At 46.6% G+C, this 71,130-nt stretch overlaps 2 protein-coding genes and 1 long non-coding RNA gene across 4 annotated transcripts in view; 2 read left to right on the top strand and 1 right to left on the bottom strand.

The window, feature by feature from the left end:
• The window catches only part of PDE10A (phosphodiesterase 10A), a 276,543-nt gene extending 261,766 nt beyond the window's left edge, over positions 1-14,777 (top strand). Inside the window, exons 18-21 of the mRNA XM_081296321.1 lie at positions 2,850-2,961; positions 5,786-5,866; positions 8,630-8,718; positions 11,306-14,777. Of these exons, the coding sequence (XP_081152447.1) occupies positions 2,850-2,961; positions 5,786-5,866; positions 8,630-8,718; positions 11,306-11,423 (400 nt within the window). The 3' untranslated portion in view covers positions 11,424-14,777. The remainder of the gene's footprint in view (positions 1-2,849; positions 2,962-5,785; positions 5,867-8,629; positions 8,719-11,305) is intronic.
• Positions 14,778-24,402: 9,625 nt separating this feature from the next.
• LOC308650171 (uncharacterized protein C6orf118) lies at positions 24,403-40,605 on the top strand (the record flags this gene model as incomplete). Its single annotated transcript, XM_081296181.1, has 10 exons — positions 24,403-24,427; positions 30,543-31,225; positions 31,908-32,030; positions 32,808-32,867; positions 34,092-34,216; positions 35,871-35,929; positions 36,405-36,586; positions 38,285-38,338; positions 38,910-38,971; positions 40,191-40,605. The coding sequence occupies 10 exons, from the start codon at positions 24,403-24,405 to the stop codon at positions 40,297-40,299; spliced, it is 1,482 nt and encodes a 493-aa protein (XP_081152307.1). The 3' UTR covers positions 40,300-40,605.
• Positions 40,606-45,601: 4,996 nt separating this feature from the next.
• On the bottom strand, positions 45,602-66,964 carry LOC308649747. Of its 2 annotated transcripts, XR_014022164.1 has the most exons (5): positions 65,645-66,963; positions 62,794-62,898; positions 52,085-52,193; positions 51,420-51,992; positions 45,602-50,748 (listed from the first exon to the last, which is right to left on the bottom strand). It is a non-coding gene; the product is annotated as an uncharacterized lncRNA (long non-coding RNA). The 2 variants fall into 2 exon arrangements; XR_014022163.1 differs by having other exon boundaries at positions 51,420-52,193; positions 65,645-66,964.
• Between the last annotated feature and the right edge of the window lie 4,166 nt (positions 66,965-71,130).

Here is a 71,130-nt window from a genome sequence, read left to right as displayed (position 1 = left end):
AGCTTCCTTCCTGCCCATAGTGGTTCATCCGAAGGCCCACAGCCTCTGTGGCTTCTTTTCCTCCCTTTTGGAGAGTTCTGAGACCTTCTAATGGAGCATTTTAAAGTGTGCTGGCACACAGAAGGCAGCTCTGCACACTGCGGCTTCTAGACCAGAATGTCCACGTGTCGGAGAGCCTGGGTTCTCCGTTAACTCCACCAGGTCCAGGGTAACACGTGGTGGGGGAGAAGGAAGGGAAAGAATTTTAGCTCCTGTGGATATTAACATAGCTCCACATGGCCTTGCCTCTGAGGTCCCCATCCTCCCACTCTGGTCTGCCCTCGTGTCCCTGAGGACATGCTGCAGAATGGGACTCTGGTGGGAACTGCCCTAGTGTTCTCCTGGTGGCCTCGGGTCTGCCCTGCCCTCACAGTTCTGAGTCCCTCTTCCCCCAGAGGACCTGAGCTGCCATCTATAGCATGTCCTGTCTTGCCCCTGGAAAAGCCTCCAGTGTTTCATCATAAAACTTGGAACAAAAGTAAATCGCTAGCTGAGCTCCAGCCACTTTCTCCAGACATCATGCTCGGGAGGAGCCTCACCTCGTTCCCACCTTTCTTTTTCCCTGCAGTTTTCCCCCTAGCAGGCCAGGCCCGATTCCCGTGGTCTTCCTGAACTCTCCGCTCTGATGGAGTCGTCTCTGTCTCTCGGGTCTCAGGTCTTCCAGTGGTGGCCTTTTTCTTTTTTCTGTTTTTTAGCCTTTTTCATTTTCACTTTTACACAGCTCTAGTTGCTGCATGAATTTCTGAACCTGTTTATTGTATACCTTCCCCCTCTAGAATGTTCTAGTATTTTGTTCTTTGCTATACCTATGTCTGCTACATGCAGGCATTCAAAACTTTTTGGATTAAATGAGTGTAGCCACAGGCAGTGTGATGGGCTTGTATTTCATGGTGTACAGAATAAGTGCATTAAGAATTCATCATCCATAGCAGCTAGGTCTACCTTCCTTTCATGAGCAGAGCTAGAACGTTGTTTCTAGCTCACATTAAGTGACCACCTAACTAATTGTAATCAGGAATAAAAACAGAGTGTATTTATTAAAAGCATTTTATGCCAACTTTCTATTTTTAGTTAACAATAAAATAAGTACTGTTAACTGTTTTAAGTTTTGTTTTGCTGTTAAATCACTTAACTGTATCAGTCTTTCTAACCCTCATAGTGCCAAGTTTACATGTGCAGTGATTTCCAATGGAAAAAACACATGTTTTTAATGCCCAATTCTATTAAACTTTTTTACAGGCTTATGAAATAAGAAATCTCTTTTAAGATTAAAGCGTATATTATTGAGCAGAGAAAAAGAAATGTTGAATTTTTTTGGTGAATATGAACAAAATGAGATTAAATTATTTTAATCTCATGAAATAATTATTTGTAAACAATATTTGTGTTCTGTTTCTGTTTAAATTAATTTACATGCAGAGAAAACAGAAAATATACTTGCTGTGACTGATAATGTGGATAATATACTTATTTTTTAGAAGCCAAATACAAAAATATTCGTTTAAGCCATAAACTACTCCATTAAGAAAATATTATAGATCCTGATTAAGGGACGTAGATTTTCAGATGTATCTGTGGGTTACAGGAAGAATATACATACCTTCTAATGAACTTTCTAACCTATAAGAGATATATCCTTACAAAAAGTAGGGTTGTAAAAGAGATAGATAGTTGAGTGGATGAAAGGAAATGGGCTGATAGAAAACTTTGTAATTGATAGGTGTCAAAGATGTTGGTGATAGGAAGAAGCAGTCTCCCAGGCATCTGGGGATTTTATCTTTAGGGAGCACAACTGGGTTGTAATCCTCTGCCAACCTGAGAGAAGGTGCTCCTGACACATCTCTGTCCCCTGACTCCAGGCTGCAGCCCCAGGCAGGACTGTGTGTACAGATGGCAGCAGTGGTGGCAGACTCATTGGAACTCCAGTGTGAACTGGAAATCATGACATCATCTCACTGGTTACAGTTTCCTATTTTTGATGATGATATATTTTTTCAAATTATGTAATTTGCTTTGTTAAAAAGAACTAGATTAAAATTATTCATTAACTACTGCTTGGTTCTCCTTTTAAGTATAGACTTCGTTCTAGTTAGATTATAGGGAATATATTTGTTGAATTTTTACTCAATCATTTTTCTTCAAAGGAAACGATGAGCCATTTTTAGAGGATTAGAAAGGCAGGTGTGGAGCATATGGGTGTGAATGCCAAGCAGCTGAGAGGAAAGCTCATTTGATGTGAGAGGGGAGACATTGGGAGGGACACTTGAAAAGCAGAAGGCAAAGCTCAAGAGCAGGTGACCCATCACTCTGCACATGTAGTCAGAGAGAGTCCTGTACCTCGGGTCCTTTCTGGCCTTGTCCTGAGCTGCCCATCACCACTTCTGTGCATACCAGACTTTCCTTGTGCAAATCCAAGTGTTGGGAGAGATTCTCTCTCAAGGTTTCAAACCGTGCTAAATTTCCAAACTTCCATGAACATGAAACCTGGTGTGTAGCCATGTGAGTGTCCCAAGGAATGGGAAGATAAATGAGCATAGCTCATGTGACATATGGTTTCATCAGTAATGTTGAGGCAACAGGAAGGTACAATGCACACCTCGTGGAGCTAGGGATAGGAATTATTGTTCTCACCATTCAAGACACTGTTCCTCAGTGCCATTTGACTGTCCTGCTTGTTCCTTGTGTCTGCTTTTTAATGCTACTTTTCTCCTATCATGAAGAATACCCCTCTCCTGTAAACGCACAAGTCTCTCTGGTCCTTACTACAAATGTGCCAGTGCTGTGCTGACCAGTGTTGTATTGTGTTCTAGAGACCGTGTAATTGGTTTGATGATGACTGCCTGTGATCTTTGCTCTGTGACAAAACTGTGGCCAGTTACAAAATTGACAGCAAATGATATATATGCAGAATTCTGGGCTGAGGTATGTCCTTGATTCTTATATTAACATAGATAATGTCAAGAAATGGAAAAATATTTGAGGAAAAATTTAATGTGTGGATAATTTGTTTATTATCATAATTGCTCATGTTTCTGGTTATTTCAGAACAATGTAATCAGTCAAAAATGAAGAAGGATCTAGGAATCATGCACATGAAATGAGAATCATGATTCTATTACATCTTCCTTGAAAGTGTGTGTAAATTCTCTAATCTCAACTGAAAGCATATAGGAATTTATTTCTGAGAAATCATGTAGGAATTTCCCTTACTTAATAGCAGATCTTATGTTCATTCAATAAACATTACAGGACATCTAATTGAGGCAGTAGACAAAGAGGAACCCATAACACATGGGCTGTATTTACCAGTGGGGAGAAATAGGAGAATAATCATGGTGGCCCCCAGACACACGAGAAGGCGTGGCTATGCCAGTGGGCACGACATGTACACATTGTGAGTTCTGTGGAGTGTGTGCAATTTAGTTCATGATCTTCCTGAAACAAACACATGCATGACTTTTGTTAGCATGTTTCTCTGACTGAATTATTTAAATTATCAATAATGTGCATTGTATTCCTTGATTTGTTTTCTGAAAGAAAGTAAATACAGTTCTCTTGTTCAAATGAATCACAAATACCTATGTGTCTGCATGTTCAAAATTTACTTTATGAAAAAGAGTGATAAATTCTTTGGGTCATTTTTGGAGTAGAGATGTAAAGGTCAATTTGGAGAGCAAAGAGTTGTGTGGTTGAGGATTCAGCCACATATCTCTTGTAGGCAGGAGAATTAACAAAATGTAAAATTAAAAATCCCTCACAGGTTGACTAGAAAGGATTATAATGCTGAACTGTTTCACAGTGGAATGCCAGGGAATGTCCTTGCCTGAGGCCCACAGCCCGAGTTGATTGTGTGCCTGCCATTGCTTTTCCCAACTACTTTACGCCTTGTGCGTGTGTGCTTTCGCAGGACTTCCTTTCTTTGGTTTATTGTGTGTGTATCAGAACCTAGTTACTGTCAGACTCATTTAAGGAGATTGTTTTAGATGTTCTTGTCTGAACTGTAATGTTTAGCTTACTACTATCACAGCCAGCTTAAATTGCATGTGTAACCCAGGATACTTGTACTTTCTATAAATACCACTTAGTTTTGCACATAATTTTACCTAAATATATTTCGTATTTAACCAACTATGTTTGTGTTCTAAAATGTAAATCAACAAGTGTCAGAAATGCAAGGCGACCTTTACCCTTTATCCAGCTCATTGATAATATTGAGTCCACTAGTAGGATGAAACACCCAGCGTGCTCCTAGGCCCAGCCTTCAAGGACTTCCCTCAGAGTCTGTGGAAGAGGCAGGAACACAGTTACCTTAGGTCTGATCTGCACACCTAGGGTCACAGTTCTCCTTCCAGCCCCACCTCCCACTCCTGCTACAGCCACCACCAGAGCAGGCCTGGGCCTCTTCCCCTTCCCACCGGCTTCTTTGCAGAATCTGAATCATAGTGATCAGAGAGCCTGGTCTTCAGCCACCTTGCTTGGGATTTAATTAAAGCCTGCTTGGCCCTTAGTATGTGGCCCCAGGCAGCTGGTTGATGAAAATTCTGATTATGTCAGTACCTTCTTCACATTCTCTGCAGCTGTTGTGAGGGAAGTCAACTCGGCAGCATGGAGCAGAGCCAGTGCCCTCTGTCCCTGGGAAGCCCTCCCTACAGACCTGGTCCACAGCACATGGTTGCTTTCCTTTTGGGCATTTGTCCTTGCTTTAAGAAATATTCAAATCGGTGTTTCTTTAAAAATCTGTTTACTTATACTACTTTTAGAATTCTTGAGATCAAAGAACTTAATGGGTTTCACTCACCTAGGGTGGTACAGAGAAAGGTTTGGAACCACTGATGTTAACACTTGAAGTGACGCCAGCCAGCCGGAGTGGCTCTCCAGCACAGCGCCTGGCCACAGGCAGAGTGCTCAGGGCCTGCTGCTCTCGGGTACTGCAGGGCTACCTCAGCAAACCTGGGAAGACCCAGGCCACTCTCGCGATTCTGAAAACAAGCCTGGTTAACACCACTGAACTGTTAAAGGAATGGGAGGGAAGAGTGGGGAGTAGGAGAAACTCAGGAAATGTTAAGGAAGAAGATTTTAACAAGTTTTAGCAAATAAAAAGCAAGATAATTTTTTAAATCTATAAGATGAAGATAATACATCCATCTCATATTGTTTCATGAGGATTACATGAAATAATGCTTACAAATTAGCCCAGAGCCTATAATGTGAGAAATCTTTACACAGATTTTACCATAATTATAAACTAGGTGATGCTTTGGTGTCCCTTCCTAACGTCCTCAGACTGTTGCTGAGTCGTCCTCTCCACAGCCCAGCTTACCCCGCCCGCTCCGTTCTGTCCCTGGTTTACTACTCCTCCCCACTCTCACTATTTCTCCCCTGCTGTAACTCCCACTAACTGATGCACAACGAAGGCCAAGAGAGGACTGAGACTCTGTGCAGGAGAGCATCTGAATAAAGGCCAAATAGTGATGCCTTTAGGCTTTTAATTGTTTTGACACATTTATTTAAAAAATATTTTTATTAATGCACTGTAGTTATACATAATGATGGGGTTCATTTTGACATCATTACACATACATGAAATATAATTTGCTCCATTTCAGTCCCCAGTACTTCTTCTCAAGGCAGTATCCAGCAATATTTTTTGAAAAAAAAATAATAAAGGGCATAACTTGTTAATACCAACATTTTATAATTATTTGAAAATTGAAAGAGAATAATTTCTCCCTCCCCTTTATTTTAGGGCGATGAAATGAAGAAATTGGGAATACAGCCAATCCCTATGATGGACAGAGACAAGAAGGATGAAGTCCCTCAGGGGCAGGTATGAGTTGGGGGAGTCCACTTGTTGTTCATGTGGGTGTAAAATCATTCACGAAGAGAAAGCTGTAACACCTCGTGGAGTAGAGGGACAAGTGGGTCATCCCAGGTCTAGTGACTGATGAGGAAAGTCAAGGATTTATCCTTCAGGGACTGAGAACTGAGAGAAGAACTATACCCTTGAACCACCATCCACTCGACTGGACCTGCACAAGCTTTCACACTCTTAGGAATCTTACTTGAGGGATGGAAAAGTAGAATCCAAAAGTTGGTGTTCCCACCGAGGATGGAGGGCCAGCTCTGACCCTGCAAACCAAAGTGGGGAGTCTGGAGGGTGTGGCTACCTGTGGGCAGGAAGGAGGACATGCTCCTGGACACACTAGAGCTGCTGGAGACCACCTTGCTTACCCCAGCTTGGTGGCAGAAAACGGAGCTTAGGAAACCCAGCTCTCTGCAGATGGCATTGCCGTCAACAGATTCTTCTGACCTGAAACCCAGGGATGGAGGACTTCGAATTGTTAACACACTCTGTCATTGGCTGAACTAAGTTTTTGTTGTGTTGTTTTGTTTTTTGAGAGTAGCATTATGGGTTTTGTGTCAGGTCCATTTTTTCCTCAAAAATAATGCTTAGTATTTTTTATGTTTTTTAGTTGTAGATGGACACAATACCTTTATTTTTATTTACTTTTATGTAGTGCTGAGGGTCAAACCCAGTGCCAGGCGAGTGCTCTACCACTGAGCCACAACCTCAGCCTAGTGCTTAGTATTTTATAAAGTTTTTTCTTAACAAAAATCGACTTTAATGATTCTCTTTCCAGGACTCATTGTAATCCATGTTGATTTTTTAATATTCTAAGAGAGCTTTTGCAATGGGGTACATGTGTGTATGTGATGTTTTTCTCAGTTATGAGACCAACTTGAACTACCAATCTTCTAATGACACAGTAAGGAAGAAAGTTACGGACAAAAACTTATAGAATTTGCTTAGAAGCATGTCAGATCCTCCCGGTATGGTGGTTCTGGACAGGTTCTCTATGTTCCTGCTCTTTTTAAATTTAATGTGGGCAAGTCCACGGCTCAGAGAGGTTTCGGCCTGACAGGGAAGTTGAGTGGTTTACTCCTGGCAATTGCCTTGGGTGGTTCATTTTTTTCCTTCTTACATGACAGTGCACCTGACATACCTCTTGTGCATGCTAGACACACACACACACACACACACAAACACACACACACACACAAACAGGATTGCCTGCTATCCCTGCTCATGGAGTTATTTGGGGTTACAGCAACTCATTGTTTCTTCCTGGGGTTTGCTTTTTATGTTGTATTTTGAAGTTCTTTCCCACCCTGACATTTCCTAGACCTGCTCCTGTATTTTCTCCAGTTATTTCTTTTTTGTTTCATCACTTTACGTTTGATTATTAATTCTTTTGGCATTTGTCTTGTTACATGGTTTAAGAAAAGAATCTTAATGAATTTTCCTTTCCAAATGTTTAAACAGTTATCGTAATAGAATATATAGGAGGGCTGAAAATTTTTCCCTGATGCACTCAGGGTTTAGGTTCTGTTTTTGTGTTTTGAGTAGGAGAATAGTTTGTTTTAGAATTGCTTGCTTTGGGCCAAAACTTTAAGTCCTTTTATAGTGTGATAAAATATCTCTGTGATCAGCTAATGTTTATCAACTATGCTGCTCTCCAGTTATTGAGTACAATGAACATATTCTTTGTCATAATAATGCAATTCTCTACTTTCCAATAATTAGTCTCTTTCTTGGGACTTTCTACTTCATGACACCTGCTAAATATTAGAATCAGGGGATCTCTGCATGAGGTCTGGAGTTAAGAAGGAAGCTGCACAGGCACTGTCCTAGGAAGATGGCTCTGATAGGAACCGTGCCAAGGAGAAGGCATAGAGGCACTGCGGGGACTCTGTTCTCCCCTGTCCTTTGATGCATGTCCTTGATGCTCAGTTTTTTAAAGAAATTGGTAAACCGTGGCCTGTGGATTCCCCCTGAACCTGCCCTGAGTCCTGCTGCACTTGGGCAGTCGTGGGCCGGGGGTGAGCGGAGCTAGCCCATCCTGGGCGGGTCTTGGTGGCTGGACCGCCTGCCTTCTCTGCCACCAGTCTCAGGATCTTTTACATCTTGCCTCCAGTCTGATGCAGTATTATCTATTAGCAAGTGATTTAAAATTCCTAATAAAGTGTTCTTTAAAATATTTTTACCATGGAAATTAGAACTATTAAATCGAGCATTTTGAGAGAATAATAACACCAGAGAGCTATGATACAGTAAATATCGTTTATCACAGGTAAAAAATAAAAGGAGAAGGCCATCAGGTGCCCACTCCAAGGATAGTGCACAGTAGATGGGGACACTTCGGTGACACCTGAACATCGGGCTGGATGCAAGTCAGACCTGTAGAGCAACAGACTTAGCTCTGAAATGCCTGCATTGGAGTACTGAGCTTAACCAGCAACAGCAACAGCCTAACTCATATCAGTAGATCTCCTGTAGCTCAACTTGGGTTTTAGATCTCAGTGGATATAGACTTTTGTAATATGTTTTTTCTTATTTGTTTTATTTCTAGGATGTATTTTAATGCATTTTAAACTGCATTCAGCAGTAGTAGTCGTTGAGCCCAAATATCACATGCAGCACAACTAGAAGATTTATTTTATAGTTATTAGACTTGAGAACAGAAATTGAGGTCGACTAGATCACTAATGGGTAGTTCTGTTTCTTGTCCATGACTTTGCACGGAGGCAGCTTGGATTCTACAATGCTGTGGCCATTCCCTGCTACACCACGCTGACCCAGATCCTCCCCCCGACCGAGCCTCTGCTGAAAGCATGCAGGTACGTACAGTGGTTCAAGCTATAATGTGATCTAGAAGACAAGAGAAATCCAGAGCAAGTAACAACCAAGACTCTATGTAGGACTTTTCATTCCATCAATTTATGAATGTGTCTTATCTACAGTTTACAGCAAACATGAGTTGAGGGGCTCTAGGTTTGCCTAGGTATCAAGTTTCTCTCTTTTAGTGTCTTGGGGGTCCTGGCTAGCCAGCTTCCCAGCTCCTTCTCCCCTGCAGCTCAGCGCCCATCAGAAGTGAAGCTTAGACATCACCTGGTGTCAGGCAGTTCATCCGGCACCTCAGACAGGACGGGGTGGGGAGCAGGCCTGCTGACGGAGTCGGGGTCAGCTGCTCAGGGGGCAGTGCCCCCTTACACCTGTGCTGCCTGGCTGGGCACCGAGAGAGCACACTCTGCTTAGCCTTGTAAATGGCCTCTGCTGATGGGGGCTCCTCCCTGGACATGGGAGACCAGGCCACATGCCACAGGGAAGGCCCAGGTGTAGCAGCAGGAGATGCCCAAGCTCATCTCACAGCCACCATAGTTCCTTACATGTGCCACATGAGCATATATGAAAACTTCACTCACAGAATCATCCAGGAAGGAGCAGGAGGTGTTTGTAACCCTGCAGAGCTTCCCACCCAATCCTGTTTTTATTTAAAAAGTCCGAACGGTAATCTCTGTTCATGGATGCTTATTAGGAAAGAGGCTTATCTTAAGTCATAAATGGAAAAAGAGGAAACTTGAATGGGGAGCCCCTTCCTCTTTAAGTATTTTTTTTTTCTTCCAAAAAGAAATTTAAGCCATCTCTTATTTGTTCTAGCTTCAGTCTCTCTGTCCTTCCCTCACTTTTTTCCTGAGGATTCAATTCAGTTAGGAACATTAAAATTTGAAGAATATTTTTAATTAACTTTTAAAAGAAGTTCCTCTGAGGAAAGCCTGTGAGTAGGTGCCCCATGGTGTTCCTGACTACGTACCACAGCCGGCATGGGCATGGGCACGGGCACGGACGCACTGTGGGAGGGCGAGGACTGACACGCGGTCGACCACTGCACACAGAACCAGAACCAGAACAGGCTCTCCCTTCTCTGCTGTTGAGATTCACTTTATGGATTATTTTTTAAGGACAACAGGCAAAGCCTACCCAGCAGCATAAAATAATGATGGTTTTCCTATGTGAGAGAGGGTCTCTCCTTCCTTGCTCCTCCGGGGGAGATTTTGGACCCGCCTTAGTTGGGCGGAGCCTTGGCCAGCCTGAGCTGTGATTGGTGCACAGGGCTCGGCCGTGATGCGAGGCTGGCATGTGACCAGGACTCTCCCGGTGGGAACCCGTGGTGAAAGTCAGGCGCACTGAGGAGAAATTGGAGCATCAGTCTAACTCCAGCATGTAGCTTGGAATTCCCTGTTTCGTGCTGCATATTTAGAAGTGGGAGGAGTGCATGGCTGCTGTGGCCCTGGCCGCGGATGGTGGAGTTGCTTTCCGTGGGCAGCTCTGTGAATGCAGGACACAGCATCATGGTGGCCCTGACACCTTCTTCTGCAGCAGACATGACTGAACCACATAATCTCTTTAAGGCCGCCGTAATCTTAGAATTAAGAAATTCAGCATGTGTCGTCGGTATTCAAGGAAACATGCCAAATGTAGCATCTTCCTTTTTCCAATGCACCAGGAACCCTTGAGTCTGGGAAAATGCTATTTCATGTTATGGTGTGGAAATTAGAAGTGTAGCACTCTTCAGGCTATATTGTAGGAAGCCCTTTTGTCTGAAGGTGTCTTATCATGTCGATAAAAGAAAAGTGGGGAAAGAGTTTTTATTGTGCCTTGTATGAGTTTTGTTTGCCAGTGTCAAAGTTCCCTTCTGATTTTGACTTTGCATAACAGAAAGCGAAGTCCAGATGGGAGTGTTCCAGGAGTTCTGCGGGGTTAGCCATGCAGAGCACCCTGGTGGTCCTGCGGCAGTTGCCATCCCACGGTTACAGGCTGACCTGCCTGTGACATTCAAACTGAAGGCTTCGAGAGAGACCAGAGGGCTGCGGGAGGAGCAGCCTACACTGCAGACAGGAGGCACCAGATCACAAGTGGGGCTTTCCAGTAGCAAGACAATTAAGAGTTTGTGCCAGTTTGTGTGTGACACAGTATTCAGAATGAAATCTGAAACATGGTGAGGAGTGTCTCCAGGCCTCCAGAGGGAGCCCTGTGTCCCGCCTGCAGTGTGAATGCCTGGGTCCTGCTCTGCCACAGCCCAGTGGCCTCCTGCACTGCCATCCCCGCCTTTCCTCATCCTGCACAGCCCAGCAGGCACCTCAAGGGCTCACTCCCTTGAAGGTCAGTCCCTCCAAATGCTTAAGAAATGGCACTTCCTGACCCTTAAATGGCTTTGTCTTTGAGACTGGAGCTTGTGGGGGTGAGGTGCCCAGTGCTCTGTGGTTCCCAGGCCTTTTCTGTGGAGACATGGCCGGTGCAGCCCAACCAGCTCACCCCAGGGGCCATGAAGCCTTGTGCCCAGTCAGGCCACAGGGCTGTTTGGTCAGCTTTGGAGATGAATGCAGAAATTCTCTTTTCAACATCACCTCTGTCTTCTGCCCCCAGGGATAACCTCAGTCAGTGGGAGAAGGTGATCCGAGGAGAGGAGAGTGCCCAGTGGATCTCAGCCTCGCCAGCGGCCCCAGAGACCTCTGAGAAGCCACCCGTGAAGACTGATGGCTGACAGCAGGGCCAGTCGTCCCACCAGCGAGTCTCATCTTGCTTCTTTGACTTTTTTCCTTTTATTTTTGAGGGGGGAAAACCTACACCTGGTAGCTGGGGTGAAAACCTTGGAGAAGCTGACGTCAAGCGTGTGTGTGCAAGCAGACGACTTCCCACGGTCTCAGCACACACACCCAGCCAGAGTGCAGCCAGCAGGGCCCGTGTTCAGAAGTCAGCTGGCCAGGACTCCCCAGCCCCCACCCGTCCTTTTCTAGCAGGCTGATTTGCCCAGGCCTTACAAGAAATGGACCAAGACTGCTCAGAGGGTGCTTTCCACGGCGTCTTTCTCTGAGGGTTTGACACGGTACTTTTGTGCTATTCTACTTTGGCTCTCACACCATTGTTGCTTTTGGCGTCCTTGGTTTTTACACTTTCCTATTGTGAATGTTCTTGTGTGACCTCCTTGGGGTTGACTTGAATTGTAGCCCAGCGCCTCAGGACCAGGGTCATGAAGATTACAGAGTCAGAAGTGATGGAAAAGCCAACGCTCCACGTCTGTAGTGGAGGGCGGTGAGCCGGCTTCACCCTAAGGGAAGCGGACGTCTGGCCTTTTGAGAAGAGCTGTAGGTGTGCACCCCGTCAGCCTCAGAACTTCAAGTCTCAGTTCAAACAATGTCAAAGAGTTAAAAAAAATTCCTCATTGTATTCTTGGAAAATTTATTGAATCTTTGCATAAAGAACAAAATAAAAGCAAGGCATATAAAACTTTTAACGAATAAGTCTTGTGTGAATGTAAAATGTGAATATTTAATAATGATTCCTTGAAATTGTCACTTTGTCATGGAAAAAGTTTAGACTCATATTCAAAATGGAAGGTTTATTCTAAAAGTTACTTCACTAAAAGACCATACGGTTCTCTTAAAATCAAATGGCACCTTGACGTTTTGATGTTCCGTAGCTCACTTGAGTCTGCTGTCATCCCTCCTGTTCTCTCTGCGCGCTGCCCAGTCCCCTCTCAGAGGCGTGCTGTGGGGGGCACAGCCATGGGGAGGCACAGTGCCCTTGCACTGTCCCTTGTCTCTGTCCTGTTCTCTCCTCCCAGATTAAACATCCACATCAAAACCAGTGACTTGGGTGGTTGCTCCTGTATGAGTTTTTGGCAGACTAATACCACTGAATAGGTTAGTGTCTAGAAGGGTCCAACAGCACTCTCTGGACCCTTCTGCAGACATTAAAGAACAGGCAGTATCAGGTCCTGCTAGTGCTTTAAAGAGTCTGAGCCCACCCACGGCACAGTGGTATCTGAACCCCAGGGAATCAGAGTCTTCAGGAAGTGACACCCAGTCCATAGCAAGTAGCTCATCCTCTATTCTCGTGTCAGGAACATGGAATATTACGTTAGAAAACAAATTTTTAAAAATAGGCTTATGCATTCTCAACACCATACACATCATTCATATGAGCTTGATGTTTGCAAAATTAAAGCCTTTTCTACAACATGGTTTATTATGTTGTAGCAGAGTTGACTGTACATAACCACTGTTGTTATTTTAGATTAACACTATGTGTTCAGTTTCCTTGTGGGCCTCTGAAGTTGCCATCTTCTTTCCATGGAGCTCCATTTGCTATTGTACTTAAGTAATAGGAAGTAAAATGTAATAACTAAAGAGAGGAATCCGACCGTGGCTAGATCTACACACACATACATGCATGTATGTAGCATGTGTGCAAACACAGATGTATATATGATGCACTCACATAACACATGAGACAGAAGCAAAGATAGGGAGAAAGAGATAAACGTGTATGAAAAATAAAAATTATCCTCATTCTTTAAAAAGTGATTTTTGTGTTGAGAAATATCTGTTGCTTGATAAGTTTGACCGAAGTGTGATTATTCAATGAGGATAAAATTCTAAAAAGTTGCATAAGTTTCCTCATATGAATTTATTAAATGATCCCATCAAATACAACTTTCATTACGTAAATGAATTGAGTCATCTAATCTAATTTGTAAGATAAATTGCAGGAGGGGGTTATCATTTAAGATTATTGTTTAATTAAAAGGATTTTAAAGGCATGCTGAATCCTGATTCTTAATGGGGAAAACAACCACTGGGCGGGGAATCTCACGGCCGCTTTTACATTTGAAGTTTGCTCTTCTGATCTGATCACAGGAAATTCTTTTAATTTGATATGGCCAAGGGTATTGTATTGTATGACTCTACTTTGAACAGTTTTCCAAAGGAGAGTGTGTGGCTCTGCTGGGGGGTCCATTTCTTGTGAAATCTTGTCATAATAGAAGTGCAGCTTGAACAAAGTAATATATGCTATAACATCAAGCGTTTCCATCACTTTTGCCATGTGTGAGATTGATTTAGGAAGCATAGATTGACCTAAAAAGAGCCTAGGATGCACTGATATTTAGTTAACAATTCGTTTTGGAAAACATATGGTCAGGAGCATCTTTGCATTTTGGCAGACAAACTGTTTCTCGTCTTTTTCCAGATCTTTTCTTTCTTACAAGGAAAGTGTGATATCAGAAGCCAGGCAGATGGTTTTCATGCCAAATTAAGGTGATATTTTAGAGTAGGCTGGATTTTCCTTAATATAAATTCAGTAAGCAGCTACAACTAATGTAGAATGTCCAGTTTGTAGAAATTTATATTGTTTATGTTGATTAGTAATGGGTAATGCAATTATTCCATTATCTTTCCAGACTTAGTAAGCATTTTTTTAACCAGAAATCACCTTGGAAACAAATGTATGCCAACAACAACATGAAGCATCGAACCCTGTCAGTGGTATACAATCCTACAAAAATGCAAGCATCTTATTAATTAGTAATGAATTAATTAATTAGGAAGACTAAAAGGGAATGCAGTGGGTATAAACAGCTAATAAACATGGCCCTTTTCCCAAGGCAGGGACACCTGTATCTCAGGCCCCTGCTTTAGTTACTGCAAAGATGAGTCTGAGAGACTGACCTGGGGAAAGAGCCCCCTGAGCCACCAGCCAGCAGGCTCCATCTTGGCCCCTCCTCATGGTGACCCTTACAGTGGCATTCCAAGGGGCGCCTGCTCACAGCCATGGATGCAGGGTCCTTCTGATCTGAAACTAGATTTGTTCAGTGTAGGTTTCCTCTTTTTTAGCATGTTTTAAAATTTTGTTTTTCTAATTTTGTACAGGACATGCAGAGATGCACAAATCCCTAGATACCTGGGTTTTTAGTTTGCCATGTTGTGTTTCTGGTCTCTGAATTCAAAGTCAAGGTTTGAGCTTTAACAGTACTAAATTATTCACCATGCCTTGGCCTGTGCCTTGACTTTAAACACTGCAGTTTTATTTACTTCCTCTCTCCTGGTCATTAGTGTGCTTTTTCTTCTTCTCCTCCTCCTCCTCCTCCTTCTTCCTTTTTCCTTAAATATAATTGAAAACACTGAAAGGACCACATCCCTGGTTAACTTGATCAAGTTGAGTGAACCAGGACCATTCTCTCCTCATCAGATTCCTGTCCTTTCTTTGGCTGGCTTGACATACACCCTGGTGACTGCAACCAATGAACAGCTCAGATTGTCTTTACTGAAAAAACTTCCAAGAACTAACACTGCATCTGATGTGGTTTTGTTGGCTTGCAGGTACCAGAGGCATGATTCAGATTTTTGAAAATCACTTCTCTATATATTTACAATGTGTCTGCTTTCTACACTTAGATTTTATTTAGGTTGTAATTCTCAATGACTCTTCTTTTAGTCACTTTAGTGGATCCCTTCTACTGCAAGTGTTGATTTATCAATCACTATACAACTTGAGTTGGCTGTGTATGCTACAGTCAGTTCCCCATGCTTAGCAGCGCATGGCTGTTAGAGTTGCATATGTGTGTGAGTATTAACCTGATGCACATTTTGCTCAATTTTTTATGCATTTATACTAAGTTTAAATTAGTGGTGCCCAGCGCAGTACATGTTGTTTTTGTTGTCTTTAAAAAATAAACAAACCAAAAACTGTACAGTTTGGTTGCCTAAAGCATTGGATATATTTTATGTGATGAAAAACAATTAGCCAAGAAAGAAAAAGTTCAGTGGAATTCTTGTTCCAGATTAAGAAGATGGAACAAAGAGAAAGACATATTAATATTGCTTAAGAAAAAACACATTTAAAATCCAAAGAAGCACCATGATAGTCACCTAATTTTTCTCTCAACCTCACAGCAGACAGTGCGTTCTGAGTTGTAAAGTCTGCCTACTCTGTCCTCAAGTTTGAGAAGTTATAACTGAAACATGTATACCTGGGCCTGGCTCTGAGGGCCCGGAAAAATGTCATGAAAGGACCACAGCGGGAAGTCAGCATGTATATTTTAATGCCCAGCTAATAACTTTGAGGCACTATTTATTTGCAGAAGTTTGAGCAAGATGTTTTTATTCCTGTTATAAATTCAGTTCAAAGCTGCATTATTCAACATCCCAGGTCACCTAACACATCATCCTATCATGGATTTACCACCTGTTTTTCCTCAGGTCACCCTGATAACCCAATTCTCTGCTGTCGCTCACATACCCAACATACATGACAGTGGGAATATTTTTTCCATATGATCTGTTGTATGGTGTATATGCTGCCTGTCCATTTAGTGTGCAGATTGAAAGTACAGTAGCTTCTTCAGTAGAAGGCATTTCTAATATCTAAACAATATTCCTACCTGTTTGAAATTAAGTGCTTGCCTAAAACACTGTGAAAGTTACCAAAATTTGTACAAATGCAGCATCTTGATTCTTTCTGAGAAGAAAAGGTGACTTTCTCTACATAAACATAAGCGTAAAAGAGATGCTGTACCCCCACCTTGCCAAGGCATCTAGGAGCGCACTGTGACAGGTTCCTGCTGACCAGGACCGTGGGAGTGCAGCCAGGCCTGTACCACAGTGCCCGGATAAGCTGACGGCCTACAGGCAGCAGCTCTGGCCAAAGCCTTACTAGGATCTCTTGGAAGGGGAAAAAAATTCCAAGTTCACAATATCCAACCTTATTGTAGTTGAGGGGTTAGTAATTTCCAAAAATGATTTTATATGTATGACATAAAAATCTTTGTAAAATGCCCAAGTGCAATAATTTAAAGAGATCTTAACTTTGCATTTATAAATTATAAATATTGTACATGTGTGTAATTTTTTCATGTATTCATTTTCAGTCTTTGTATTTTAAAAGGAATCTTTACTGTTATGTTTGTATAATATGACAATAATCATTTATTATAACCTAGGCAAGATGTAAATAAATTCCTAATTCAAACAGCTGGTGTATATGCATATATGGGTATTATATGGCAAAGTCTAGCTTTGTTTTACTTACATGCTTAGAGCTGCAAGAAATCTTTGTTGATATGTAATTATACATATAAAGTATATATATATATGTACGATACATGAAATATATTTAGAAATGTTCATAATTTGGTGTGAATCATTGAATACAGTTTTTAAAACATCATCTTTCATGTTTTATCATCCGCTGTCTTTTGTGGGGAAGATACGCGATGTCCCCCGAAAGTGCCTGTGAAGACCCAGGCCTCGTTCTCCTGGAGGACTGTGGCCACACTGAGCTAAGATGCTGTGTTAGCTTCAGCCACTTTCCAGCAGAAAAGTTGGGCCAACCCAAAAGGTTAGAGTTCACAATGACTCACTGGCTCCACTGCATGATTTTAAAGTCTCAAAAGCTGGCTGGGAAGACCGGTTTTCAGGAGGACTTCTCCCGACTGCAAAGCTCAGGACACTGAGTGCTGACCCAGTGCTTCCCAGCCAGCTTCTCTGACCATGGAAACTTCCGGGCACTTCACACATGCACAGTCACAAGGGGCGCACCCTCATGCAGAGAGAGGCTGTGCAGGAAGCACCGTAACTATGCACTGCATGTTTGCATGTGAGTGTACATGAAGACATTTTTCAGACTAGAACCTCACAGAATCCAAAACAGTGATAAGTACACTCGTGGTTTTATCTTTAAAGCTCTGCTTAAGGAAATGGTGTTTTTATTTTGGCTATCTCTGCTTGCCATCAGGTGAGCAGGCAAATGGAAAAATTTAATACCAAAAATTGTTAAAATTTGATTGTATCCCCAGAACCCTCCTTAACCTTAAACATTCCAGAGCTGAATATGGGAGATTACTGGAATAGACACTGCATCGTTGAATATGAATGTCCAGAGCTTGGTGAATTTGAAGGCAAACGGGTAGCCCTCCAAGGGGGCTTTTTCCCCAACTCCAAACTTCCTGAGGGCAGGCCCTCCAAATGCACGGCAGAGTGCAGAGTGCAGACGGGATGTCTTGTGAAGTAGTCATTTCCCGTGGACCTGAATGAAATGTTTCCTGTGTTAAAATGAATCCCCTGAGCCAACATGCCCATATGATTAGTTGGCAGTTAAAATTACTGATGGACACTTTGTAAAGCTGATTTGAGTCAAAGTCCTCATCTTGGTCATACAGACATTTGATGTTCTGTCAACTGCAGAGGAGTGATATTTCTCCCTGGTGTCTATTTCCTAACACACAAGGATCGGAAAAGCAGCACTTTCACACATTTATTCAACAAGTGTTTCTTGGGCACTTAACATTGGAAGGAAGGTATGCAGGGGAGGAAGACAGGAAGTGGGAGGCTGTCGAGGATGTTTCTGCAAAATTGGATTTGACTTTGTCTCCCAGGAGGCTTTGGTCACCACCATTGCTTCCCAGCTCGTGTTCTTTCGTTCAGTCATTACTTACACGATCAGTAGCTCAAAGTTAGAAAGCAACCCTTGCATTTAAAGACAGGACAGACTTGTATTTGCAAGGCAATTTTTTTAAAGTTTATTCTTCCAGCTCTCCTGCCCCCTCTTCCTACACACCTGCACAGGGCTTCCAAAGTCCCAGCAGAGAGGGGCTTTCCCTGAGGGTACTAGGAGCGGAGGGGAAACGGCTGAGAAATAATCAGGAGTTTATTTGAAATAGCAACTTCCAGATTCTTAGCAGGTAATTGTATTCAGGTGATGTCTTGCCTTTTTGATAGGGATCACTACTTGGGTAGAACTTTTGCTCAGAAAGATGCCCCTTCTGCCACCTGCAGTTGCATGGGGCTCACATCTGGCCAGGAGCAGCCCACTGGAGTGACTACACCACCCATTTCCTGTCCCTCCAACTCGTTGCTTAAAACTCCAAGTCACCTCCTACCTTGGAGACCCTCTCCCCATGACAAGCATGCTTCTTCCTGAGAGAAAGGAACAAAGAGTGCCAGTTCCCACCTTCAAGCTGGGGTTTGGGCTGGACATGGTGGTGCATGCCTGTAATCCCAGTGAGTCTGGAGGCTGAGGCAAGAGGATCAACAGTTCAAAGCCAGCCTCAGCAAAAGTGAGGTGCTAAGCAACTCAGGGAGACCCTGTGTCTAAATAAAATACAAAATAGGGCTGGAGGTATGTCTCAGTGGTCTAGTGCCTCTGAGTTAAATCCCCAGTACCAAAAAAAAAAGAAAAAGAAAAAAAATGAGATTTGAAAATTCACAGTAGATGTAGACTTGAGAGGAAAGCGTTTCTGGGTACGTATTACCCAGTAATCTGGTTTTAAGCAAGATATTTTCAGAAGACTTTTAAATTCCCTACTATTGAGGGCTGCCTGAACTGGAGAAGAAAGACGCAGGAGGAAGAAAGCAACTGGAGGGGTCAGTGTGCCCTCTCCCAAAGGAGGTTCAAGCTGAGAACCACAGGGACAGCTGGGGGCAGGTAGAAAACCCCAGGATCTGCTAGAGATCCCACAGTTGAAGTCCCACCTCTGAGCCACCATAACAATAGGCAAAGCTAAGCAGGAGGTGACCAGATTCTCCAGGCTGATCTTGTGGCCATGACATGGGGACATAGCTCAGGAGAGCACACAGGTCATGTGCTGGGAGATCATATGGATTCACATCACATCAGTAAGCACCACCCCTGAAAAGCACAGAGACTTGGGGAACGTCACTGGGACAGATGGGACCTAGCAGAGGCCAGGTCCACCAGCAGGGTAGGGCCCACATTGAAGCTCCCACCCAGCACCCCAGTTGTCCTAGGACTCAGGGGAGGAAAGTGCATGTAGGAAGCTTCGATTGACCTGCAGCTTGAGTGAGTTCAGGAGGTGGAGCAGCGCAGCCCGCAGAATTTTCCTGAACAGGACTGAGTTAGGCTTCCTGCTATAGACACATAAGGACATCAGCAAATTCAATCCACTCTTAGAAAATGGTCACACTTTTTCACATTTGCATTCAGAGCCAGCAAAATGTGCATTTGGTGTTCTGAGATGGCATATTCTGGGTCTCACACCTAACAGCTGAGAGATTTCTTTGACTTGGACCTTGTGAGGATCCAGTGGGACCGTCCCTGTGCAATAGACTGAAAGTGACCCAGAATTTACTCCAGAGTTAAGAGGTGAGGATGTACCCTGCAGCATCCTGAACCACAGTGAGGTGCTGTGATCCATGGCTAATTCTCCTCACTAAGGGAGTTGCTAAATTTGGAAGTTGCTTTTCTTTCAGAAGAAAAATGCTCTACCTGTTCAATGATTTAATGCTCCATTAAAATACATAGGCCCACCTCATCTGCAGGTGTGTTTGGGTTCTACAGAAACAGAACCAACCTGTGCATACAGGGCTGGGGGAGGTGGGAGAAAAGAAAGAATTGGTAAGGATTTGGCTCACAGGATGCAAAGACTGAGACATCCGTGATGTGACTCGCCATCTGTGAACTAGAGACCCCGGGAAGCTGGTGGTGTAGGCTCAGTTTTGAGACCTTAGAGTCAATGGTGTAAATCAGGGGCTAAGGCCTGAGAAGCTAGGGTGTAGGTCTCAGCCTGAGGCAGGAGAACAGCTCTCAACTCCATAGTCAGGCAGAGAGAACCAGCTCTGGCACCTCCTCCTGTTGTATTCAGGCTCCGGGGCATTGGGTGATAATTTTCCCAGGGAGTGGACACTTTAGTGTGGCCTTCATGGACAGGCATGGGTGGTGATGATGTTCTGAGAGGAAAGGGCTTCTTCTCCAGGGCAAATGTAGCTGGAATGGTCTGCTTTACTCTTATGGAGGAAGAGGTGACTTGGGAAGTGGATAAGGAGCAGAAAATTCCAAGGGGAATTCTTTGTGCATATTTTATCCATCTTTTAAACTTTTTGAATCTTATGGTTATTTCATCCTCAAATATCACTTAAAGTTATTTGCAGAAAATCATCTTAAGAGCCAAATATAGGCCACATCTGAGAAGGTCTGAGGTATGTGGAAATGGCTCACCTGTAGGCAGGTAGGTGCATCACAGGAAGCCCCATCCCGTGGGGACAGACAGGACAATGAACTTGGCCTTTGTCCTCCTTGCAGACAGACCACATGCTTAGATGCTGTCCACATGGTACATTTAGGACAAAATATTTTTTCTTTCTTTTTTGGGGGGTGGGGGAGGACGAGGGATGGAACCCAAGGCCTTGCACAGAGCAGGCCCGTGCCCTACCACTGAGCTACCCTCCAGACCTTGGGCCAGAATCTTTTGTGTTGAGCAAAATGCTTCAGAGAGATGTTAGAGGTGGAGTCAACTCGGGCATTGTTTTACGTGTTTTGAAGATGAGAAAACAAAAGCACATTTGTTTGCTGATGGATATGTTCTTATACAAAAAAACCCCACAAAGATTGATGATGAGAGGGAGAGGGAGACGGAGAGGGGGAGAGGCTCAAGACAGAGAGAGAGGGCAAGGGGTTCAAGAATCTGGGTTACTTTGGGCCTTGGGTGGATGCAGACTTTCCTTGCCCTGCATCTGGAAGAATGGGGCTGGGGGGAAGCTAGCAGGGAGGGAGAAGACTGGAGAGGTCTGGGCGGGTGGAAACTGCTTACCTGCACAGAAGGGGGACCCTCATTAGCATTCACCTCACCCCACCTGTCCTGGGCAACAGTAGCAGCAGAGTCATGGGTCCACCGTGGGGACTAATGCTACCTTAGCTCTTGCTAGAATTTCCAGGACTCCTTGTTGTGTCATGACCAGACTGGAATCCCTCCTCACCCATTCCTCCTTCCTCCTGCCAGTCCAGAGAATTTGGATTTTCATTCTGTCTGAGATTTTCTAAACACAGCATTCTGTTTCCAGAAGTTACAAAGCATAAAGATGTTTTAAAAAGTTTTTGCAGGGCTGGCAATGTAGCTCAGGAGTGGAGCGTTTGTCTAGCATGTGCCAGGTCCTGGCTTCCATTCCCAACACCCCAAAAAACGCGGAAAATTTGTTCATTTGTTCAACAAATTCCTTTTTGTGTTTGTGTTTTCATTTATTAGAGCATTATGGTTATGCACAACTATTGGGTTCATTTTGACAAAATCATAGTGCATGGAGTTTTATTCACCCCATTTCAGACCCCAGTGCCCTCGCCTTTCTCCCCCTCTCCCCCCACCTATTACCCTTCCTCTGCTCTATGGGTCTTCCTCTCACTCATTTATCTTTGGTTGGGGCTATAGTTCTACATAAAGGTAGAAGACTGTGGTATATTTAGGCATGCACATAGAGTGGTTTTGGTGAATTCATTCTGTATTCCCTCCCTGTTCCCATCTCTCCTCTTTCCTTCTAGATCTCTTACTCCCTATATCTTGTGATATCCACCCAAAATAAGGGGGGACCCTTATTTTGCTCTAGCTTTTGCATCTGGCTTATTTCACTTGACATGCTGTTCTCCATTTCCACCCATTTACTGGCAAATGCCATAATTTCATTCTTCTTTATAACTGAGTGACACTCCGTGGTGTATATACGTACACCACATTTTCTTACTCCATTCATCCGCCGACAGGCACCCTGGACTGGTTCCATAGTTTGAATATTGTGACTTGACTACTACAAACATTGATGTGCCTATATTCCTACTGTATGCTGATAAATACCAAGGAGTGGGGTTGCTGGGTCATATAGTAAGCAGTTAGTTCCATTCCAGGTTTTTTGAGGACCCTCCACACTGATTTCCAGAGTATTTGTACTAACTTTCAGTCCCACCAGCAATATGTGAGTTTCCCCCGCATCCTCTCCAACATTTGTTATTATTTTTATTCTTGATAATTGCTATTCTGGCTGGAGTGAAGTGAAATCTCAGTGTCGTTTTGCTCTGCATTTCCCTGATCGCCAGGGATGTTGAACATATTTTTATATATTTGTTGCCATTTGTGTTTCTTCTTTTGAGAAATGTCTGTTTAGTTCTTTGGCCAATTTATTGATCAGGTTATTTTATTTTTAATCATTTTGTTTTTATTTTATTATTTTATCTTATGTTATTTGGTGGTAAGCTTTTTGAGTTCTTTATAGGTCTGGACACTAGCCCCCTTCGGAGGAGTAGCTGGCCACCATTTCCTCCCATGCTAGGGGCTCTCTCTTAAGCTCTCTTTGCTGGCGCCCAGCGAACTCTAGTGGCTGGAGAAGCGGTAACAGGAGACTCTCATCAGGACCAGTTGCCCTTCTGACAGGAGCGGGGCTCAGGGGAGGCCGGCTTCCCGCGCCCCTAGAGGGGCAAGACCACAGCGGAGCGAGCGAGGGCCGCAGGGCCAGCTCCACGAAGTCTGGCCTCAGGGAAGGTCTGGTGGCGCTGGCGGATCGGCTCTTTGCACAGAAAACCTGATAATGAAGTGCGCTTCTGCCACCAACACGACGATGCACCAGGAGCAGCGGGGGGGCTGCAGGGGTGGGCGCCTGATGTTCCCTGACCACGGGCTCTCTGGAGGGCCCCAGGGGAGGGATGGCCAGTCTAACCGCATTTGCGTGCTGCCCCGAGGGAGGGCGACTGGGAGAAATGCAGGCCCTGAAAACCATTGTGTCCTTTCTTTCCCAAACCAGGGCTTTCAGTCCAATCAGCCCAATCCTGCTTTGTGCCAAGACACAGGCGTGTGGGCAGTCCAGGCTGAACCGAGGGCAGCAGCTCGCCTGGGCCACGATTCCCGCTTCCCAGGGGCAGAACCCCTCGTCCCTCCGCCCACCTGCCGACCGACAGGAGGGGCTCATAGAGGGTCCCTTTCTGTGACCCACGCGCACGGGGTGGGGCGGTGGCACGCAGGGCAGCCAGCTTGCTAAATCACAAATATTAACTCAATATGCAACACGGAGCTTGTAATTAGCTGACAGTGGGCTGCAGGGGTCACCCCAGGCCCAAACTTAGATGCCCCCGTGCGAAGTGGTCTTGGCGGACCAGCATTTCCACAGTGGTGGTGAGCCAACCTGGGCGGGCACTGGAGAGAAAGGAGACTGGGGTTAGCTTTTCCCACAAGTTGAATTACACCTGATTTGCACTGTGAGCAGGTGGTGGTCATATGGCTTCATGGTTTCCCGAACGTTCTCCTGACCAGCACTAAAGGACACAAGGCAAAGGGAAGAACCCTGTGCCCAGATTTGCCCAGCGCCGCCCGAGTCTGGGGCTCTGGGGCTCACCCCTCCTCAGCACAGCCCAGAGCCGGCTGGCCTTAGTGACTTCTAAGAGCAAACGGAGTCACCACCTGGCTGCAAACCAATTATTTCTGGCTGAGAAATAATTGGGAACATGGACGTTTCTGACCTTCCCTCCCGGTTAACTGATCCTGCAGGCCGCTTCACCAGGGAACTCAAGTCCCTGCCTGGACTCCATGGGTAATCACGCTTGCTGTGGTTTAGATGTGAGGTGTCCCTCAAAAGCTCATCTGTGACACCCCTGATCATGAAGTCCCCAAACCCACACTGCACTAGAATTCTGGGTATAGTCCAAACAGCAACCAGTTACCTGGCCTACTCCAGGTTTGGGGGAGGAATTGAAGAGTGCAAGTACATTTTTGATGGTTTCATTTTAAAAAGCCAGGCAGACCAGCAAACACCTGGTGTCCCCATTGAAGTCAGAATAACAGGGGGGGAGGAGTGGGGGATCTGGCCAGGCACCCTGTGGCTGGCAGCTGAGCTCCGCGGTGGGGGCGGGGCCTGGAATGTTGATGGTCCCATAGCAACCCCAGGGCCTCAGAGGCCACACTGGTGAGGGAGGCCATGGCTAAGGATTTGGAGCCAGGATGTAAGTGGACATCGGGCATTTGTGTTTGGCTTCTGACGTTTGTCTGAGGTGTACCTAGGAACCCAGTTTCTCTGAGTCTGTTTTGAAAAGTGAAGTCTCTCTTGTGGCTGCAAATCAGCTCCAGGAACACTGGTGTCGGAATGTGTTGTCTTCTCAGATCCCAGAATGACAGGCCGAAAAAGTGTGTGTGTGAGTGTGTGTGTGTGTGTGTGTGTGTGTGTGCAGGCAATCTGGCCCTGTCTGGGAGGAGGGGCTGGAGGGGCAGACTTCTAGATGCTAGTCCTGGACTGCAGGACACTCCCTGTGCATGTCACCAACCTGAGCGTGGCCCAGTCTGTTACCACTGTTTACCGGTGACGAGTCCTTGCTTCCACAAATGCAGAAGTATAACACCGGAGAAGCATGCAGAGGCAAGAGTAGAGTGGACAGTGGAAGCTTTATTAAAGGCACTTTGCAGCTTTGAAGTGCAGTGGTGGGCAGTTTGGGGAGGCAGCTGCCCTCTGGACGGACATTGGGCAGTATTTAAGTATCTGTGCCCCCATCCTCACCTGTGAAGGGGATCACAAGGTCACCGCCTCCAGGGCTGCTTTCGAGCCATGCTGTCAAAGGGCAGCCTGCAGCCTCAGAGGCCATGTTTGTCTTTAACCTAAGAGTAAGGAAGCTCCAGCCTTCCTCCCATAACCTTGGGAGGCTGGGAGGCCTCTCTCCTCGCACGTGGCCGTGGCCCTGGGGTGAAACTTGCTCTTGCTGATTCCCAGTTCCACACGTCTTCTCCCCTCTGCTGTCCATGGCTCACACCAGACATGGACGCAGCATGCCCGGCTTCTGTGCAGTGTCCCAGTGTACTCCTTTCCTCTACTGCTGTATCAAGCTCCCCAAACGGTGACTTCAAATAGCGCTGATGCATATGATTTGCATTCTGTGGTGGCAGGTCTTTTTTTTTTTTTTATTGGTTGTTCACAACATTACAAAGCTCTTGACATATATTTCATACATAAGATTGAAGTGGGTTATGAACCCCCAATTTTACCCCAAATGCAGATTGCAGAATCACGTCGGTTACACATCCACAATTTTACATAATGCCCTATTAGTAATTGTTGTATTCTGCTACCTTTCCTATCCCCTACTATCCCCCCTCCCCTCCCCTCCCATCTTCTCTCTCTACCCCATCTACTGTAATTCATTTCTCTCCTTGTTTATTTTCCCATTCCCCTCACAACCTCTTATATGTAATTTTGTATAGCAATGAGGGTCTCCCTTCATTTCCATGCAATTTCCCTTTTCTCTCCCTTTCCCTCCCATCTCATGTCTCTGTTTAATGTTAATCTTTTCTTCCTGCTCTTCCTCCCTGCTCTGTTCATAGTTGCTCTCATTATATCAAAGAAGACATTTGGTATTTGTTTTTTAGGGATTGGCTAGCTTCACTAAGCATAATCTGCTATATGGAAATCAATAAATGTTATTCACCACATCAATAGACTTAAAGATAAGAACCATATGATCATCTCGATAGACGCAGAGAAAGCATTCGACAAAGTACAGCATCCCTTTATGTTCAAAACATTAGAAAAACTAGGGATAACAGGAACTTACCTTGACATTGTAAAAGCTATCTATGCTAAGCCTCAGGCTAGCATCATTCTGAATGGACAAAAGTTAAAGGCATTCCCTCTAAAATCTGGAACAAGACAGGGATGCCCTCTATCACCACTTCTATTCAATATAGTTCTCGAAACACTGGCCAGAGCAATTAGATAGATGAAAGAAATTAAAGGCATAAAAATAGGAAAAGAAGAACTTAAATTATCACTATTTGCAGATGACATGGTGGCAGGTCTTCATGAGCCGGGTGGGCCTCTGCTCAGGGTCTCTGCTGACATCAATGTACTGTAGGGTGTGCTCATCTCTGGACCCTGGGGAGGAATCCCCCCAGGCCGTCGGCACTGTGGCATCCCACAGCTCCCCAGCGGCTGCCTTCTCCCCATCCTGGAGGGCCGTCTGCCCAGAATCTTCCCCTCCTGTTGGAATCTCTGAAGTCCCTCCTAGCCCACTCTCCCTTGTGACTCCAGCCAGAGAAAACTCTTTGCTTTTAGGGACTTGTGTAATGAGGATGGGCCTGCCCAGATGGTCTTAGGCAATCTATTTTAAGGCCCATCACCTAAATCAAATCTGCAAAGTCCCCTTCTGTGACGCTGCAGTCTGAGTTTGCCATTCTTACCCCCCACCACCTGGCCAGCCAAGAGAACTGTGAGTCTGCTCATTCTGCCTCTCTTCCCCATGGACGAGTGCTCCCCTGGGGCTTTTCTGCCTTCTACACTCCCAGCTGTGTCCCCACCCTGCAGGACTGCTGTAGGACTTTGTTTTCTGACACATACAGTGCAGTGTACAGCACCCTGTAGGTTTTTCTATCATTACTTAAAATGTTACAGTGCTTCTTTTCTACATTGATTACATGAAGCAATGGCTGTTCAGTTTTTCTGAAGATTATAATGCAAATAAAGTTCCTTCCCTTGAGGATTTGTCAAAATGTTTGCAGATCCATGTGTAAAGGTAGAGTGTGACCAGGTCACAGTTCTGATGCTGTCTGGGATTTGGGAAAGGTCAAGCAGCCCGCACAGATTCTCTAAGGAATTCAGAGCACACAGGGCACAAGAGAGGACCTACTGCCCACTGTCCCCTGAGGCTCCTTGGCTCTCCTCTGGCTGGGCCTGCAGGTTATGGTCTCAAGAATTCTCTTAATTATTTCCACTAACTTGCCCCCAGCGTGTTTGCTAAGTGCAGGGTAGAGGGAATGAGGACATTCTTGGAAGAGACCAGTGAGAATCTCTGTGGATCCCAGGGTTCACAGAGACCAGACAACAGAGGCCGCGATCTGTAATGATGGTGACTTTCAAGACCTCTTGTCTCCATCTTGAAGCATAAGCAGAATTTCTAAACTAAAGACACTCTGTCTAAAAATGTTAGCTGCTAAATTGTTGGAAATGTTTAATGAATCTAAACCTTATCCAAAAGCCTACTACTGTGTTTTCCTAAATCAATACACATTCAAAAAGTCTCTACACGTTTTCAGATCATTTGTAAAATACTCACTTTTATTTTTTGCTGTCCAGGGTATGCAAAAGACAATGTTTTCAGTAAGGACAGTATTGTGACATCCAGGGCCAGGATGGAGCGTGTGGTCAGTAGTGTGGGAACTTGTCAGAGAGCCATGGAATCTGGATCCTCCAAGTGTTACTGCAGTCGACTCCAAACCTATGCTAATAGGAAGGTGACTGTGCTGATTAGCTAGCTGAAGGCCTCCAGTCCCTTCTGAAAACTTGTGGGTAAACTGAAGGGAGGATAATGGCTGCATTCAAGTGGCCTCTCCCCATTTCCCATGGAGCTGACGTAGCTCGTCTCCCTGCCTTGTGGGTCAGTGCCTCTGAAGAACCACAGTGAGACATTGAAACCTTGTTCTGTTAATTAGTATATGACCTGTTCATAAATGGTGTCTTTGGGGGCTGGGTCTGGGGCTCAGTGGTCGAACACTTGCCTAGCACATGCAAGGCCCTGGGTTCAATCCTCAGCACCACATACAAATAAATTTTTTTAAAAATAAAGGTATTGTGTCCAACTAAAAAATAAATATTAAAAAATGTGTATAAATGGTGTCTTTGAGGTACCGTGCTGGTCAACAGAGACTGTCAGGAACTCCACCGCTGGCAGCATTTGCTCCAATATCCAGCCCTAGTGGCCCTCACAGCGGGGACAGTGGACAGTGTGGGGAGGCTGGGCCCTGGCTTGGGCATGTCCTGGAGCAGGGCAGAATTTTGAAGAGCTCCATAGTCTCTTGGCTCCCTGCTGTTCACACCAGACATCATCCCCAGGTCTGTGGAGACGAGGAAATGGACAGAGCTTTGGGAATTGCTGTGTATCGTGGGGCACAACTGGCCTCAAGAGATGGCACCCATCCTGTGACTCTCAGAGCTCAGAGGCTGGTCCCAGAAGAGGGTGAGAGGCTGTGGGTGGGAAGCTGTGGCTGCTCAGAGACAGGAGGCTGAGCCAAGGAATGTGGGCGGTGCCCGGGACCTCCTTCCTACAACCACAAGACATTGGATCTGGCAACAAGAAAAATAAGCCTGGAAGTGATTTTGTCCCCAAAGCCTCCAAGAACTCAGCTGGCCAACACCTCTGTCTCAGCCCCGTGATGTTCCCATGGAGGGCCCAGGCCTCAGCCCCGCACTAGGGTGCAGAGGCTGCTGTCCATGGTCATTTGTGACACAGCAGGGAATCTGTGGCTGCCCCTGGGTTTTTTTCTGGCCTCATTTTTTCTCTTGGGTGAAAATAGATCTTTCACAGGCAAAGATCTCCATTAGACTGGGCACAGATGTGGGGTGCATGTAGCTCGGGCCTCAGAATGTGCCCGCCTGCCCACTTTGCTCAGGCAGTCCTGGCACAGAGTAGAGGGGTCTGTGTGGGGGAAGGCTGTGTCTGAGACCGGCTGCACTACAGTGCTCGTCCGGACCTGGCTCCCTCTCCACGCTGCTCACTGATCCTCCTCACAATGGAGATGAGCTGTTTGCAGAGGGGCTTGTGGTGGAGATGTGGTTGTGGAGGATCAGGTGGCCCCTCGAGGACTCAGCGGGCCTGCTGGGCATCCGTGGCTGCGGGAGCACCGAGGTCCCAGTCTTGCTGTGCAAGTGAACGTTTTCTTAGCAACTCCTGAGAGTGCTCCAAGGTGGTGGTGCTACCATCTAGGGGTGCTGGGTTCGGTGCCTCTGTTCAGCAAAGAATTGAAGAGCAGGGCTCAGAGATGGCAGGAGGTTTACGGAGAAGAGCAGAGCTACAGAGACAGACTTCTCAGAAGAGAAGGCCCAGAGCTGGAAGACCAGTGGGGGTTGGGTTTGGCCTGTTCTTTTCTAGTCTCAGGAATTCCTTCCTTACCCCCTGTCTACACTCTCTCAGTATTACTGGTTGGTGCCCGCTGTGTCCACACGTCTGTTTTAGTTTTCCCATTGGGTCCCCTACTTAGGAGCACGTGTCCAGAAGTGTCTGTCGGATCGGGTCCCCACTGTGTCCGCGAGCGCTTTCCTCAAGCAGGAGGCTGACCTCATCAGGACCCTCTCCATGCTCCTTTGCTCTGGCCCTGCCCGACACCTCCCTCGCCAACCTGCCCTGGCTGCTGAGGCACCCCCCCCCCCCGTCTCCCTCAGTGCCACTGCTCTGTGGACATCAGGTTACACAGCATTCCAGAAAAAAGGCCCTCTTTCCTCATGTTGAGGGGGAACACATTGAAGGACAAATCTGGGCGACTCAGGGTCTGTCAGAAGTGTTTAGTGCCGTAGACCTTCAGCAAGATTGGGTTCAAGGCTGGAGCATCTACTCTGTCTTTCTTTACCCAAAGCGATTCCACTGGGAGGTTAGTCAACCATATTGAGTTAGATGAGTCTCTTGACTTTGCAGAGGAAGAAACTGAGGTTCAGAGAGTCCATTTGTTATTTCTGCACTCATGTGGTTAGGAATTGGCTAAAAACTAGGACTTGCCATGATTTATGTCCTGGGTCAGGTTCTTGATCGGAGCCCTCTCAGGGGGCAGGTGAGGAGCAGGGCTGTGTGGAAGGAGTCAGGGCACTTTTCACATGTCCACGGGTTTTACTTTTGGGATCAGGAGAAGAAGGATGAATGGCCTTTCAGTCACTCAGTGTGGTGAGGTGTCCTGATAATTTTAGGGGAAAACATGTTCTTGGTGTGTCTCCTGGCATGTCATGTGAAACACGTTAGAGAAGAACCTTGAAGCATCATCCTGAGAATTGTAATAAAACTTTTAACCTTTCCTTCCGGAACCTTTGCTGATATTAGAAGAAATACTTTGTCAAATTAAAACACTCTGCCTCCCTCTTTCTTGGCCTGGCAGGCTCCCTCTGGAACTGGCAGCCCCGGGCTGCTCTCTGCTGCCCCGCCTGAGTCAGGGCACAGGTTTCTTGACTGCAGGGTGCAGCCAGGTGCCACTTTCCCTTCTCTCCCTGTAGACCCCTCTTCGGGGCATGGGCTGTGCCAGCTCAGCCAGTGCCCAGGGCTGTTTCACTGTGGAGCTGAGAGTGAGACTTCCTGTCCTGTTGTCCTCCCTGAACAGTTTACCTCAAGTGGAGACACTGTGAGACCCCAGGCGTGAAGACGCTGGGCGACCTCAGGAAGCTTCTGCACCGACTGCAGAGAGACCACAAGGAAGAGGTCTTGCTCTACACCTCAGGCCACCTCAATCCCAACAAGCTCTACCGGCCGCCCGAGACCCACCTGCCCGCCTGGTGCAGCACCAGCAGGCCCAAGGGGGAAGCAGCTTCTGGAGTGGGAAAGCCACCCGACAGGAATGTCGCCAAGATGAAAGATGCTTGGGCTCATTTTACCCTCAACACAGCTCTGCTGCCTGATGAGACCAGAAACAAGCGGCTGTTCAGGTACCTGAACCCCCAGGCGCCGGCTTCCTACACTTCCAGAGAGGACTTCACTCCCAGGCAAGGAGAGAAGGCGGAGAGGGGCACAGGCTTTCCTGAAGGTCGCAGGAGAGAGGAGCTCAGGCTGCCCCAGATGAAGGTGCTGAGGTACCGAGAGCCAGGGTCCAGCCGCAGCTGCACCCTGACGGCCCCAGGCCCGGACGAGTACCAGTACCTCAACTCCTACCTGGCCGGCATAACCAAAGCCGACAGGTACCAGAAGTTCTTGAGTTTCCAAAAGCAAGTTCTGGCGAAGCAAGATCTACTGAAGAGGGATTTCACAGGGGCCAAGGTGGCAGCGGGCCATGAGAAGAAGTTGGAGGAGGTAAGAAGGGCCACTGTAGCACTGACCACACAGGGCTGTGACAGGAGGACCCTCAGGGCTGAGACTCATCTTCAGCTCTTTTACATTTCCAGGTGTTGAGAAAATCCACAGGGTCAGCAGATGTTGACAGTAAGGTGAAGTGGGAGGCCAAACGTGGACGTGGGTACACTGGAGGCAAGGTCACAATCAGAAGCATTAGATGCTATGTGGCCATGATGGGACATCGACTGTAGGACAGTAGAGGGATCCAGGGACAGCTGGATCCACTGTCAGTGGAAGGGTGTGAGGGGGCAGGGGGAGGGACCAGGCAGATGGTGGGTGTGGCTGTCCTAGGAGGAGGGTGGCATCCTGACTCAGGCAGCTCTCGTGAGGGAGAGAGCAGGGCAGGAAGGCCACCTGTGAAACAGTCAGGCCTGGGGGTTGGGCCTGAGTGTCACAGGGGCAGAGTGGACCCCTGAGGCAGGGTGCAAGGAGGGGCAGGAAAAGGAAACCGAGAGCAGACCAGAGAGAAGCTCCAGGGCAGGTCCTCAGCAGCTGTGGGCAAGGTCAGGGGTCTTGGTTGGCCACCGGCTCTGCTGAGACCAGGCTCTGGGAGGTGGCAGCTGTGCCCTTCTGATTCCTCAACCCGAGAAACGATTTGGAGAGTCCAGAGAAGACCACCTGACCCTCTGTTTGTCCCCAGAAACTCCAGAAAATATGCACGTGCCCCCCGCAAGAGCTCAGCAGGCTGCAGGTCTTAGGAGAAGTGTTTGAAGATGTTTGCAACAGTTCTTTGATATTTGGTGACATCTTAAAAGAAGTTAAGGTAACGGATACATACTTTTTTTTCCCACAATAACTATGAGAACTAAGTGTGGAGTTCTGCATCCATGAACCATCTCATACCTCCCAGAAATCCTGCCCTGTTGAAGGTCCCCATTCTCCAGAGACACACCCTTCACTGAGACTCCAGACTGCAGGTCCAGGCCATAGCACCCAGTTAGCTCTTAAGCCCATGCTTGTTTGTTTTTCCAAATTCTTTCTGATTAATTATAGTACAACATACGTGGCACGTGAACTTCTGGGTTTGCTATTTTACATGGAGCCCTTATGCAATGACAAAACTGCTGTGACTTCATGATGAAAGGCCCCTCAGTGGCACCCAAGCTGAACTTGGCTTGCTTCAGGAACACGCTGTTCTCTAACATCCCTAATGAGTAGGGATGCTCAACAGTAGTGCTGTGGTGGTGTGTTCTACAGAGATACCCTGGTTGCCAGAAAGCTCACCTCAGGCTGCAGGACAGGATTTCTGTATGGCACGAGATCATGTTGTTTTGTGATACATATTGAAATGCTCAGTACTTTAAACTCAAATTTGTTTCAAAGACTATTAGGCCTTATACTTTTTAGTGCATGTGGTTTAATACACTGTAGGATTTAAGGCACTATAGGATTTAATGCACTGTATCATTTTGTATACTTTTGTTCTTTAATTATCTAAATGGACATCCTTAACCTCGGTATTGTTTATATCTGTGAAACAAGCCTTGCTCCGTAGCCTTGCCTCCTAACTCATGTCCAGTGGATGTCTCTGTGTGCGCAGGATGAATATGAACTCTACATGACCATACTCCTGTGCTCCCAGCCCACGGAGCAGTATGAGGTAACTGTCCACCTGGAAAGACCCACAGAGCCTGTCTGGGCATGCTCCACCTTCCACAGCACTAGAAAACATTCAGGACCCAAGGAGCACCGTGTGTTCCTGCGCAGTTCACCCCAGCTGGTCCCTTCATCGGGGAAGAGCTCCATACCAGCTGCAGGATGTTGTTGGTAAAGGACTTCCCTTTAGATGGACACAGCCCTGGTGGCGTTCCCAAGGCACTGGGGTTGGAGGACACTATTTGGGAGGTTAAAAGGGTGCCACTTCAGTGACTGTCGGAGCACCCACAGTAGTTCTGCTGGGTACTGCAAGGAGTGCCATGCGGCCCGCCTGGCCCAGCCACAGCTGCTGTCGCCTCCTGTGGTGGCTTCCTAGGCGGTCCCTCAGAGTTGGGTTGAATGTGCATTGGTTGTAGTAGGAAATTTGTGCTACAGGAACAGCCATCACTTATAAAATCTCAGAGTGTCACACTGTGGCTCTGGTGCCTTGGCATTTTGAATTTGGTGAAGTTTAAAACTTGTGTCTGGCATTTTCACAATGAGGAGATGCAGTTTCTCTCTTTGCACATAAAAACTCGGCAGCATAGAAGGAGGTCAGGTCTGATTTCCTCCTCGGGACACTCACACTCCGGTCCTCTGTGGCCACTCCTCCAAGCCTTTCATGCTGTGCGGATTTGTCTTTCAGGAGTGAGCAAGACGTCCTTGATCTGCCTGTCCCTTACTTTTCAAGGTTGAGTAGAAAAGGGTCAGTTGTGTCCACATTGTGTCAAACATCAGGGTGAAAGAATTCCCAGGCTATCAGGCTCTAGATCTTTCTATTCCTGAGAACCTGGCGAAGGTCTCTGCCGCTCTGCCTTTGAGCACAGCACTGACTGAGTTACAATGGTCCCCACTGACTGAAGAAATGCCCGGGGGCTGGTGACAGTGCACCAAAGGCCTTTGTTCAGCATGTCCTCCCCCCACACAAAGCAACCTGGGAACTCCTGCCATTTAAAAAATTTCTTAGGAAAATAAAACATTAAAATAGCTTTTACAAAGGCGTTTAACCACAGGTTCACTTGACCAGGATGTCCTCCCCCAGTATCCCATCTCTCGGGTCCTCCTGCTGGACCTATTTTAACTAGAATCCATGTTCTGACCCAGGGCATCTGGAATGCACAGTAAGTCAAAGGGAGATTCTCTGCCCTTCCTGGGTGAGCCTCACCCTCTCTGTGCCTTGCCCTCCCAGACTTACCTGGCTGAAGTGAAAGAGCTAGAGAAGAGTCCCGTGCAGAGAGGGGATATTGACCAGGCCAGGGAGGAGCTGAGGAAACTCGTGAAGGCCACCAGAGCGGCCCTGGAGTACCACAACAAGTGAGCAGATGCGCGTCCATCTGGGTTGGGTGACCTTCCTTACCAAGGTCTGAAAGCCGCGTGACTCACACACGTCTGAACTTTGTTCTGTGTTGTTGGGTGTGACATGGTGCCTGAAGCAGCATGATTCCTGGCCTGTGCCCAGCTGTCCCAGTGTGGCCAGATATTCTGCCCACTATGGTGTTTCCATGGTGGGAGGGCTCTGAAGGGGTCTCATCTCTTCCCGGCTGGCCCCGGAAGACTTGCTCACAGGTGTGAGCTGTGGCTGCACCCTCTTTCTAACCTGTGTGGTCCTCCAGGGACAAATAACAATCGGATGGGATCTATTGCTTGCAAGGAGTTAAAAAAAAGATTAAAACAAAACCGAGGTCACCAAATGTCCTCAGGAAAGCAAACTCCCACCGCGACCTCGCCGTCGGCCCTTGCCTTTGCTCTGGTCGGTCTGAAGGCCTCTCTCACTGTGTGGCACTAAGTTCTCGCCCTTCCCAAGGGCCCAGGGCCTAGGGGACTTGGCTGTGGGTTCACAGCAGGCCTTTGACAGGAGCCCTCTCCAGCTGGCCATTAGCTGCATGCCGAGGCGCTGACCCGTGGCTGGGTCACGGGAAGCCTGTCTCTCCTGAGCAGTAGGGTTAGGCTCAGGTGTGCACCTCAGGCGAGATACAGAGGAGGCGACTCAGCCAAACCCATGAAATGACACAAGAAGGTTGTGACTTAGAATCCAAAGGGCAGTGGGCAGCATGCTTGCAGGCCACAGGAGCCATCGGGACACGTGTGCCCCACTGCTGGGCAGGGGACTTCATATGGATCCAGAGCATGACCCAAGTCACCCACGGAGGCCCGCACAGGGAGCCCTGGTGCAGGGTTCAGGGCTGCAGCCCAGGTTCTGTGGGGTCCCAGTGACTGGGAGAAGGTCACCGTGGCACACCTTCAGGGTGTGGGACAGAGACTAGTCATATAGGTCATTTCTGCTGTCCCATAGGAGTCGGGCACCAGGAGGCTGTGAGGCAGATACCTGGGCAGACCTGTGGAGGAACTGGGAGGAGGTGGAGAATGGGGTGTTGTGTCCCAGCTGAGCCAGACCTGCTGCTCTGGTGACAAGGAAACTTTGCACCAAAAACAAAGTACAAAGAGGTTACTGAGATCTCTCCTCCTCCTCCTCTTCCTCCTCCTCATCCTCCTCCTCCTCCTCCTCCTCCTCCTCCTTCAAATCTTTATACCTATTTTTAGTTCAAACATAGTGGAATTTTAACTTGTGATTGTGGGGTGTGACATAATGCAGAACGTCTATTCCTGCATCAGTAGGCGCTGCCCTGATTGGCTGTTTGCCTCAGCGTGTAAAATGTTAGTGGTTTTATTTTTATTGTTTGCCTTCTTTCTTAGCAATTGAAGTCCAGGATAACATCAAGCACCACAGAAAACCCTGTGTTAAGTTGACCTGTTCTAATGTGCATGCAGTCCTGGGGAAAAGGCTCTCCTACTTGGTCAACCTGGGACTCTGCTTTATAGACATCTTTCATTCTCTTTTGTGTTAGAAAGTCAGGTGATACCATTTTATTTCTCAGTAGAAAGAAGACTTGTGGTATAAAGTAGATAAAAGGAACAAAGTATCAACGAAGCTCTCACGGTTCACTTTCTTTAACTTTTCAATTTCTAGACTCAGAGATGAATTAGAGGTGGAGAACAAACTGCTTCGAATCACTAAGGAAAGATCAGGCAAGTTCGGGGTTCCCACCCATGTCTTCCCTCTGTTGCCCCTGCCCGTGCCTGACTCTCGTCCGCCCCTTGGTCCCTCCCCAGCCTACCTGGGGAACACTGTCAGAGGTTCCTGCGGGTCTCCACTACCCCTCGGCTCCCTTTCATGCTCTGTATAGTCTCCTGATGGTCTGCACCATCTGAATGCAAACCTGGAAAAGTCTGTGAGTAATAATCAACCATTAAACCTTACACCTTGGCCAGAGCACACAAAACAAGATAGTCAATAAACACTTATTGATTATATGAATGAATTAAATCAGGAATTAAAGAAGGTATACCTCGTTTTTTAGATCAGATTATTTTTGACATGCTTGGACTTTGAGGTCCATTATAGTTATAAATGATATATATAATATTGTTAATAACACACAGTACTATTAATGAGAGCCAGATATTAAACACAATAATAGTTTGCCTTCAAATATATTTCCAGAAGAAACCGAGAAAAAAGTAATTGATGAGGAACAACTTACTCTTACGGAGAAGGTTGAAATTCAGAGATGTGAAATACTCAAGAAATGGGATGAAATTCAAGACCTTGAAAAGCAAATTAAAGCAACACTGGTGCACACTGGAATTTCAGGCATTGCCGAGAATAAGCTTAAAAGCATAGAGGTATGCAATTTGTTTAAATATTTATATTGTTCTTTTGCTTGAGACCTTGATAAATGCATGAAGCAATTTGATTCTGTAACAGGGTATAAAAATACAGTCAAATTTGGTCCAAATGTATTTTTATTTCAAAGAGTTTGTGGCAGATAATTAGAATAATTAAAAACCAGCTGAAACAAAAATGATACAAATGTCATTGAGCTGTCAATGGCCAATATCTGCAGAATCTGTGCAGAAAATGTGCAGTTGGATTCAATATAATCTCTGGCTGTAGAATTTATAAGAATTTCCTCTTGTGGCTATATAGTCACAGATATTTTCTCAACACTATTTTTTTAAGCTGAGTAATTAGAAATGTATGGTATGCAGCTGGTAGTGGTGCTCTAAACTACTCTGGATTCTTAATTAATCATTATCTTGCCTCACTGCCATAATTGCTAATCCTTTCCAACACATTGGCTATCTGTAAGAGCAAGTCTTGATAACCCCTGTCCACCATTTTTCATGATTAACTTGGATATTCTCATTCACAGTACTAACTGATTTTTCAAGTTCTACTATTAATAAAACTCTGGTATTCCGATTGTGCTTACAATGAATTTATAAATCCACTTGGGAGAAAGTGATAGTTTCACAATATGAATATTCGTATCCAGGATCATTTTAACTTTATTTTATTTATTTCTGTGTCTGTGTCTTAAATAATTATTATACTTACTCACATGACTTTATAGGACCTGATACTATTTTAAATGGAAATTTAAAATGTTCCACGTTACACTTGGTGATCGGTTCCTGGTGCAGGTGTTAAGTACCAGTACAGGCAGGCCGTGGGGATGTTGTGCATTTGGCTCCAGGCTCCCACACTAAAGCTGTTATCACAATAAACTGATGACAAGAGTTTTTTGATTTCTCAGAGTATATAAAAGTCATGCTTATGCTATATTGTAGTCTATTAAATGTATAGCAGCATTCTCTCTAAAAAATATGGACCTTAATTTTAAAAACTTTATGCTAAAAAGTGCTAATGATTATATGTGCTGTTAATGGTGAAAAAACAGTGCCAATGAACTTGATTGGCACAAGGTTGTTCCAAGCCATCAGTTTGTAAATGAAAAATCAAATATCGATGGAGCACAATAAAGGGAAGCACAAAAATGAGGTATGGCTGTATATGTGTGTGTGTGTGTGTGTGTGTGTGTGTGTGTGTGTGTGTGTGTATTAAGGTTTGTAAACTGGGCAGGGTTTTTTTTAAGTTGCTGAGGCTAGTCATGAACTTGTGATCCTCTTGCCTCAGCTGTCAGAGTCTCTGGGATTAAAACAGTTTTTTATCTTAAAACTGGCAGGTATAAGTTATGTGTGAATGAAAATGTAACACTTAGTTTTAATGGTTGAAGGTGCTAGTCATGCCCAGCTTGTATTTGTAGTTTTATGTTGTTTCTAGCCACTGAACAGTGAGGAACCTTACTCTGAATTTCCCTAAGGTTTTAAATTTTTGAAGGATTAATCACATCTTTTTCAGTTTTTGAAACAGAGGCCAGAGATATTTTTTCTTACCCTCTGTCTTTCATTTAATCATATGATTTTAAGTGTTGTGTTTGAGTACTATTGAGATGACACCATTTACATAATACTTTTTATCCCATAAATAGAGAAAAATAATTAACCAGCTATCTTGCTTTTAAACCATTTGTCCTTCAGAATGAAGCTATAAGATTGGAAACATCAAATAGGATCCTAAATAAGAAATTGGAAGTAAGTCTTCTTGGTGCCTGAATCAGTGTCATCAGTACAAGTGGTCCCTGGAGTACCTACTTGCCCCGTGTCACAGACAAACAAGAACGCACACTTCTTCCTCCAGATGACAACTTCCTGTGGTGCTCCAAATATCTGGCTATGCACACAGTATCTTAAAACTGACAGGCGTAAACTGATGTATAAGTGAAAGTGTAGCACTGAGTTTTAATGGTAGGATGTGCTAATAATAATGATTTCTCTATTCCATCTACACTTTACCATGCAACATAAGGAGTTTATTTGGTGACAAGGAATCTTTTGAACTGACTCCACCTAGCAGCTTTGAAGATGTCCCCTAGGGCTGATTAGAACACTTACCTTACATTTGCAAAGCCCTGGCTTCCATCTCCAGGAAGACACACACACACACACACACACACAGCTTAACATGCTATAGATCTATTACGTGTGTATCTGTACTGTACACAGTATGAATTAGTATGTTATACCTGATTCTAGAAATGCTGATTTATTTGGATTCAATTTCATTGCCATCATACATGACGACAGGATTTTAAATTTTTTGTAGGTCAATGAAAACCATTTGAAGCAGTTCATGAGAAAGAGTAAGATCAGTGAGGAGGAGCAGCAGTGAGTATATCTTTAGGAAAGAGCTGTAACTGTCCTGCTGTCCCAGAACACTCACAGGCTGAGCCCTGAGGAGCACTTGGGAAAGCCGACTTCATACTGTTGCAGCTTTTCCTGCTTAAAAGTGCTTAGTCCCAGATTTAAACCTCAATGTATATGGATGGTTTTTCAATGTGGAGAGCTGAAGAGAGGCAGTGGATTCTCCTGGGCAGGGCCAGGAAAGCGGGGGTGCCTGTGGCTATGGGTGGCTTTCTTTTCTCAAATTACAAGGATTTTTGTGAAGTTGCATCTGAAAAACCCTATGAATATACTCCTTTAAAATTTTAAGTTCAAAAGCAAATGGTTGATTTCAGTTGCCTGCTGTAGGTGACTTGTGCTTCACATGGCTATTCTTCTGAGACTTGATGTTGCACTTCGACCCAGGATTTGGTACAATTGGAAGTGGAAGAAAACCATGCGGGTTTAGGGAAGGCTTATTTGTATCAACAGGGCCCGTTAGGCTCAGTGGTGGCATCCAGTAACTAGGCGTGCACTGTCCTTTCCTGAGACCTCCCCCGGGTCTCAGTATGGCTGTCTTCAGGGATTAGGTCCATGTTCCAAGGAGGAAGGGAGGGAAGAGGAGGACAGATGACCAAAGACTTCTCATGTGGGGCTTTCAGCTCAATTGAGGGGGACAGTGGTTCTCAGTGACTCCCAACCACACCTCAGTGGCCCGCACGGCCTACCACCCCCCTTAGCTGGAAAGGAAGCCAGAAACAGAGGACGCCTCCCTCCCACTAGGTAGACAGAGAAACCCAGGGGAGAGGGCACTGGAGGGGACCTCAGCTTCCTCGTGACTCCTGCTCCTCCTGTGGTGTGGGGGCAGTGGAAGTTGGGTAACGACAACGTTACGGACTTGGCTCTGGGAGGCTCCTGGCACACTCCGGCAGCAAGAGTGAGTTTCTGAAGGCTGTGCGTACTCTGGGTGGCAAGTCCACCCCTGCTGCTACGCTGTCCTTCATCTGGAAGATGCGGGTGGGGGCTTGGGGGGATCCAAACACAAGCAGGTCTTCCTTCCACCCAGTGTCTAAACTGTGCTAAAATATTCTTCAAAGGCAGATGATTGCAAAGTCTCATCTGTTTTCAGATAAACGTGCCCTAAAATAGAAGTTTACTTTGAAGTGTTCTTTCTTCCTTAATGCATTTTTCTAATCTATTATATTCACTTCTTATGTATTTTAAGGAAACTTTGGGAATTTATTAAAAAATACACAAAATTAGAAGAAACAGAAAATAACTCTCAAGCCACTGGAGAAGTGACCCATGAAAATTCAGAAGTGTCATGTGTATAGCAGCCTGGATGTTTTCAGATGGAGAAGTCAACTGAGAGGCATTCCATTTCGTCCACCTTACCCCAATAAAATTAATGTGTTATAAGTATCCTCTTCAGAGTGTTGATCAATGCATATACACACATGGTCAGTTTTAATTTATGCATATGTGCATAACAATACTAGTTCTGAGAATTTGCTGCTTTTATTTAGTAACTTTCCACTGGAGAAAATACTTTTCAATATTTAAGAATAAAAAATCTTTCTGTGTCATATTAGGGGGGATCATATTTGTCAATCTAAACATAATTGCTTATCTGCCAACAGTTTTTTACATGTGATACAGTGCAGTGGCGCTCTAATTCATATCCACTTAATTAAATAACTTTATGAATTGGAAGTCATGGCTGCTCTTCAAATGTCAGGACTCTCGTTTGAGCTTGGCACACGGGCACCTTGGTTGGCCGGGACCTTCAGCCCAACCCTGGGACTTGGGGTTCGTTTCTCCTCTTTGTCTTTGATCTGGTCTAACTTCTAGAGCTGAAGGTTAAATTGGAATCCTTCGGACAACCAAAGGTGGTGACTTTGGAGTTCAGATGTCAGTGGTGAGGACCTCAGTCCTAACTTGGAATAGTGGAGGAGAGAGAGAGAGAGGGGATGGGGGCAGACTTGTCAGGAGGGTGTGCTCCAACAGTGCTCTGAGAACCACGAGCTCTTCCTGGCCATGACTCACCTCTGCTTTAAGAGGCAAATTGGTGGCAGTTTTTGCCATGTAGAGACATCAACCGGACTTTCCTAGTAGTGTTTTCTATATTCCAGTTACTTTCCGTTGGTCGATTCGTCCACTAGGATCCTGCTAATAGAATGTCTCTCTTTACACAGGGGAGACCTGAAGCTTGAGGCAGGGACTCGGTTCCCTAGAGTGCCCTCTAAGTGACAGGGCTAGAAGGAGCCCAGGTCTGGTTGACACCACTCCTGACCTCCTGGGGCCTTATCGTATGGTGTCATTTGTAAGATAGTGGGAATGGATTTCGGAATTGCCTAAGAGTGGCAGAAAGACCAGAAGAAGTAAAGACAGACAGATGCTCGGTGTGGCTCTGTGGTGGGTGAGGAAACTGGGAAGTGTTTACCCGGGATTGGCCAACAACCATGCTGTTCTTGGGGGGCTGCCAGGTGGGTTATAGTAAGGCTTTGTGGAGATCAGAGTTCGTGAGCGGAACGCACTCCTGAGGACTGCAGAATTCTTTTTAAAGCAGATGAGGGATCCTCTCATCCTTTCTATTACAAAAGAACCCTCCATTCTGTCAGCATTCAGTATAGTTCAGAGACATGGCCAGCTGTGAGGATGGAAATGAAGAACATCTGGTGCCGATCCCCAGGGAGTTTGCGGTGGTTGTAGAGGCTGAGAGAAGAGCCACAGCCAACGCCTAGTCACACTGCTGCATGCCAGGCTGTGGGTAGGTGGGTCCCACATTCGCTGGACCAGGTGTACCTGATAAGGAGCTTTAGGAAGGGACCTGGCACAGCGGGTGTGGCTCCTTGCATTTGAGCAGGAACACGTGACTGTGTGCCAGTGGGGTGCAGGTGGCTGAGCTCCACAAGAAACAGGTGACCCCTGGGAAGACTGGCTGATTTGTAAAAGAGACTGAAAGGGAATAAAGAGTCAAATTTCGGCTTCTCATTGTCAGAAAATCTGACTGCTTTGAGTCTGCGCTTCTCCGAGATGAGATTTTAGAGAATCCCTGATTTGATCCAGGTTCGGAAAGCAAGGGGCAGATCCTGGTGTGGCCTTTCGTCCAAGCTCTGCAGCCCCGAGGGAAGCATCTAGGAATGGAGAGTGAGGCCTGGGCCATGGGACTAGATCTGGGAGCAGCACGGAGTCCTCTTGGATGCCCGGCTCTACCTGGAGGCAAATGCTGTGGGAGCCTCCTGAGTTTGAAGGAGTTTCCAGCCAAAGAATCCAGGACCCTCCGGTAGGAAAGCCCGTTACTGTCCAAAGCCTGCAGCAGCCTTGGTCTCCTGACCACCCAAGGAGAGGGGCAGAAAAGAAGCTGAGAAAGCTGTGCTTGCCCCAAGGGGCATATTTCCCAAAGCCCACCATGCACATGCCCAGGGGAGGTGGACAGGGGCCAGCCAGGCACAAGGATGAGGGCAGAGCTCCATCCAGGATGCAGGAGCAAGACTGGGCCCAGAGGAGTCACGGGCTTCTGGGTAGGCCCTGTGTCTTCCCTGCAGAGGTTTAGAAATCTAGGTGCTGAGGATGGCTGTGTGCATCCTGTTTTTACCCTTTCTCTATGGAAATTCTCAAACTTCCTGAACCTATCCTGCCACATCAATGTTTATAGCAGCTCAATTCACAATAGCTAGACTATGGAACCAACCTAGGTGTACCTCAATAGATAAATGGATAAAGAAAATGTGATATATATATATATATATATATATATATATATATATATATATATATATATTTTTTTTTTTTTTCAATGGAATATTACTCAGCTTTAAAAAAGAGTGAAATTATGGCATTTGCCAATAAATGCTTGGAGTCGGAGAATATCATGCTAAGAGAAATAAGCCAATCCCATAAAACCAAAAGTCAAATGTTTTCTCTAATATTCGGGGTGGGGGCACTAGGGAAGAATAGCGTTACCTTAGATTAGGCAGAGGACAGTGATGGGAAGGAAGGGGAGAGGATGGGGGAGAGGGAGATAGTAGAAGGAAACAGACATCGTTACTGTGTGTCTATATGTGACACGTGACCAATGTGATTCTGAAACAAGTGCACTCAGAAAAAACGAGAAACTATATTGCATCTATGTATGATGTATCAAAGTGCATAAATGCATTCTACTGTCAAGTGTAACTCATTAAAATAAATAAAAAATTTAAAAATTTAAAAGAAATATACTGAGGTAAAAAAGATGATAAAATCATTTTAGTTGTAAATGTTCAGGAGGTGCCTTGTGAATCAATTTAAATCTTGAATTATCAGGTTTTGAAGTTTAGTTGCTCTGTTCATAAGACAGAATTTGATTAATATTTTTTGAAAAAGCAATGGATTTCTCCCCATAGGACAACATGTTTGGCCTTAAAGCCAATAAACTGGTTATTTTTTTTAAAAAAGTCCTGCCTTAAAAACATTTCTTAATATTTTTTGTAATATTTTCATCTCTTTCTAAATTTATTTCATGACGGAGACTTCTCTCTTCCCTTTCCTTCCCCACCTTCCTTCCTTCCTAATCTTATTCAATGCCAGTTGACATTATTTTACAAACCACAGAAGTATTGAAAATTTGACTTTGGGGAATTTTTTCAGTGTGTTGCATTTGGCTAAAAATAAGGTTAAAATAAGAAACACAGAGAAGCAGAATAAGTAAAAGAAAGAAAGAAAGAAAGAAAGAAAGAAAAAAAGAAAGAAAGAAAGAAAGAAAAAAAGAAAGAAAGAAAGGAAAAGACAGAAAGAAAAGAAACTCATGTGCATGTTCAGAGTGTTCTCTTTCTCTCTCACTCCCTCTTGTTGTCTAGGGTTTCTCTGTCAGCCCTGCCTCTTCTAAATGCCATCTCCTGATGCTCACCGTGGAACTGTGAGGGCGGAAAGGGGCAGAGACTTGATGGCCCCTGAGCTGGGTAGGAAGTCCCTGGAGGTCAAATCTGTGAATGCTGCAAACAAATTAAAAGAAAGAGAGCTACATAGTCAACATAGATAAATCTCAGAAGAATAATATTGAAAGAAAAAAGTTATAAATAGAACGAATACATTGCAGCGCCATTAATCCAAGCAGAGAACCAATCAGAACGTAGAGTCGTCTCCAGTTGGCATGAGGCCAGCTCAGTGGTCCTGGGATGTGGGTTAGCTGTAGGGAAGAGGGGAGGGAAGAAGAGGAAAAAGGGTGGGCTGGCTTCTGTATTTCAGGACCATAATGTTTAATTCCTATCAATACCAGGAGCAGAAATGCCAAGAGATTGGTGCACGTTTAACCTGACAGTGGGCTCATAGATGTCAGCTGTGTTACTTTCTCTACGTGGCAATGTGACGATCATTACCCTCCAGGCTTCCTGTTCTCCCTCGGGAGTTCCTCCAGTTCTCTCATGACCTCATGTGGTCGGCTGCAGGTACTACTCCTCTTTTATAGATGAGAAACTGCTTATCTAGAATGCTTCATTTCAAGTACGCTGTAGTGTGTGCAGTGAAGGAGGCTCTGGTGTAATATTTGTAAATGGTACAACGAGAGTCAGGACTGACTTGAAGGGATCTTGAACAATATCCACAGGGAGGGGTCAGGACGGCTGAACAACCTTCGAGTCCTGGGGAGGTGTTTCCAGAAGGGCGCAGTGTGAGCCATCAGGCGGTCTGCCCCTGGCTAGGACATGGTGATGGCGACGGTGGTGGCAGTGATGGTGACTGCTGTGGTTGGATCTGGAACGTTCCCCTCAGCGCTCCTGTGTGGGAACACGGTCCTTGTCAGCTTGGTTCAGAGGAGGGCTTGTAGGCAATGATTGGATGCAGGGCTCTGATCTCATCTGTGGATTAATCCATTTGATGGCTCAATGACTCCAATGGACCTGCTGGGAGGTGGTGAAAGTCACCGGCAGCTGGGGCACCACTGGAGAGTGAGTCACTGGGCATCGGCCCCTTCCTCACTCCTCTCCCTCTCTCTTCCTCTCCTTCCCACCTGCCATCAGTTGAGCAGCTGCCCCCCATCATGCCCTTCTGCCATGGTGTTTCTGCCTTGGAGCCAGCAGACCACAGGCTGAACCTCCAAAACCATGAGGCAAAATGAACCCTTCCCCTCCTAAGCTGTTTTTTTTTTTCAAGTATTTTGATCACAATGACAAAAAGCTGAGGAGGTAGTGATGGTGGCGGAGATGATGGTGATGTGATGGTGGAGGTGATGATGGTGAAGGTTATGATAGCAATGGTGGTAGAGGTGATGGTGAGGCTGATGGTATAGGTGATGGTGATGGTGATGGTGGGGGTGATATAGTGGAGGTGATGATGCTGGTGGAGGTGAAGTGGATTGTGATGGTGATGTGATGGTAGAGGTGATGATGGAGAAGGTTATGAAGGTGATGGTAGTAGAGGTGATGGTGAGGCTGATGGTGATGGTGGGGGTGATGTAGTGGAGGTGATGATGGTGGTGAAGGTGAAGTGGATTGTGATGGTGATGTGATGGTAGAGGTGATGATGGAGAAGGTTATGAAGGTGATGGTAGTAGAGGTGATGGTGAGGCTGATGGTATAGGTGATGGTGATGGTGGGGGTGATGTAGTGGAGGTGATGATGGTGGTGAAGGTGAAGTGGATTGTGATGGTGATGTGACGGTAGAGGTGATGATGGAAACGGTTGTGAAGGTGATGGTGTAGAGGTGATGGTGGAGGTGATGAAGGGGCAGAGGTGAAAGTGATGGTAAAGGAGATAATGATAGTGATGGTGGTAGTGGTGGAGTTGAAATGATAGGCTTTGTCCAATCAGTTGAAGGCCATAATGTGTGTGTGGGTGTGTGGGGGTGGAATTTCGCTGAGAAGATATTCTGCACAGGATAGCAGTATCCAGTCCTGCCTGAGCTTCTTGCTAGCTGGACATTCCTTTGCAGATTTCAGACTTGCCAGAACCCACAGCGTGAGCCAGTTCCTTCAAATATCTATCTCCCTCCCTCTTCTAGTTACATGCCCTATTATATAACCTCCTGATGGTTCTTTCCTCTGGAACACCTTACGGCTGCAGGCCAGAAGCCTTCTATCAGGGCCTCCAGGAAGAGTCTTCCCCAGGAGCCCAGGTGAGAGGTGACAGTGTGGATTGCGGGACACCTTGGGGTGGTGGGGCGTGGTCAGGAGAGGTGAGGACAGCAGGTGAGGAGGTGGCAGATGAGGTGGACATGGCAGAATTTGCTTGTGGTTAGGACAAGGTAAGAGGCCTGCTGGGCATCCAGGCTGCCTTGGTGCTGCTCTGAGCCACTGAACAGGAGCCCCCGGTGGGGAAGGGGGATGAAAGAGGAGGGGAGGCGCCGTGAGTGTTTAGCTAATGAGTTCAGATTCTGATTTATGCTTTTATTTTAACTTTTGCTACCAGAGATTTAAGCTAGAGGAGCTTAACCACTGGGCCACACCCCCAAGGCTTTCTTGTTTATATGTTTTGAGACAGGGCCTCACTAGGTTGCTGAGGCTGACTTTGAATTCGTGATTCTCCTGACGCAGCCTCCCAAGCCACAGGGATTATGGGCATGCGCCACTGTGTCTGCTATGATTCATGCTTCTAAAATTAGAGTATGTTTTACCATTTTAACTGCTTTCTCATTAACAAGATGGAAATATTAAGTAAAACCCATTTTAAGTCAAGACACAGTCTATAAATTTAGGTGTATCAGGGAGACAGTCCTAAGCCCACTTAAAAATAACCTACTGCTGAGGTCGATTGTCCCATTTCAGTGAAAATCTCTTTGAAGTTCATACTTTTCAATACATTTTCCTCCATCTTTTAAAGGTTCTGAGACTCTGATCTTGGTGTCTGATGGGAGGCGTGATCTCTTGAAAGGCAGATGAGCCCATGAGACTCCAGACTGTCCTCAGCAGTGGATTCCAGACTTTTCCAAGTGGTTCTCAGTATTACCTGCACATGGGCTTATCTGGGGACAAAATGTGAAAACTTGAACCCCAACTTGGACCAATGAAACAGGCAATGAATGGCTGGACCTGGGCATCCCTGGTTTTGCTAAGTTACTCTGGGTATTCTAGTGGCCCAAGCTGGTGGTGCTGGCCTCCTCCCTCCCAGGATTTGGTTGGGACCTGGACTTCCCCTGGCACAGGGATTCTCCAGGGCCTCTTACTGGTGGGAACGAGACTGAAGCTGCCATGTCAGACCAGAGGGGATACTTCACTGCGTTGGCAGCGGGGTCCTTCAGTTTTCTGACCAACAGTGGCCCTTGGGGATCCCGGAAACCAGGCATCACCTTGACAGGTCCCTGGCTATGTTCTCCAGAGCCTGCCTGCCTCTGGCCTGCTCAGGGTGTGGGAAGAGGCTCCATGGCTGAAGCCCGTTGAGACCCGTGCACTGTTGAGCCATAGAGTGGCACTGCTTCCCTCCACAGCAAACGCACGGAGGGGGCTGTCCTGGAGCTGCCTTTGGACTCCCTGGCCTCCAGCTAGAGGGGCGGCCTCAGGCCTCTGTGTGCAGCTCTGGATTCAACCTGTTTTTGCGGAGATGGTGAGACATTTTCTTCCAGTTCCCCTGTCTGTCACAAGACCCCTCGTCCTGGCTGTGCATGCTGGCCCTTGGTCTCCAGGTCTTTCACTCTGCAGGGGAAGGTGGTCCTGCCTCGAACACTCTTCCCCCTCCGGCAACATTAAGCAGGCGTCACCTTTAAGGATCAGATCAGATATTTGCGCCTTTGGGAAAACACCATTCTCCCTCGAGAAGCACTGTGTCCTTCTGCACTTATGTCACTGCAGGTAGGGTGCTTTTCTATTCATGTGCCACTGTTACCTGGAAACAAGGAAGCTCCCCGAGGAAGTGACCGCAGCCGTCGCATCTGGTCCTAACGCTACATCTTCCCAGCACTTGATATGTCCCATTAACTCTCATGTGTTGGGTTGTGTCCCCAAAGATTTGGAACTTTATACCACCTGTGACTGGAGGTGATCTTATTCAGAAAGAAGTTCTTGACAGATGATCAAGGTAGTACCAGTCACTAAGGTGGCCCTAATCCAGTGTGACTGGGGTCCTTATAGGAAGAGGACATTGGAGCACGGTGGACACTGGGAGATGCCAAGTGGGGCACGTTCTACTGGCCCGTCCTGGTATCTGGTGAACAGCTGCCCACCTGTGGGGACTGCGTGGGACTCCCTTGAAAGAGGGTGACTGCGATTGCTGATGTCCCCAAAGAAGCGTCTCTCCCAACCTGATCTTCACCCACTGTAGTGAGAGGGCCGTCACCATCATCAACCCTGGGTAGAAACCGAGAAAACGTGAAGCTCAGCCCTTGAAGGGGTGAAGTTCCACCCGAATTCCCAGGACCAGGCACATAGCAGAGACCACAGGTCGGGGCAGGAGCTTCTGCTCTGTGTGCAGGAAGCACCCCCAAGGTACGTGAGGGGCCTGGGGTTCTTCCTGGTAATCCTCTGGACGACGTGCCAGTGAGAGGCACCTTAGCTCCAAATGCCACTGTCCTGCACACGCCAAGGGAGTGATGGTGTGTGAGCTTCACAGGAGGAAAGGGAGGGGCACGCCCCCACCCACACAAAGAAGGAAACAGATTGCAGATCACAGATGTGAAGAGGGACCTTCTGATGGGCGACGCCCCTCCCCACTCCGGACGCCACCTGCAGTGTGCTGGGCAGGTCACACTCTCCCTGGGCCTCTCTGCCTCAGGTGCTTCCTGGTCACAGAGGCCTGCTGGCTCGTGCAGGGGACCAGGGACAATAATCCACCCCAAAGCAACAGTGTTATGGGCCAGGCTACATGGGCAATAGCCAAACAGACTCCATTTTGCCCTGAGACTACTCGTGATGTAAGAAATGCTTCTCCCATGGGAACACCCTGCTCTGAGCCCATGGACAGTGGCTTAACAGCATGTTTGGCAAAACAAGTGACAATTCTTATGTAACATAAAATGGTTCTCTCTTTGGTTTCCATTTTTTCTTGGACAATGTACCTGTCAGAGATTGATTGTCTAGAGGTCAGTAACCATTCTTTACTCAACTAGGGACGTGTTGGCCCACTCCCTTTTCTGCTTATGATTTTAGATCTTATGATATTTGTTTAAGGTTTTGAATCATAGCCACAGCCACTTACACTTTAATATGGTTTTGGACTATAAAAGGTGTTCTCAAACCCGGGGGGTGGTCCAAGGGTGTAGACTTGCAGCCTGCCCCTCGGCCGCCAGCTGGTGGATCCCGACCTCCAGCTGGTGAATAAAGGCTCCGTCTCCTGCTTTAAGATGGGCTGGGTGATTTACTGCAGTCTTGCCTGAACGACAGGAGATGGACAGGAGACCGACAGGAGGCCGATGGGAGCGGGCGGCAGTCACCCCACCTCCTGGTCTCACAGGACCCTTTCAGGTGTCCCGCGTGTTCCCTTGCAGCGTCCCTGCCGCCCACAGCAGCCTTGCCCTCCGTTTCTGTCTGCAGACCTGGGCTGCAGCATGACCACCAGAAGCATGAGAGCAGCCTGCGGTGTGCATCGCTGGGAGGCTGGCCTGGGGCGTGGCAGTGCCTCGGATGCCAGCGTCCTGCAGGTGTCCTCAGAGAACCAGCCGCTCTTCTGAGTAGGCCAGCTCACGGGGATTTCTGTCCCTTATGCCCAAGAGCCCAGCAGAGCACTCTCAATGCCATCTGGTGCTGCCTCATGCCGGCCAGTGCCTGGGGAAGAGAACGTGATAAAATATGGCCAGAGTCACCTATATGAAGACTGGTTTAAATGGAGAACATTTGTTCTTGAAAAAAGGAATGGAGAATTTTTTTTTTCTTTTTTACTTGTAGATGGACACGATACCTTTATTTTATTTGTTTTATTTTTATACGGTGCCTGGGATGGAACCCAGTGCCTCAGGAATGCTAGTGCTCTACCACGGAGCCCAACCCTGGCCCCAATACTGGAGGTTTTAGTGCACAAAGATGAATTTGTCCCGTGATTGGAATCCAGATGCCCACACCAGCTTCCTGGAGAAGAAGCCCATCTAGAGGGTGAGGCCCCAGCTCTGCAGAGGGCATTGGCTGCTATGCGGCTGTGTGGAGCCCGTGGCTTGGCTTGGCTTCTGCCCCTGCCGGTGCTGTGCAGCTCTGTCCCCACAGCTGAGGTGCCTGTGTCCTCCTGTCTGCTGTCACGGTTTCCTTCTGCCTCCTGGTGGCCACCCTGAAACTAACCCAGAGGAATTTTCTGCTTTGGGTAATTCTTTTCTCCTCTTGCTGCACCCTCAAGAAGTTCTTAGATTTTCACCAAGAAAGATGATTTCATTTTGTAGAGAGAATCACTTCTCTAAAGAAACCTTGATCCAAACGTCTGACCTGAGGCTTGCTTGCGGCAGTTGAAGAGCATGGCTTTTCGCTGCTCATCTTTTTGGAGCAGGCGCCTGACAGTCAGCAACTCGGTGCCATCCTCCTTGTGGCACTTTTCCTGTTTCTGGATGCTTCACGGAAAATATGAAGCCCAGAACTAGAAGCAGAACGAACACATGCTTCTGAAGACTTAGTCCTGCAGGCCACACAGGGTGGTCTGGGTAGACTTTGCATCTGGGAAGTGCACTGCCGATCAGGACCCCCACCTGTCACTGGTGCAAAGCAGGTGTCTCCTCTGCAGCCTGACCATTCACAGAAGGCCTTTATCTTACTGACTTCTTGAACATCCCAAGTCTTTCTACTCTTAGAGAACGTTGGTACTTTGCAATCTGCAGAAAATGCTCTAATGAAACCTTCACTGAACACAATATTGCTGTATTTGTGAGTACGTCACTGAGCACAGACACAGACTGGTCACCTGGTGAAAGAGAATGGACACCTGCATCAGCAAAGTGATTCTTAAAGGCAGGGCCACAAGCATTTTAGCATCTAGCTCTCGAGGGCCCACCACCTTTGCCCATCTGTTGTGGCAGGAATCTGAGATGGCAACAACACATACTAAATGTCACGTCCCCTTTAAAAATACCTCCCTGGCTTTATCTGCAGAGATGGCGGTCACCACTGCTGCTCACCTGCCAGTGCCATGAGCCACCTGGTGCTCCTGGTCGCTGTATTCTGCCTGGGGTGTGGTGGTCACCTGTCCCTATCCCCTTCTCCCCTTCTCCCATTGGGGCCCCCAGCCTGACAGCCAGAGGCAGCCTCCTAGAACCCAAGGCAGCCCCTGGGGACCCTCTGCAGGGCTGTTCTGGTTCTTAGGGTGTCCCCTGGTTCTCTGTGGTCTCTTCCCACCAACTGCTTTCTTCTCCCTCTCTCCCTCTCCACATAGGGCCAGGGGCCTCTATGTGGACCTGGAACTCCCCAGCACACTAGGACCTCAGTCTCTTGCACCATCTCTGCCTGGAATCCTCAGGCTCCTTCCCTTGTGGACTGACCTGGGTCTGCTCAGAGCTGCCTGGGTGGGACCCTCAGGACCTGCTAACTGTTCCCCTAAATGCCTCTGTTACATGTACTTAGAATTGTGTGTCTCACCTGTTTGCTTCACCATTGTCTGCTTCCAGAGTTCTGGGTCTGGGTTGGGTTGGTCCTCTGCCACTGGGTCTGCAGTGGTGGTGGACACTGTGCGTCCCCAACACTTGTTCTGATGCCGGTCTTCTGCATACTGATTTAGCAGTTCTCATAAGAATTGGTGCCACACACTGGAGCTAAGCCTTTTGTGTGTGGCACACCTGGGCAGCTCTCACCACCAAATGCATCCTGCAGGCCCAGCACATGACCCACGGGCACACAACTCAGCTGCCTCGGGAGGAAGCTGGCCACCAAGTACACAAAGGCTCTGTTGGGTTCATATGGAGGGACAGTCTCTGAAATGTTTCCCAAGGAAACCCTGGACCCTGGTGCACAGGGACCCTGGAGAGCCAGTGCGCAGCCTGCTTCCTGAGACCTGGCCACAAAGAACCACGAGGACCAGGGACCGCATTCCCACCCTGCCCAGGCCAGCTCTGTGGTGCACTGTCTCCAAGGTGGATGGTCCTGGTCAGGAGGCAGTTCTGAGGTGGGAAACCGGGCCTTCCTGCAGGTGGCCAACAACAGTTCCCTCACTTCCTGCAGGGAAAGAAGATCTGCATTAGCTAAGCCCCAGGAGAGCCTAGGACGCCAGGTAGTGGTGCTGTTTTGGGTTTTCTTCAAGAACCAACCTCCTCCTGTTTCCTTTCTTCTTACTGATATGCAAATGAAGTTCACAGTTGTGATGGAAAGCTTGGGCAGTCCCACAATCATGATTGTTGCCATTTTGCTTTGCAAAAACTGAAAAAAAAAAGGAAAAATTGAAACACAACAAAAAAAGTGCATATCAAAAAAGACTAGAAACTTAAAACAAAAAAACTTTGAAAAGAAGCAAGTGTTGCAAATTAACTTCGATACTTGTGACAAACTATATGAATACATAGAAGCTTTGTACAACTTAAAGTGACTGTTGCCTACATGAAGGTGAAGGAGTTGGAACTTCCCGCCTCCTGGTGGAAGAGACATCTACCCAGCCTCATTGGGTGGGTGGGGAATTATCTCTGCTCCATGGCAACCTTATAAAGGTAGATGGACAAGGTCTGCTGTCTACTTAGGGACCTGTTTTACAAGTCCCCCAATCCTATGCCCATCTTTTGTTTTGTTTTCTTGTGCTTTGAATGTACTTTAAAGAAAAACTAGAAAACTAAGGTTGTTCCACCTCGAACCACAAGCAAGCAGGATGCCCTTGTGAGGACTTATTTTAGTGCTCATGGGCCAAGGCTGCTTATTGAAAGAAGTTCACTGAAACCCTCAGAGTGTCCACCACTCCCCACGTGTCCAGCTGCTTCTGTCTTCCCTGACCCCAGAAGAGGTGGCACCTGAGCGGGGATTCTCCGGGGCTGGATGGGGTTTGCCGGTGCCTGCTGCACTGAAGACCTGCATCCTCCTTCTCAGGAAGCTCCTGGAAGGGCTTACTTTCTATCACAGGGTCACATGGTCTGCCTGCCTGCCTTCCTCCCTCCCTCCCTCCCTCGCTCCCTCCCTCCTCCCTCCCTTCCTTCCTCCCTCCCTCCCTCTCTCCCTCCCTTCCTTCCTTCCCTCCCTCCCTCCCTTCCTCCCTCCCTCCCTCCCTCCCTCTCTCCCTCCCTTTCTTCCTTCCTTCCTTCCCTCCTTCCTCCCTCCCTTCCTTCCTCCCTCCCTCCCTCCCTCGCTCCCTCCCTCCTTCCTTCCTTCCTTCCTTCCCTCCTTCCTCCCTCCCTTCCTTCCTTCCTCCCTCCCTCCCTTGCTCCCTCCTTCCTTCCTTCCTTCTTCCCTCCCTCCCTCCCTGCTTCCTTCCTCCCTCCCTCCCTCCCTCCCTCCCTCCCTCCCTTCCCTCCTTCCTCCCTCCTTCCTTCCTTCCTTCCTTCCTTCCTTCCTTCCTTCCTTCCCTCCTTTCTTCCTTCTTCTCTGGTGCAGTTAAGGCCAAGTAATAATGAAGATTTTTATTTTTCCCTGAGTTGCATGAAGGCTGCAATTTGGAAGAGCAAGCCCTGGGAGTGAAAGCTTTAATTTATCTACCTCATTTGTTTTTTATTTCGGTAGCCATTATCCCTATTTTCCTATTTTATGACTTCTGAAGTATTCCCAGGCCCAGTCTTAGATCCAAGACATGGCATATTGGTGGGAACACCTAGATACTCCTGATGTCTTTGTGTTTCCTTTTATTTTTTAACCTTTTTGTACATATAATGCTATAGAGAAAATTATGAGACTTTGGGGCCAAGAATTCCTTCCCACTGTGTGGAAGGCCCTTACTGGATTAAGGCTGTGACCCAAAGTTTTGTCTCTTAGTTATTGCACCTGACTTTAGGATGAATAAAAAGAAATTTTTGGCAAGGAGTACCCTTCCTCCTGGAACTGTAGGTGAGCACATAGTGTCTGTTTATGCTGTGACGTGGATGTTGCTATGGAGAACACACCCGTGGCTCTCACTGTTGAACTAACAGCACCTCAAGAATGTGTGATCTGTGGAGAAACTGCTGTAGGACCTGCTGACGCTGACTCTGTGTTGGAAAATACATACTCTCTCCCACAAAAGAGTTGGTGCCATATTATCTTCATTTTATAGAAAACCAGAGCAAGCCCTGCACAGCCTCACAAGTGGCAGAGTTCACAGAGCCCTGAGCCGGGAGGGGCCTGTGCCCAAGGCCACGCTTCTCTCCATCCCAGCACCACTCAAGGACGAGTGGAGCAGCCCTTGTGGGAAACAGGATGGAGTTCCTCAAGCAATTAGAAATAGAGCTACCACAACGTCCAGCAAGCCTGTTTGGGCGCATACCCCAAAGAACTGAAGTCAGTGTGGTGAAGAGAACCCTGCTCTCCCGTGGTCAGTGCTGAGGTATTCACCACGGCCTAGACTAGGAAGCCACCAAGGTGTTCAAGGGACGCATTGGTGGACTGACAAAACGTGGCATGGAATACTTACTGCCCCCGTCTCAGAACAGTAGGCCTTGCCATTTGTGACAACATGGATGAAACTGGAAGTGAAATAAGGCAGGCACAGAGAGAAAACTGCTCTGTGATCCCCTGAAGTGTGTGTGTAAAAATATTAAGCTCACAGACGCAGAGAATGGAACCCGGTGGTCAGGGGCTGGGGTGTGGGGGGAGGAGTGAGTTCTGGAGCTGCACAGTGTGGGCTGCAGTTGACAATATATTGCATCCTGCAAAGTTGCCAAGAGTAGAGCTTAAATACTACAAAAGAAAAGAAAAAGGTTAAGTGTGTGAGGTGATGGATGTGCTGATTAGCTTGATTTAATTGTTCCATGATGTACACATATATCAACACATTGTACACTGCAATGTCTAATTTTTATTTGTTAATGGTGCCTTAGTAAAGCTGGGAGGGAGCTGGCAGGTACGATCCATGGCCTGCAGTCCGCACTCCTATGGTGAGTCACTAGCTCCAAAGCTAGCCTGAGCCCCAGGGATGTCCTCTAGCCCTGTTGGTGGACGTGAGCCAGAGTGGTTTGCTCTAGAGATGCAGATCTTAAGAGATATTTAAAATAACACAGTCACATATGTCCCTGTTACACAGTTCTCAACTTCCATCTGAGGTGCCCAGGTCAGGGCTAAGGCCGGGTCTTGTGTCTTCTCAGCTTCCCTTACTTCTCCTAAGACATCTGGAAAAACCTCAATCCTGCAGAGCCCTGGGCTTTATGTTCCCCTTCTGTGCTCCACCCCATGCGTCCCGTCCCTTTCTCCAATCACCCCCAGGAGAAAACAGTGGAGTCCCCAAATTCTTGTCACTGATGGGCAGATATTCATAAACAAATGTATGCACACAAGGAATTTGCATAAGTGCAAATACTTGGTTGTGGATAGATATTTAATATAAAAATTAAAGCACAAAATATGAACTTGGTTAATAGTCATTAGAACACATCAATGAGATAAAATAGTTATGTTTTAAGTTTTCTAAACCTGTATTCCTTGGTTTCGTCTGTGATCCTGTTTCTGCAGGGGGCGCTGTGCCGCTCTGCCCTGTCTCTGTTTCAGCCTGCCCTGCAGCTCACCTCACCCTCCCTTCCCCTTGCTCTGCCTCCCTCCCTCACATAATCATCATGTTAAAACACACCGTGTCACTTACTTGCTCAGTTCTACCCTCTCACTCCTGGATCATAAGCTCCACGAGGGCACAGGGTTTTTTGTTTAGTTTTGTATCTAGTGCCTTGCAGGGTGCCTGACATACGGTAGCATGACATTGAGTAAATATTTGATGAATGAATGCATTAGTTATGGTAGTGTGCTTCATACTATTTACATAACATCTTTCATTTAAAACCCTTTTCTAACCTTGATTGAACCAAATTAAAAAAATATTCTGTGACTAATCAACAATTAATCTTCTAACACATGGACTTAAAGACTGTGCCAAAATGCAGAAGCATCAAATAACATTTTCTGAAAGGGATGATTAGTTTCTTTTTAAAAATAACTCAATTACAAACTCTTCATGCAAAACATCATAATTGAGTAAAATATATTAAAATATGAGAACCTCTTTTTCCTAGAAAATCGAAGTAAAATTTTTGACTGATTAAAAAAAATTGTGTGATATTTTCTAATTAAAAATTTTATTGTGGAACTTCTTTTATGACTTCAATTTGGAAATAAAAATCAACTCATATGGAATGTGATTAGATATTATGCAAATGGAAATAAGGAAATGAAAAGCATGTGGTGAAAAACCAGGCCACCAGTACAAGCCAAGAACTATTCATCTAACTTCCAAACCCATTTCCTGATGCTGATTTGTGAGGAGAACTGAGCTAGTATCTGTGGAGAACACAGGAAGAACGAAACAGCCCTCATTTGGGTGGCTTGGACCTTCTGAGTTGGAGTGGCATGTATGTTGTATTGGAAGGGACTAAAAGAGAAAAAGTACAAATTCATTTTTAATGTTCAGTGAGTTAAGAAATTCGTGGCTATTTGGGAGATAATCTAGGAGCAGCAATCATAAATAATTGAAATGAGGGTAAAATGGCAAAGATGTTTCTATCTTATTCTACTTTGCATAGGTTCTGATAAGAAGTCTTCTGTCTGTCTTAACCTTGTTTCTCCATAAGTCACATGTCTGTTTACCCTGGTAGCCTTGGAAGTTCTGTTACTGACTTTCACCAGTCTGAAGATAGTATATTAAAGTTTGCATGTGGGTTTTGTAATCTTGACTCAATGCTGGACATCTCTTTTAGACCAGTACATATTGCGATGAGTGGTATTTATGGTGAACATGGGCCATCTCTTCTTCCCAAATGCCCTCAGTGTGGGATGAGCGGGGCTGAGTTCTGCTCTGTACTGCATCCTCTGCTGAACCAGCAGCTTCCCACTCCTTGGGCACTGCCTACACATGGTGTACTGATGGGGTGTCCTCAGTGTGCCACCTCTATCCTCAGATTGTGTCCCTGTCTGCAAACCTGTGCCTGGGGGCTGGGGGATACTAATTTCCCTGGGCTGCTACAACAAATTGTCACACATTTGGTGGCTTACAACAACAGAAACTTACTTTATCTGTGTCTGCGTCCAGATTTTCTTCATCTTACAAAGAGCCAGTCACTGGATTAAACAGTAACCTTTCCTTAACTTGATTCCATGTGCAAAGATGTTACATTAAAACCAGGTCACATTCACAGGTACTGTGGATCAGGACTCAAATACAGTCACTTAACAATGGAGTTGTGTTCTGAGAAAGGTGTGGTCAGGCAATTCCATTGTTGCTTAAACAGTGGACATACAAACCTAGAGGATCTAGACCAATCCCTCGATGTGACCTCTTGATGTGATCAAGAAACTACAGACATGAGAGAAGTGATGCTCTGCTAGGGTAACCTAGTGTGCTGCTTTACAGAATGCTTTCTAATCAAAAGTAGAAGGATCATACTCCAAAACAATAATAGAAAGTATTATGTAGTAAATTCATAAGCCAGTAACTGTCATTTGTTACCCTGTTCAAGCATCATGCCCTGCACATGATTATGTGTGCTGTATGATGATGTGACTTCCCGCACGTCAGGTTTCCTTATACCAGTACCACCACCAACACAAACACAGTAACAATGCCATGTGCTACAGCATTAGGATGGCTACACTGTCACTGGGCCATCAGAAGTTTTCAGCTCCACTGTGATCTCCTGGGATCACCAGAGCCTTGTGATCCATGGTTAGCCATGTCATTGTGCAGTGTATGACTCTCTTTTGGGAGTTGCAGTCCAATCCACTACAGGGTCTGTGCATGCCCTCATCCCTCTCCCAGAGAGGCACTGTGTTGCTGGTTCCCAGTGCTGGCCAGCCAGGTGGAGGTGAGGGGGCCCTCCTTCTCTTGTCCCACTTCAGCCTAGGTCTTGGTGCATCCTGCGCCTTGGGTGTCTCTGTCAGTGCCTGGAGGTCTCATAAGGAGGACACTGTCTTTCCCTGCCCCAGGGCCTCTCCCGCACTGGTTCAGGCCCTGGAGCAGGTGTTTTCTCTGCACTTTGGCAGGGAGGAGGGACTGCTCCCTGACACTTTTTGCAGTTGCAATGCTCATCTTGGTTATGATGGGGTGGCTCCTCTGCTAGTGGCTGAAGCTTCATTTTCAGAGGGAAGAGGAGACTAGGAGCTGCCCTGTGTTTTCTCTGCAGCTGTGAATCATCCCCTCCTTGGGCTGTGTGTCCACAGAGGGCTTCCTTTGGTTTCTAGCCTGCCGGCAGGCTTCCTATAAACTCCTGATGGACCTACAAGAAGAGCCAGGGAGTGCGCATTGCCTCCTCTTGTGTCTGGGGTGTCCACTGGCTCTATACTCCCACACTGGGCCCCTCAGGCCTTCTGGAATGTTTACAATGTTTTACTAGATTCTTTGGCTGCTGGTGTGTTTCTGGAGTCATTTCCTCCTGTGCTCAGCCACCAGTGCTCCATCTCACTGGCCTTGGAGATCCTGTCCTGCCTGAGGTTTCTGGCTATGTACTTGCTCTGTGGCCTTAGCCCCCTGATGGATGGCTTTTCCCCATGGCTAGGCTGGGCGGGGCACTCTGTTGTTTTCTGCATCCTGGGCAGAAGTGGAGCTGGCTCTCAGGCATATGTCCAACTGCAAGTCTGTACTGGTGGCTTCTGATGCATTTTGTCAATGAAGTCAGTTTTACAGGAACAATCCTGCGCCACTGGAAAATCTAGACAGGTCTTTTGAATCTTGCAAAAGTCTAAGTATTATCTAGCTTTGCTGTGGAACTCTTCTAATTGCAGCTATCTAACTTGTTGAAAGTTAGTTTTACTCACAGGGTATATCCTCAGAGAATGTAAAGCCTCCAGACCCCCATATTAGGTTTGTGACACAACCCAACATGACTGAGGGAGACGTCACCCATGAGTGCAGGCAGGCAAGGGTGTCAGGTCCCTGCCGTGGGGAACCCCAGCTGGCAGTTGGAGCTGCAGGCTTTGGGGCTCCCTCTGCTGCTGATTCATCAATGACCTTCTGACCCGCACTCCGCCCCAGGCTGCCTACCCTGACTTACAGTTGATGTTGTTATTCTCCGATCTGGTTGTTTAAAATAGCTAAAAGCACTTTTCATTTTGAATTCCATTGACACTTATCGTTTCCCACTCAAGACTTTCTATGGAGGCACTTTAGTTGAAAACATAAAAAAAATCTTTAGAGTGAAAGTGTGAAAGATTCGTTTCAAATCTCACTTTCATTCAGCCTTGTGTGTGATACATTTATGGTCACCTACTGGAGTGCCACAAATGGAGAGAACAGATAATAGAAGTAACTTTACAGAATGAAATAGAATAAAGGATGCACAATTGAATATAGGTGATATGGAAATGTTGGTAAATGACATGAAATATCTCAGAGAAGTTTTCACTTAAGCTGTTGCTTACTTTTGAGAAGCAATGTCCTTTTTATTTAAATTGGTGTAAGTCTCATGTCTAAATGAAATCTAGCATGTAGACATGTGAATAAATGCACTTATTGTTATTGATTCTGCCATCGGAATTTAGAGAATTCACCAGAAATATTCATTCTCACTCAGCAACTCTCTTTCATGTTGATGGATTCTTATGTCATTTATTTTGTAATGATAATGAAATTATTGAAGGCTTACCGTTTTTTTTTTTCTGGGGAAGCATTAATCTATTCTTATTGCTGAAATGTCTGTTAAGTCTCTTCTCTATACTACACACCGTCATGAAAGAACTTCCACGTCATCAAGTGGCTTAGATTCTAAGGTGAACGGGGGTCCAAACTCCATGTTGATGCATGAAAGGAAAGAGTTCAGGTAGCTCTGCCTGTTAACAGCTGTGACCTGGATGTGTGTTTTTATACTCAACCTGATCAAGAGAAAAGCCGACAGTCCCCTAAGGGTTTCCTGTAGGCAGTTTGGCTGTTGTGGTTTGGGTCTTGGTGTCCCCAAGGCCCTGTGTTAGTGCCGGGATGTTCAGAGGTGCCACGACTGTGGCAGCTGGAGCCCAACCAGTCCATCCTGGTTTGGATGAACTGGGGGGTAACGTAGGAGGTGGGGTGTGGCTGGAGGAGGCAGGTCACAGGGGCTGGCCCTGGAAGGTGGCACCTTTCCTGTGGCCCCTCCCCACCCCTGCCTTCTAGCTGCTATGAGAGGAGCCGCTTCCTTCCTCACACCCTTCTGCCATGATGGCCGCTTCATCTCGGGTCCAGAGCAGTGGAGTCAGCCGACATGGACTAAGCCTCTGAAACTGTGAGCTGAAATAAACTCTCCCTCCTCTAAGTTGTTCTTGCCAGATATTTTGGTCCCAATGACAAAAACATGACTAACAGAGATTCTTTCCTCCATTCAGATTGGCTAAGTTGACTGATGGTTTTGGCTCCGGGAACATGTAGGCAAAAATCCCTTTCCAGCTGCTACTCAACCAAAAATGTCTGGTGTCTGAACACCATGTGGACGTTATCCTCTAATTAATTTAAACGTCATTGCAGAACACTTTTTAATCCCCCCCTGTTTCCTATGGATTTATCATGGATTCAAGGACAGGTTACTAGATTCTGTATCTGGTACATTTCATCTCCTCCTGGGCTGTGAATTTTCAAAGCTTAACATTAGCAGCGGCCTCAACATCCATGCAGAGAGGCTCTGAGCAATGCACCCCGAGAGCCCAAGTGACCTGCACCCCTGTGGCCAGGCTGGCGGATCCCTGCCACGACATCTTCCTCCCTGATAGTGGCCTGGTGGCGTTCACACACCCCAGTCAAATCCCCTCATGCCTTTAGCTTCCTTCCTTACTCTGCCCCCTGCCCATGGGTCCTCACTATCTCCTGGCTCCCCACTTGCTTGAGCGAGCCCCTTTCCTGGGAGCCCCACTCATGTGGTCCCCTCATGGGGGCCATGCCTCCCTTTGTGGGACCAGAGAGTATAAATCCTTAAACTTCATGTCTCTCCAAGTGGCTTCCGTGGTCAGGTTGGAATGATCCTTGAAGGCCTCACAAGAGGGATTCCCCTGCCCCCCTTCCCTTTTACAGCACGTCTCTCTTTAAAGCCACCAGAATATCCAGACACACCTGCAGAGAAGCACTGGCCAGGCAGACTCTGTGGGCAGCTTTACAACCATCAGCATCAGGGAACCCAGGAGTGTGCTCAGGGAACTCTGTTGGCCTGTGGGCTACACTAGAGAATGTGTGCTCTTGGGTTTGTTCATTTCCGAGTGAGTTCAGAGGTGCGAGAGACCTGATCATGGACCACTGACTTTCCTCTCTGACCAGCTTGCCAAGGAGTCAAGCAGAGAAGGAGGCAATACGTCTCAGTAGGAACTCAACAAAACATGCCACGGTGGATCCCAGGGAGGCCAGGGTGGGGCTGATGGACGATATTCTATCAGCTCTTGCTCCTTGGGTCTAATAACAGGGGCCATTCTGGGAGAGCTGGAACTGAAACGGTAGGTCTTATGAACTTCCTGCCTGGAGGTTGATTCACATTCCTGGGACTGTGGATACTGGAGTTCATCAAGCTCTTTTTCTGACCAAGTGAGCATGCTGTGAATGCTGTTTCTCACTGGGTCCACTGACAGTGCCATTAAGATCGTGGATTGGGTGAGACTCACATTCCCTGCTCATCTCCAACAGCTACTAAGTCAGTCTCTGTGGGTGAGGCCTGAGAATCTGCACGTTTCATCTACTTTCCAGGTGAGGATGTCTGCCTCACCTTTTTGGGCTTTGATTTCTCTATTTTTAAATGCAAGGGTTAGTGTGCTACATGTGTTTTAGTTGGCTTTTTCTGCTACAGTGACTATAAGACTCCAGAACAATTTTAGGTGAGGAAAAGTTTATTTGGATAAACTGGGGTTCAGGATTTCAGAGGTCTTATTCCATAGAAGACCAGCTCCATTCCTCAGGGCTCCAAGTGAGGCAGACATCATGGCGGAAGAGTGTGGCAGAGGGAAGCAGCTCACATAGTGATCAGGAAGCAGAGAGAGACTCTGCTCTCCAGATACAAAATGTATACCCCCAAACCATGCCCCTAAAGCCCCACATCCTCCAGCCACACCCCACCGCCTTCAGCCCTCACTCATTAATACCATCAGGTGATTAATTCCATGATTAGGTTAAGACTCTCATAACCCAGTAATTTCTCCTCTGAACCTTCTTGCATCGTCTCACACATGAGCTCCAGGGCGGAGGGCACCTCACGTAACAGCATGGTCTCAAACTCTCCCCATGCAGCGTAGGCACAGTCAGAGACAGCAAGAGACACCAAGAGCTAGAGGGCCAAGGACAGCTTCCCCAGACTCCAGTTCTCCTTGCCAACAGTGTGAGCTTTGACTCTGGCTTCCAGAACCATGAGACATGAATTTCGGTTGTTTTAAGGATCAGATTGTGGCAATCTGTTAAAGCAGGCGCAGGAGACTTGATTGTTTTCAGTGAATAGCAAAAGACATCTCCCTGGGAATTTTACCTTTATAAATTGATGAACTATCTGGGATTAGATTTATTCCCCTCCGTAAAAAGTCTGGAAAAAGCAATGAAAAAGTGCAGCCAGATATTAGACAATCAACTGTGTGGTGCTGTGTTCCCCTCGAGAAGGGAGGAAGTGAGCTGGTCCTCGGAGCAAGGTGGATAGGCACAAGATCATGGCCTTACCAAGCCCAAGAGACAGAGATCGGCAGGTGGAGAGACAACAGCTTCTGATTATCAGAACAGGGTACAGGAGAGTGGGGAGTTATGCAAAGAACTATCTTCAGGAGTCTACTTCTGGGACTCTCTGAGCCTTCGTGAATACTAACCTGCCCACAGGTCGTGTGATACCCCACGAAGCCCAAGAAGAGCAATTGCTGGGGACCTATGAGGCGAACAGTTCTCAGAACTCACACAGCATGGGGCTAGGAGACCCCAAGTCCCATTCAGCTAGAGTAAAGGACCTTTGAATACCTGGGACAGCCAGTAGAGAAAGCAAGTTCCAGCTTATGGGGGCGTTAAGCCATCCTTAGGGCAGAGACCACTCAGCCTTATTAACAGGATCAACCAGATTTAAATCTGTAGAAAATGAAAACAAAATACAAGAAAAAAATCAAAACATTTCTTAAAGGAAGAAAACATAATGCAAACACATAACAATGTAGCATCCTGTGGAAAATACCAGGCAGGGCATGGAGCTCAGGTATAGAGCACTTGAATGACCGAGGCCTGGGTTCCAATCCCAGCACCAAAAACAAACAACGAGCAACACACACACACACATACACACACACCAAAATATAACAACAACAACAACAAAACAACACATGTAAAGAGGCAGCAAACTGACTTATAAGAAGAAAATGAGTCAATGTTAATACATTAACATACCCTGAAGTGACAAGGACCTTAAGATATTATGACTGTTATAAACATGCTCAAAAATTGAAGGAAAAGATGAATCCAACGAGGACAGAAATGAAGAGCCTAAAAGAGAAACAAGTGTCACCTCTAAAGGTGAAAATATGCCACTGGATGGCTGGCAGCAAGGTCAGCCAAGGGAAGGTGAGGGAGCCAGGGGGCGGAGGGTAGCACCTGTCCACAGGAGGCCAGGAGAAGAAGGACTGAGGAGATGTCCAGTCCCCAGTGGGGGACGGTGCAGACAGGCGAAGGGTCGGACGGGAGGACCAAAGAGACTAGAGAAGAGAGACATTCTGAAGAGATGATGGTAAAAAGTTGTTATGATTTAATGAAACTGTAAATCCATAGATTAATGAAGTAAAAACAAATTGCTTACAGGATGAATGAAGAGAAAAGTCTTAAAAGCAGTTGGAAGGAAAAAGACATCTCCAGAGGGCCCAAAAGAAGAAGTGTCACAGACTCCTCAACAGGTGACATGCCCGCCAGGGACAGGGGTCTTCTTCAGATGTGGAGGCGCAGGATGGGCCCTGTCCAGCTAGGATTCTATAAGAAGTAAAACCGCCTTCTCACAAACATTCTCCATAAAGATGAAAAGCCGAGCATGCTCATTTCTGGATGAACTACATGATGAAAAAGGTTGAGGAAACTCTTCAGGCAGAGAAAGTGATTCTAGAGAGAATCTGGAATGAAGAGCCCGGGATGGTAGACGTTTGGCTGAGTGGGAAGCATTTGCCCACCAAATTGATTTGTCCATTTAAAGAAAAAATAATAACAATGTGTTGTAGAGATTATATGCAAAGAAGTTCAAAAACTTAAGAGCACAGAGAATTGAGGGGAATGCAGCACATCACTCTAAGGTGCTCCCCTGTAAGTGACGTGGAGTGATATTATTATTTCATGAAGGTCCACCTTAGAAACCCTAGTGCAACCACTCAACATGTGTGAATCCCTAAAAGGCGTGTAACAGAGCACAACAGTGGTAGAGAAGACAGGGAGGAAGTACAGAGCAAACGGTGGGCTGCAGATGTGAGCTGACTGCACACGCAAAGGAGTCCCAGTGAGACCAACGGTCTAAACTCTGCAACGGAAGGTGCAGTGGGTACACCACGCAGCCCAACCGTCCCCCAGGAGCCTCCGTTAACCCCAGGTGTGGGAAAGAGACGCCCCAGGTAGACACTGTAGGAACAAAGCTAGGGTGGCCATGGCACACCAGGCACAGTAGACCCTTGAACGAGGAGTATTACAGGGCTGATGACAAGCACTTCCTCACAATGAGGGGGCCAGTTTATAAAGACAGCACAACAATCCTAAATCTTTAAAGGAAAATGAAAAACTTTATCTTGGGAGAAAACTCTCTCAGCACCTGTGTCTGATGAAAGGGCTGATATTCAGAACATCTCAAGAGCTCCAGCTCAATGATGATAAGAAAACCTGCCACATCAAAGAGCAGGCAAAGGATCTGAAGAACTGTGTCACAAGGTGACATCATAGATGTCTATTATGTGGCCAACGCACCGATGAAGGGACGCTTATCTTTAGTAACCGGGAAATGCCTGTTAAGGTGACAAGACAGTGCTCCTGCCTGACGCCTGACCTGCTGAAATGGTCAGGACTGACGTCGGGTGTCGCCTGGAGGGGTGGACATGCCCTGCTGGTGGGAATATGAAGTCATCCAACCATGGTGAGAAAAGATTTGGCAATGCCATGGTACATCTCCTATGGGCATGTGACTTTGCTGCTAGGATTCACCAAGCAAAATGGCAAACATGTCTGCCTGGTTCAGTCGGCTTTTTGTGGCTGTGACCAAAAGACCCGACAAGAACATAAGCGAGGGAGAGTTTATTCCAGCTTAGGGTTTCAGAGGTTCAGCCCATGGTTGGCCATAGCTCTGACTTGATGAGGGGAGCATCATGGTGGAAGGCATGGCAGAGGAAGGCAGCTCAGGACATGGCACCAGGAAGCAGAGAGGAGCTCTGCTCACCAGGGACAGAATATGACCCACCTCCTCCAGTGCACCCACCTGCCCACGGTTACTACCCAGTTCACCCTTATCAGGGGCTCAATCCCCTGATCAGGTCATGCCTCTCACGACCCAGTAATTTCACCTCTCAACATCTTTGTATTCCCTCACATATGAGCTTCTTGGGGACCCTTCCTATCTAAACCATAACACCACACAAAGACTCGTGAGCAGACATTTAGAATGAGTTATTGACAATTTTCCCATACTGGCAGATCCCAAATTCCCCTCAGATAATGAGCGAACAATTCAAATCTACGATGAAATATGACAGCAATGAGATGGCATGATTTATGTGCATGTGACCACATGGAGGACCCTCTAAGTCATGGTGAGTGAAGGAAGTCAGGAAGCAAAGAGAAAACACTGTGTAATTCAACTTACAGGCAATCCTTGAGCAGGCATCTGTGAAACAAGATGGGCCCACGGAACCCGGGCTGGTACCCGGGCTGAGCTGACAGTGAAGGCGTGGAATTTGAGGCCGATGGAAACTTTACTTGTAAGGGTGGTGACTCGTCGTTACACTTGTCAACACCTGTTGCACTCCATGCTCAAAACATGTGAGTCAGTGAATCTGACTTAAAATGTGCCTGGAACGTTGCTGAGTTGCCAGTAAGTGTTCAAGGAGCCCCTGGAGGTGGCTGGGCTGGGCCAGCTGGAAGGCCTCTGCCACCCCTTTCCTTGTGCATTTGAAATGAGGACCATGTCATCTTAGGTGGTAAAGGTCCATTTGTGTGTGTCCACTCTGAACAGGGAGCTTTCTCCGTGTGAGCCACCAGGTGTCAGGGCAGCCTGCTGGATGACACCTTGAGATGCTGCACCAGGGAGCCAGAGGTCTGCGGAGAAGATGTGATTCTAACCATGGTCCTGTGACGTTAGGGACAGCAGACGTCTCTGTCACTCCACGCTCAGCGAGGCCATCCACTCATCAGGACATCAGGCCAGGCCTTGTCCTTGAAGACCTTCTGAGGGACTCTGGTTTTTCTTCATCCCAAGACCAAGCCGTCTCTTCAGCAAGCGTCTGTAGACCCAGGTGAGGCAGCCCAGTCGGGGGGTGCTTAGCGGACGCCTTTGCTGGTTTACGGAGTGAGCATTTTCGAGAGGCGGGCAATCATCCCTTCCTCTGATGGGAGCCTCTGTACTTTCCCCGGGGGTCCAGCCGTGGGGTCGGGAGGCTGCTTTCTGGTTAAACTCTGTCTTGGGAAGCTCCCGTCAGTGCGGCTTTCCCAAAGTTCTTTCCTTCACACCTGCTGCCACCTCTGAGGACAGCAAAGGGCCGAGAGCAGCACAGTGGGACCTGTTCCTCCTGTTGGCTCAGATGGGTGGCAGGGGCAGGCCAGCTCTGCTGTGTCCTCTACCAGTCACTGCTGTTCCCTCACCAGAAATGACTGCATGGCAGGTTACTCATCTCCAGTCCCTGTGGGGAGGGAAGGAAAGGTTCCGAGAGAAAACAGCACCACACAGCAAGGAACAGAGCAAAATAAGGCCACAAGGCACAATTTCAAACCAGCTCCTGCAGCTAGAATCCTCTCTGCAAGGTGTCTGCTTTAGGAAATGACCAGAAGAAAAACTGTGACTCAACTAAGAAGTTATTCTTTATGTCACTCAGAGTCCAAATGGTTTAAACACACACACACACACACACACACACACACACACACACACACAGACTTTTAAAAATAGCACAACAGTGATGTGTAAAAGGAGTTCCTTGGTGTGTTTTTCCTGGAGATCTTTATAGATCTTGAAACAATTCTGCATTTTAGAAATTTTTGAGCAACAAATAAGAAGAGAATTATCTGAAACAATAGAATATAAAATAATTTTTGCATCTTAAAGTTAAAATTTTAAAAATACTAATGTAGGGGGTGCCTTCCCACAGGCGAGGTTTGTACTTTTCTTATCTCTGATCATGGATGCATGCGTGGCCTGCACTGAAATCACCCATGGCTAGAGGGAGTCTCCTAAGACAGAAAGGGCGAGGCAAGCAGTGTCAACTGTCTGTGGAAGGCTGCGGTGCACTTTGCAAATTTGAAAGAAAAGATGTTCTGCCTCCAGAAAAGGGACAGGACGGTGACCCTGTCCTCGCAGGACTGGCTTCTCCCTGAGAAGTGCTCCGTGAGTAGCCAGGGAGAGCTGCTGCTGGAACTGCGGACTGGGCCCAGCTCTGAGACTCGCAGCGAGGGTCTTGAGGGGGTAGACCTTCTCCTGCTGGAGGCCACTTCGAGGGGAGGTCCCCTAACTGATGAGCCTGTGGATCTGCCAGACGCAGTGTCAGCACAGAAGCACTGGCTTCCCAGCGCGCCACTCTCCGACACCTCTGCTGGGCTGCCCTCCCTGCCAGTCCTGTGGGCTGCCTTGGCTCTGGGGTGTGGGCAGTGGGCAGGGGCTGAAGGTGCGGCTTCCAGACCTCCTGCAGTTAGAGGATGCAGCCTGGAGAAGTCAGGTGAAAAGGTGTCACTGTGTCTGCCTCCAGGCCGCAGGGCGGCTCCTGCCATCCACCCAAAGACCCTGTGCTTCTGGCTGCAGTCCCCCCCCAGGGAAAGGCTGTGCCTGGTGGGAGGGAGGGAGGGAGTTTGCTTGGCCTGAGGAGGTGGACTGGCTCGCTCCAGCCAAAGGAAAACCAGGTTGTGCTGTAGAACAGGAGCGGCCACCGGGAGAGGACCCAAGGCTCGGCTTATGCCTTCAGAGTTGGAGATTTTCCTTCTCCCTTCTTCAGGGAAGGGTGGGTGGTGGTGGCTCACCGCTGCAGATGTGTCTGTCTGTCTGTCTGTCCCAGGAGTGTTCCTCAGGAGGAAGGCACATACTGCAACTGCAGTCCTGTCCGGAACAAGGAGCAGTGGAGAGCAGGGCAGGAGGAGGCCCTTCAGATGGGCAGAGATGCCAACTGTCCATGCTCATGTGTCCTGGACCAGCCTAAAGTGGCACCAGACAGGAAGGGCCTATGCACTGGAGAATTGTTAGGAATCATTTTATTTCTAGGACTTCTCAGAGTCTTGTGCTAACATGTTGATACATTAGGCCACTAGCCCTTGAGGATACAGGTGCAGTTAATACTATGTAAGAGCTCAAGGGCCTGCAGTGACAGTGACCAAGTCAGGGGAAACACCTTCAGCCAGAAGGACACACCTGAAGCCTCAGGTGCCACCAAGGAGTTCAGGTCCAGATGGGCAGTCCTGTGAAAGCCCTGGAGTCTCAGGAGGGCTGGCACTCTTGTTGAAGGGGACAGGAGGCCAAGCAAACCTCAGCCCCCAGCCGTGTCTGGGGCCAGGGAGGTAACGGGAGCCCTCTGCAGGGGAACCAAATTCCCAGGTGTCTGGAGGCTGCACCCTGCACGCCATTCAGCTGATGGGCAGCCACGGTCTGGAGAACCATCTGCAGAAGGGTTTTGGAGGCAAAGCAGATTTCCCCAGCAGAGGATATTCTTTGTGTTTGGTTAATGCCTCCTGTGGTGCAGGCATGGTGGAGTGGCGGGAGACAGATGGCAGGAGCGCTCCTCACTTGTGGCTCCAGGTGGAGGTGTGACTATATTTGGTTGGAGTTGGTGGTAGATGTAAGTTACCATATTAGGCAAACTAGCAAGGCATTTAAAAAGCATGCTCAAGTGTGGCTGGGAACCATGCAAATCAGTACACGCTTTCTGGAGAGCAATTTGCAATACATATTCAAATGAGCAAAGCTTTGATTCTCTAAGTTCATTTCTAGGAATTTTTCCTATAAAGGCAACCAAGATGGGCACACTAGCTTGCAGAGATGGTGTTAAAATACTACAACATTTTAAAAGGTGTGAATAAATAAATCTTACCTTTAATACAATAAAATATTGGGAAGGAATTAAAAACTAAGGTCTAGGAAAATGTGCAATCATTGGGAATGTAAGACTCTAATCTCTGAGTGATGGTTAATAGGAGAATGTTTTTCTGTTTCCTTTTCTTTATTTTCCAAATTTATTGCGATTTTAAAAAGAGACTCTGGCAAAAATATGAACCAGACAGGTACAAATTTGATCTGCAGCTTATAAGACAAAGAAATCGGCACTTGAGCACTCTTGACTTAAGTCAGATCCAAAAGACAGAATACTGGTTAAATGAAAGATGTCAAAGAAAAATTCCTACTATTTAAAAACAAGTGCTTATAGACAGAGACATATTTACTTCCTTAATATTGCAAGTAGAATTATTAGCTTTTTAAAAGAATTTTTTATTCTATAAAATATTAATGACATCTCTTAATAACTTGTGGCAAAATGTACTTTATTTCCTCAATTAGACCAGACATAATTTTATACAAAGCAACTTAGTGTGTATGATTATGCACACTTCTTCACCTAAAGCATTTATTCTCCTATTTGTCTGCTTCATTTACATTTAATTAATATGTAGTTGTGGCGTAGTCTCTGTGCACTTTATTTTCTTCTGTTCTGGGACACTGCTTTGCTACTTCATGCCTCTAGTAATTTCAAGAGAAGAAATGGTTCCTAGGATGTGGCCAACTGATGTGCTCTGAATAGGATGTGGGCAGATCTGTGGTCCCCTCACTGAGGAGCTGGGGGCTGGGAGTTCTCTCCGGTGCCCAGTGGGCCCCGGGGTCTGCTTCTTCGCCTGCAGACCCATCCCCACCTGCCAGCCTTTCTTCCATTTCCTACCCACGCTGGCTTCCATCTCTCCCTGACCCTCTTTACTGAGCCCTGGTTTTCTCTGCTCCTGGGCTTTCCCGGAAAGTCTTGGCCATTTTGTTTCATTTGTAAAGAAGTCGTTTCTCAAGTTTGCCAGAACCGTCTGCCTCGCGGTGATGGAGTGTTTAGCCCTAGTGAATGGACACCCCAGCAGCTCTTGACGCACACACACCGCTTGTTCAGAGGCTTTGGGATGAGAGCAGGGACGGCGGGCTGACAGACATGCCCACAGCAGGCCGACTGCAGAACGTGCAGAGCCATGGCTGGTTAGGTTATTGACGTGGCTGGACGCCTTGGGACGAGGCCTGTTTATTGGACCTTAGGTGTGGTCATCTTGTGGCATAGTGTACAGAAGAAAGTCCCTAATGTGTGAGGTCTCCCTACTCTATTTACATTTTCATAATGATGTTTGAAAAGAAAATGCCTCTTATTCTTTCTTTCACATGTCCCTATACAGACATGGGGTGTGTGTGTGTGTGTGTAAATGTTTAACCAGGGTGTTTGTTTATTTATCCTTTTTTATATCTTGAAAAAAAATTAACCTTGGAAAACTCTGAAATAAATAAGAATAACAAGAATGCAGCATTCAAATGCAGTAATTATGGCAATTATGGTAAGATGAAGCGTAAATATTGACAAAATATTTTTTAAATCTGTATTAAATAGCCTTGAATTTTTAGTGATTATACTTAAGAAAATAAGTTTTAAAATTACATGTAATAAGGAGTTGTCCAACACTTCCACCAAATGATTTATAAAAGTAATGTTTATTAAATTCAAATCAACTTTCATGAGGAAACATACTTCTCAGATGAAAGCACTCTTTTCCTTTGATAGATAAATTGATGTAGGAAACATTTTTTCCTCAAATGGATTTGGGTATAAAAACTCAAAAATTAATTTTGGTTAATTTTTGCCTGGAATTATCTTACATTCAATTTACTATTAAAAACATGCTGTGCATTCCATAAATAAATAATTGAGACTGAAAAAAATCATGCATTGGAAGCATAGTCAAAAGAGTGACAGATCATGATGCAAAGCCAGAAACGCGACTGATGGGGACTGGGACTTGATCAATCCAAAAAGCCATCAGTGAAGGGATGGCAGATAGGCACGTGACAATGAAAAGGTTGGCATCACTGCTGGACTTCAGAGAAATGCCAGATGAAACCACACAGAGACGCTCTGCTGG

Source organism: Spermophilus citellus, assembly GCF_964194105.1.
Source record: "Spermophilus citellus genome assembly, chromosome: 5".
NCBI classification, from domain to species: domain Eukaryota; kingdom Metazoa; phylum Chordata; class Mammalia; order Rodentia; family Sciuridae; genus Spermophilus; species Spermophilus citellus.
The sequence above is the reverse complement of the archived record's forward strand: the minus strand, read 5'-3'. Positions and strand labels throughout refer to the sequence as shown.